Here is a 72089-nt window from a genome sequence, read left to right on the forward strand (position 1 = left end):
AGAAAAAACAAGTGGATAAAACAGTGTTTGCTCCTTACTGTTGTCCCGTGCAGAGTCTCATCCACATAAAAACAGACTGATTCCTTTTTTGGCCCAGATTAAGATTCTCTGTGATGCTCTGCACCATAATGATGCAGTATCATGCCAACAGAGCAGATTAGTGTTCATTTGACCTGGATTGAAGGATTTTCTTTTCATATGTCACTGCTGATAAGGGTGATAGAACGGAAGTAGCATGCACCAAGGGCAACACCATCTGATATTTTGTTATTGTTGCATAGGAGGAAGGCACCTCCATTCATATCAAAAGTAATTAAAATAGACATGTCATGCAAATTTCCAGGTCTTTATTCATAATCAAGCATCTGGCATCTGAAATCAATATTTACATGATTTGCACGTCAAAAAACTCCTTATTTATGTTATACTGACCCTTTGTGCAGCCCACCAGTTCAGCCTCTGTCTGAAACAGGCCGTTTTAGCTCCTGTCTCTTTAAGGAGACCCTCCTGATGAGCCCCCCTCTATTCTGATTGTTCAGCTCCCTGAGGCTACATAAACAAACTATAGTTCAGTCAGGAACACTCTCGTCATAGTTTTAACCATTTATAGCAATAAATGGTGATACAGTTTTACTTGTCGTTGAAGGCTCCACTCTAAGATGCTCCCTGGATTAGCCAGCAGCATGCTGATCTTAAAACAGGGAGCGCAATGCAAACCCCCCCTGTAGAGTGGGCCGAAAGCAATACATCAATTGCAGATTGACCCTAGAGCCATGATAGGACCCTGAACCAGAAAGGTGGAGGCCGGAGCAACAGTGAAGCAAGATCAGTGTAGATGGTGATTCTGTAGATTTGTGAAGAAAAAAATATACATTTTAGTTTTAAATGAGAGTAAGAACATTCTGCATTTGAAGGTGGAAAAAAAGCACAACAATTATTAATTTCTGTTTTTCTTTTTTGGTGAGAATGGCTGTGATTGGTGTGTGTGGATAAGGTATGCTGATTTAATCAGTGGCTGTCAGCTGATTACAGCTTGGGCGTATGACTTCTGTGTCCTGCATGAACTAACGCGTTGCTTCATTAGTAGGATTTCACTTTTTCTATCATTCTTTACTCTATATGGAAACTTCATAGTACATTCAAATACATCCATACATGTTCAAGAATGCGATCCTAAATATGCGAGTGGACAACGCAAACACATAGAATGACCTTAGCAACAAAAGCTATAAAATGGACAGTCGTTTGTGGGCATGTGTGAACAATCAAACAATGACATCATCACGAGGAGTAAGTAGAGGTAACACAAAGCATCCAAAGCTCTGACTTTTGACTTGAAGGAAGCAGTTTTACATAAGTTCACTTCAAGTTTCGTACCTTTGACCATGTTTAGCACAGACATCTAACATTATAACAGTATATAAATAACCTAAAGTACCAAAAAGCTTAATATGTCCCTTTTAAAGTTTAATCTGCACAAGATAGTTATATAAAGATACAGATAGATAAGCTGCAACATAGAAGAGTGTTGCAATCCCTCTTCATGACACGTTGAATCTTTTTGCTTTACAAAACATTTAAACGATTTATCAACCAATTGTTTTGACACTATAATGATTTAATATCACGGCTACGAGCTCCTATCCTTTGCTGAAATTGGCACCACTAGGCAGAAGAATAAGGGAGAGAATATTTTAAAGCTCTTTTTAATTTCCTGCCTTAATAAAAAAGACTGAAATGTGTCAGAACCAGGCCAGCCAGGTACTGTAACAGCACTTTATATCATTCTTATGCATCTAAAGTGATAGCATCTAACCAACAGTCCACATCATGCTGGTTTGCAGCCCTGACACACACTGATCGCAATAGTTTTATTTATTTATTTTTTTAATTTTTATTGTGTGGCCAGTGTTTTATTGTCAGTATGATGTCATGTGATGTGTGGAGGTCTGGTTGTGTTGAGATAGCAATAAAGTAATCTTGAATCTATATATCCCTCAAACCTATCTGAGTATGTTACAGTCATTGTGTTGACATCTGGTATTAAAGTTGAAAGAACCTGAAATCTTCCATACTGTCAGCCACTTGAAATCAGTAAAAATATTGTAACTGAATAAACTAGAATAATGAATGTGATGAACTGTGTGCAGAAAACTTAGTGCAAAATTTCAAGAACTCAGTAAACTGACAGGGGACTGTCAAGACTTTATAGTGTGTAAAAGTTGGATTTGAGGTAACAAATTCAAGATCTTGCCGCTGTGTGGATCTGTCAACATGTAAATTTAACAAGCTATAACAAAATATGATTGTCTTCTGGGAGATGACAGATTGTGAGGAAAATGTTATTGACCGAGCAAACTACTGGCAAACACTTTGGAAAGTAAAATGTAAATGAATGAGCTGGATTGTTTGTATTTGCAGAGTAAACATGTTTCAGTCTTTGCGAGTCATTGCACAGTCAGAGTAAACCTCCTGCTGCTGGAATCTGGATGATTTACATTTTGTAACTCGGCAAAAAGGAATGAATGTCTGCGAGCTTTCTTCAGACCGGAGGCTTAGTCAGAGAAACTCCACAGATCCTTTTTTAAGATGTGGCACTGCATCGTCCTCCTCCTCCTCCTCCTCCTCCTCCTCCTCCTCCTCCTCCTCCTCCTCCTCCTCCTCCTCCTCCTAGAGCTCCTCTGATCCCATCTGGGTGCCACATGACAGCTGTGTGAGGTGACTGCCCCCTCTGCTGGGCTCGGCAGGGATCAGCAGGCTGAAAACCTCCCAGATGAGTAATGAACTTTGCTGCTGCTCGTTCATTCATACAGCTGGAGCTTCAGCATCCATCCCCTACCTCTCTAAATGAATGCACATACCCCATTTAGTGTGGGAGGGTTTAGTTTAGTTTAATAAGAAATTAAAATAGAGAGAAAACAAATAAGCACATTTTATGAATGAAAACCCAGAGGACTTTGCTCATGAATGTAATAAATGAAAACTCTTCATAGTCATAACCCTAATGTATCTGCAATAACATCTAAAAATTGTGTTAATTCTCCTTCACATTTCCTGCAGCACTCAGGGCTCCTTTGGGTGAAATTTGGAGGGGAACCTGTGCGTGACTGTGTTGCCAGCAGCAAAGAGTTGGCCCTCCTCCTCCAGGGAAAAGAATAGTTTGTTATCTTGTACTTGGCTGACTTTTGAAGCGAGACCTTTGCTGGAAATATGACACGAATGAAGTAATGTGTATGGACCCACTCTGAATCTCAAGAGTGGCTCTTTGTTTATGCTCCTGTCTCATTGCCCTCGAGAACAACACTTAGGTTTAAAAGAGAGGTGGATAAGGGGGGGAAAGTGAGACAAAAGACTTTGTAAATATTTTCTCAAACGCCTTAATTGAAATTGGATTTTAACTGCTTGCTGGACCGTAGTGTCAAGAATCAGGTGCAATGGAGGCAGCATTTTTGCATTGCAAATGTAATTTTCAGGGGTTTTTTCTCCATTGCCCAGGAGGCACTCGAAAATAGCTACCAGATATGTTTTTTCATGAGCCATTTTCTTCAGGTTGAGCCTCTCATTATTCCAATACCCATTGCGATTAGCTTTTTGGAACGAACTACAGAGTGGTCCTGTTGTTTACTGACCTGGAGTGCCGTTCTTTGTGGGAAATTGTATTCTCTTCATGCCCAGATAGCGCCCGATGGAGTTGAAATTTTGATTGTATATGGGGAAATAAAAAGCTAATTTGCTTTGAGTTTCCCATTCGTCACACAAGTGAATGGGACACAACTTGTTGATTATTCAGTAATTTGCAAATTTACTGCCTATTTGGTGTACATTAAGCAGTAAACTTGCTGCAGTGATTTATACAGAAAGTAATGTTTACTCTTAGATGACGTCTATAGCGAGCACAGAAAAGGAATATCCTCACTGAACATGCTATGTCCCAATTTCTGCACAACTGACAATTCAATAAGGTCATCGCCACAAATCGACAAAGTGGGCATCAGTAATATCTTATATGTAATCCAGTCACACAGGCTCACTGCAGAAGAGACTGTGGGGAAAATTATGACTCTCTTGTGTCCTGGGTCCCAATGATCCCACATAGGCTGTCTGCGAGCCTAGATCAATACCCCCTCAGAGTGGGTTTTAGCACCTTTAAAAATAGCCCCTTAAAGCTTTTCGGTGGGGATGTGTTAAATGAAACGTCCCTGGGCTACAACCATAAGTGGCACTGCAGTTGATGGTGATCATTGTCTGATTTAATGGTCACAAACAAGGTCGTTGTAGTCACATATGGAATCATATTCCTCAAGCAAAATGTTTTAACATTGACCGAAAGCTCTAATGTTGAAACTTTATAGCCGTTCTGCTGCATGTCTGCTAGTGTTAATGGCCCCCATTTGGGCTGGCGCTCCCCCACTCCCCTGCTGTCCTCCTTCCTCAACATTAAGCCTTTCTCCATCAAATGGCTCAACAAGCAGACTTGTGATCGCCCTGATGGATGAACGAATGAAGAAAGGAGTCACGAGCCCCACAATGGAGCTAATGGAGGTTCAGTGCCCCACTACGCTCACACCGAGCCCTCCAGTCGCCTCCAGACTTTGACACATCATTTCCCCTGTGATTTGTGGCCAGATTGAGGTTGAAAGAGACAAGGAAATTTTCTGTCCTCATGAGAACGGATGGGTGTTTCAGTGCTGCAAACTGAGCTGAGAGTTGTTTCTTTTTTCCCCTCATGAAGAACCCTCTTACTTTATAAGGGATTGGTTTCATACTCCGTAATGGACTCTTGATGAGTAGCTATTATGGCACATTTTCAGAAAATGAGCTGCCATTTTTTTTTCTTTTGGGATGACACAGAACAGTCTGACTGTCCCTTCAGGAAAGCAATTTCTATTATATCACAAGGTAGTAAAATACTTAAATTATGAAGTGGCTATAGAGAATGTATTATTTGTCCTCTTTGTGCTATCCCATACAAGATTAAAGTTTAGACCCCTCTGTTTGTGATCAAAGATGAGCAGTAACGCCATGAAATGAAGCGTGATGTAACGTACATGCAATTGGTAAAATACGATAGGCTTGTCAGGGCAGCAAATGGTCACTGTCTTTTTCATCCACCACCCCACCACATGTTTGATCTCATCTCTGAGAAGCGAAGCCTCCCGTGCTTCCCTTGGGACGTTTGATGTTGGAGATCAGAGCTTGTGGTGGTGCAGGCACTTTGGCTGTGGGGGCTTCATCATTACTGTGCGCCACAACCAATCTTCTCACCATCAGATAACTTCAAAGAATCAGTGAAACACCACCTTCCTAAAAATCCAGAGTTTCCCACCGGTGTTGTCTGTTAGATTAGAAGCAAGTTATTGAAGTTTCCTGGAGAAAAAAACCAAAAAAAAAACCTCTTTGACTCCTCTGAAATCTATCATCACCTCAGGCTCAGAGAAGTCGTAGCACACCACAGATTTTTTTCACCCTTCTGTGCATTGATCTCCAACTCTCAGCCCTGCCAATAGCTTCTCCTCTGTTAGACCTTTCCTCGCCCTCTTCTCTCCATCTCTTATCCATTATTCATTACTTTCAGCTCTTTCTGCCAGGCTGTAATATCTCCAGACGATCATTTTGCTGTCTCGTATTGTATGAGACAATGATGCCTCAGCTGTTGCTTTATTGGTAGAGATGCTGAAACAGAAAAGTAGATTCATATTTGCGCACAGCAGACTTTGAAGATGAGTCACATGATGACTTTACCATGTAACTACTGGGGAGGGGGTCGGGGGTGATGATGTTTTTTAACCTTTCATATCTGGGGTGAATGCTGACAGCTGAACATGCTCTAGGTTATGTTTCATGTATGTTTTATGTTTTATTTATCATAGTCTGTGTCGAGTTCTGCACAGGCCTAAAACCAAGACCTAAATCTGTCCCCTCATGCCTTTCAGAGCTGACCCGACTAAATCTGATCGGTCCGGCAGAATTGTAGACCTGGACCCAACCCTAGGCTATATTTTTTTTATCACGTCTTAAAAGACAAAGTTATATAATTGCTTTGGAAAATAATGAAAAATAACTAATCCGACAACGGCAGTTGGCCCGACATGCAAGTTCTATTTAATTAAATATCATCATTACCGATCGTTAGCCAAGCTAATGCTAATGAAATGGCTACATCGTGGCTGTATTATAGGAAATGTATACCTGACTCAAAGATGGCACTTATGCAATCGAATGAAAATTGTTCGCCTGATGCATGAGCCAAGCAAGTTCCAAATGTCCAGGTTTGCGTCTGCGTTGTGAGGTCCGCTGGATATGCACAGTAGTGTTTCAGAGAAACAGAGAGAGAGTTTTCTTATTAAATTACATTTGGTAATACTCCAACATGAGCCTGACCCGAGCCTGAAGATTTACACAAAAAGGATGCTGAACTCTACGTCTGTGTGCCTAATTCTGTGTTTGTTCTACATTTTACCTGGCTGCAAGACAGATTTCCTCTCGGGGACAATAAAGTTAACAACTTTGCAACTGTGTGCCAGCTCAGCTTTTCCAGAGTTTGTAATGTAATGTATGAAATTCTGTGTGTCAGTGAACAGAGACTAAGTGCTAATCTCTGTAAATTGACTATCAGAGGAGAAGGAGGACTTCAGAGAAACGTTCTCATACTCAGCACGTCTGAAGTGAAGGGAAGAGGTTACCGTGAGTCATCTGTTTTGAATCAAAAACATAATGATTGACTTTAACACTTTCTTCCATCTGTTATTAAGCCTCATTGCTGCCTGAGAAATATCCTCTCACCATGAGTGCTCTTGTCTTCATGTCTCACTGGTCAGACAGTATTTAAATAACTCAAACAACATGAATCAGTATGAGTTTACTCGGAATGATGTTCTTTTTATGTCACACTGAGACATATTTATATGTGAATTTCAATCTTAACATTATATCCTGAAAACAAACCTGTCTGCATAATGTCAGTCAAATTGCCTTCTTGCTGCCATTGTGAGATTTTTAAGAAGTTTGACCATTTGATGTGCAGTTTTGCAGCTAATAATGATATGCTAAACCTTGCTATGTGCCTTTTGGTTTGTTATACTTCAGAATAAGCTCAAGCAAACAAATAGAAACAACAAGCTCTACTGAGTTTACTTTGGGATTCCCATGTGACTCTATCCTCTAATACGAAGAAACATTAAAACATTAAAGATGAAGCATCACATGTAGGAAAACCTAAATATGGCTCCAGTTTGGTGAAGAAAGTCCTCTGCATCAGTAATTGTACGGTTATATGATATTACAACCTCCAAGATCTAAGACATTATAGAAAGAAATCCATTAAATAGTGACTCATCTGTACAGAAATGTCAACTGACTGAGTAGAAACTCTTGAATCTGTTGAAAATAAATACTTTGTTTTGTGACGTAAAATACATAAAGTTACATAAAGTACTTTGTGACTACTAACAACCAGTACAGTGAAAATGACAAAATCACAGACAAAATATATTCATTAAAAGATGTACTTTTTCCTCCTATCCAGGTTTCTATGTATGCACACATACATACATACATACATACATACATACATACATACATACATACATACATACATACATACATACATACATACATACGTACATACATACATACATACATACATATAAGTGTGTATGTATGTAGGTATGTGTGCATACATACTGACTTGTTTAGTCAGTATTTGAATTTAGAGCTGCTACAATTGATAATTGACTAATCGTTTCTGTCATTTTTTAAGCAAATATGGCAAAAATGTGCTGGTTTTAGGTTTTTCTTCTTTATCATACCAGGTAATGAACTGCATCTCTTTGAATTTCATTTATGACTGTTGGCCGGACAAAACAAGACATTTGAAGGCACAACTTTTGAAATTATAATAGCAATTTTCTCACAATTTCCTGGCATTTAACAGACAAAGCAAGTAAATAACAGACATTTTAATCAATAATTAAAATAATAGGCAGTTGTAAATTTGATTTTTACAGCTTCATTTACAGTCTCTGGATGTAACTTCTCGCTGTGACTTTATTTTTGCAACTAAGTCAATAACTCTCATTGAAAGCACTGTTTTGTGGAATAAATTTAGGAACAAATCTGCCTCATAACCTTTATATGAAATTTGTGTAGGAACATATCAAAGCAGTTTTTTTACATAATCGTCTCCCTTTTTCTTGCCTGGGTGTTATATTGTATATTTATTGTTGTTGTACAGTATATTTTTATAGAATATATGTATTATTTTTATACACAAAATTTTCATTTTCAAAGTACATTTGTTGTTATCATACAGTACACAGTATTTGTCAGTAGATTCAAGATGGTGGAGAACCTCGACCCTTCCGTTTGCTCTTCAATTCAAGCATGTCAGATTTGTCATGTATTTGCTCTCTCTCTGTCCACAGAGGAAGTCTTTAATCGCCACCAGTCTGATCGTGGTGGTGTCGCTCTTCGTGGTTGTGGTGAACTACGCGGAGAAGCCGTACTTCCTCCTCCAGCCAGTGTTTGGTCAGACGTTCAGCAGCCACTGGATGTTCTCCAAACAGCCGTACAAAGCCTTCAAGCCTCACCTGGGCTACGTCAGCATCCCCAAACAGGAGGTGAGTGACACAAACATCCATACGTGTACATGTCAGCTTTCTCTCACACACAAACAGAAATACTTCTTGAAGAGTCCACAAATGAGGTAGCTACTGTATATTTATATTGTAATTCAAATCATCTTATTTGTAAAAATGTTGTATGTTATGTCACCTGCATGGTGGATTGTTGGCAGATGTTAGACTAGAAATGGGGTCAGCCGTTAGGTTTAACCTTTTTTTAAAAGGATTTTTCAATGGGGGATGGTAAACTGTTGCAGTGGGAACGCAGACCTATTTGTCTTGTCATTGCTTTTAATTCATTAAAGATTAAAAATGAAGAGGGTTGAAGAGGAACTGGAGCCAGTCGGGATACACCTCGGGCAGATCGCCAGTCAGTCACAGGGCTAATATATATAGTATAAAGACACACCTATGGGTAATTTAGAGTCATCGAATAACCTGACCTGCATGTTTTTGGTCTGTGGGAGGAAGCTGGGCTACCTGAAGATAAGGAACAGGCACAAGGGGAACATGGAAATTCTACACACTGTTAGTATGAGGCGACATATAACTACTGCACCACTACCCATATATGACCAACATTCGACTCAAAAATTTAAAATCAAACTCGGCTTCTTGTATATAATCAGATGTCTGTCTTCATCCAACATCAACACTATTGTGCAGTCAACCTATGTCTGTCCTTGACCATGAAGATATTCTGTATTGTCATACTGCCCGATCATAAATGACTCATTTCATACGCATTGTTGAAATGAATCATTGTTCTCTGTATCACAAGGTTGGTTGGACTAACTTACAGAACAAATAATGATAAGTATCATGTTATTCATCTATAAAGCTCTACTATTGAAGCTTCCAAACTACATCACATCACATCTCTTCTCTCACATCTCTTCTTCTCTTTAAATCTATTAACTACAGTAAAAAATCCAGTAACTACTTAACCTTCAATACCCCTCATGTGTGGACTAATGTTGATTGAACTAGTTTCAGGTATTTCATACCTTTAAAATGGAATGAACTGCAAGCTGCCCTCAAAATTGCGTCTTACATTCCTCTTGGAGATTTTAAAGCTTTATAAAGTGATGTTTTTTATGATTCTTGTTTCCCCCTTGTTTATTGTAGTAGTAGTTTCTTGTGTTCTTGTTCTTAGGTGTCTCTCTTAATCTCAATAAAACTGCCATCTTAAATTAAGATTAAAGAAAAAAGAAAAAAAGCTTATAGTTTTAACACAGTTTCATATACAGCTCAACGAATATGCAGCAAGTTATTTATTGGAGCTTTAAACCCTCTTTTGCTCAAGCCCTGTTTTGAATCTCTAATATAATTTTCCCACTGCAGTCTTAAGATGAAAGTGCCTGACGTTTTACAATGAGGGTTTACATATTTGTCATATTACATTTTAAGTGTCATAAATTGCATCATACACAGGTAACCTTTTCTTTTATGGTGCATTCATATTCTATAACCCTCCGTTAACATTAACCTGCCATCACACAGGTTCACCTCGATAATGAAGGTGTATTCAAATGCCCTCATGCAAAAGCAGCACCTCCTCCAGGATTTTCTTCATTCATTATATCAGGTTGTGTGTGATGGATCTGAAAATGCCTGTTTGATGTCTCCTTGTGGGCATTATTTCTTTGTAATACCAAACACCCATGTCCGTGATCCTATTCTTCTGCCTTCAAACAGCTCTGTGCTGCATATTCCCCGCACAATTTATGGAAATTGAAATATCAAAGCCTTTTAATTCCCACCACATCAAAATGTAAAAACCAAGCTGTGTGTTTGTTGTTCGGGGAGGCAGCCTGCAAAAACTGAAATTATGCTTATACTAGTGGTTATTAGGTAGTCATGCAAGAATATCTTATATATTTCACTCGCAGAGTTATATGCAATGTCCCCGTCTGACAGTGAATGAGGATTCACACGCATTTTCTGTTTGGGTAGCGATACATCAATGATCTGGAGTTGTACTGGCTGCATTGGTCCTTCATGAGAAGTGGATGCCTTATATACTGCAGGCTGATATTGGCAGATTAATGCAGAGCGTCATCCCCTGCCTCCGGAGAGTTTCATCCACACAACATGGGCCCAGAGGCAATCACGTCTTACACCAATCTCTACGTCTGCACCTCCTTCTGCTTCCAGACAAGCTTGCTTAAATCACTGCCCTCTCCCAATGGAGGTTTATGCAAATCATTGGAAAGACTGGCAGCTTCTGCAGAATTAGGCCTCTTTTTGGCTCAAATCCTCTCACCAGTGAGTTGTCTACAGCAAATTGAATGGGACAGTGATTGGCCTGAACGTGAGTGTCAAAAGTGTTCTGCATGCCTCCAACATTTCTGACAAAGGATGGACAGAATTGTAGAGGTCTGGTCAAGGTGATACTCTTGTGCTGAGTGTCGTAAGCGATTATGTCCGGAGTGAAAGCCTGCTGTGTGAGCTGTCAGCCTCCGTTAAGCACGCAGCAACACCTTAAGAAGCAGCAATATTTCTTCCGCACAGCAAGGCAATCTCACATGATCCACAGTGAGGTGTCATTTGAGGTGTTATAAACCTCTCGCGAGCATGTATAATGCATAACTTGGTAGTAGGGAATGGTCTGCCTTATTTTCCTCATTTGATTGAGTCTGTCTCCCGGTGTGATAAATTGTTCTTGCTCTGCTTTTCAGGAAAAATAGAAAACATTTGTCTTGTGGCACTTTACATTCATGCTACTGGTGTATCACAGGCCGAGACAGAGATTCAATATTTTCATTTAGACCTGAAAATGTTAAATTCAGGCCCTTTGAGACAATGACCAAACATGGAGGGAAAGTGCTTTTACTTCTGGTTTGCTTTGTTAATGATTTTTATAAGTTCTTAAAGATATTAGCAAGTTTAAAACTAGCGATTTACTTAATACGGTCGCATATTACACTAAAAAATAAATACCTTGTTAAGACTTGAAATAATGTGTAAATCAGTTGTTAGGAAACTTATGTAAACTTCTGGTCCCTGTTTGATTGCATGTTTGGCCAGTAAATCTACTGTTTCCTTTCCTGCATGAGCTAGTACCCATAAATTTGTACTACAAACCTATAATTATGTATAACGATTGCAATAATATATGTTTGAGACTAGCTATGGCTGCACTGGCTGGTCTGTTTTGGTACAAAACACACAATAATTGGTATCGTTCTTACAGGATTTGTGGGGTCGTCTCCCACCAGATTGCAACTCGTTACAGAGCATTTTAGTGTGTTATGTCTGATACTTCGTCGTAAGGTTTGTGCTTCTTTCTGACTGTCAGCGACTAAAAAATTGATGCCAGTCAGTGGAAACAATCTTTATCTGTGGTCTGTCCAGTCTTGTTGTCCCCAGTTTTAGTAGTGCAAAAAAAGTATGCTAACCAGTACTTTTTCATTGAGTCTAGCTGACGTTATTGGCATCACAGTTTGTAATATGAGGTATATTGTGTTATTTTGTGAAATGTCATTTTAAAACGTTCTGATTATACATTATATTAAACAGCATTCTGATCAAGATGTGGTCAAACACTTGAACCGCATTCCATTACTTCATGAGACCATTACGTTAGCGAACAAACATTAGCTTTGTCAGTCGGAGCTAGACAACAGTTATTAATGTGTAAATTACTTTGTAAAACTAGACAGAATTTGACTTGAGAATGGCTACTAGGCTACAACTGGCCCCTGGTCCTAAACATTAAACCTTTTAAAAGTTTTTTTAAGCTTCAAAACTGTAGAAAGACTGAGCAAAAAACACAGTCTATTAAATGAAGTAATTCTCCTTTTTTTTTTTTTACATGTGTTTTCTAAGCAATGTTTTTCCCCCAAGAGGAGCATTTTAAATTAGTCTCTTGTTTTTCCAGGGGTATACAGTGACAGCTAATCAATGCATTTTTAGGCAGAATGACCAGAGAGGCATTTTAGACTGAGACTTGGCACATTAATGTTGTAATTAATGCAGCAATTATTGCCTTCAATTAATCGTGTTTAGAGCATTTTAATGAACGTCAAGGGTAGGTTCACCACCCCAGTGCTATAATTTAATCATGGCCGTGTCCTCGACATTAAGCATGCTTTTTTAAATAACCCAATATATTTTTAACACACTCGTGCATTAAAATCTGAGGCTTTGCTGAGTAGATTTTGTACTTATCAGAGTGTGCCAAAATTATTGGGATTATAAAAGCGTGCTTTGCTTACAATTACTGCATGCTACACTGAAACAGCACCATCATGAACATGAAATTGAATCATGAATCACAGCCTAGAGGAGGACGAGGCCATAACATTATATTGATTTACAGGATGCAATATTCACATATAGGTCTGGAGCTAGATTCCGATCTTATAAGCAAAATAAAAAAGGGTTTTGTACAATTTATTGGTGATTCGTGTTCATGTGAAGCTAGATTTTAAATTAACCTTGTTGGAAAATCAATCAGCTATTTACTTCAGTTCAAGTCCATCTCAGTCTTCTTCTGTTTGCCACTGAGCAGCTCTACCGAGACAGTTGTGGGTGACAGTAAATGCCTTGCTCAAGGACTCCTTAGTTTACAGTCACATCCACATGTGTCTCACATGCAGTTAGCCAGGCAGTGTTCCCCATAGAGCCCAGCCAATCTGTGTGTGCTGAGAGGCGTGATGGAGTTATGAGCTGGGATGAGGGCAGCGGGTGATGATGGACGAGCTGCTGACAGCTCAAGGCTGCAGTGATGTGTGTCTCAACCACCCAGTAAATGGAGAGCTACCAGCCCAGCTCCAGGGATCATTTCTTTACCCGTGACTGAATCCATACAAAGGAGGAAAAGCAATAGCAGGCAACTCTGTTATAGTATTACATGCAAGAATTATGTCTGATAAAGAAAAAAATTGTTTCCTTTCTAAGCAGTTGATCCTGGTGGATGCACTGACTATTAGTCATATACAGTTTATTTTTAAACAGAGTTTACAGAGTCTTGTGTGATTCTGTTTCCACCCTAAAACTTTCTGGTTCTCACACAACATGCAAGAGAGAGTTTCACGTTTGCAGCACAAATGCAATTTGTATTCAAACCAGTGACGTTACAGTTATTCTCCATTAAGCACATGATCAAACAGGGCTTAGTCATGACACAATGCTTTTTCTTTTCTAACTTTCTTTTGCATTCATTCACTTAAGTTTAATCTCATCGCAAACCGAGCATATTAGCTTCAATTAGGTAAATCTCCCATTTTGGATTCAGAGAAGGCTTATTCCCTCCCTTGGCAAAGCGTAGCTAAGAGCAGTTATTGAAGATTCATTACAAATCCCTTTGCTCCAGTAAATTGTAATAAGATATATATATATACAATATATGGTAAGATAAATTACATAACTTCTTTGCCTTTCTGCTCTGAGGTCTGACATTCAATTAACTTAATCAATGTTAGTTCTGGGCACAGTGACAGTAATCTCAGGAAATAAAAAAAAATTATGTGAAGCTGTAAAACCCTGATGAATATTTTTAGTAATAATTACCAAATGCATTTATTTTATGTGCTGATCACATAAGCCCCTGCCAAAACATCACTTTAATATCATCGCACAGTTATACAATATATAACTATGGTGTCACAAACTATAACAACATAAGATGAAAATGGAACATGAGATATTTTTAGAGGAAAGTCAGACTTTGAGTCATTGCCCCCCCCCCCATTTTTTAACAAATCACATAGCACATTTTTAGTTTTTTTTTGTTGGCTGTTGGTCATTTTAGAATTTGTTACTTTTTAAAAAATATTTCAATATAAAAGCTTGAGATTATATAGATAATGTGACTTGAGACTTTCATCTATTAATTTTAGACTTCACTTGAAATGTGCAGTACAGAGACCACGTGGAGTTTAGGTTCAGTATTACTCATCTTAACACAATGTGTGTATCCTTGACCCACTCATAGAAAAACTGCCCCATGGAGCTACTTGAGATCAAAAACTTAAACCTTAAACTTGGACTTGTCGCAAATGACTTGGGACTTGACCTGGACTGGCCTTAACTGGCTTTAACTTTAGACTTAACATAAATCTGTCTCAAGTGACTTACTTTTAAGATTTTTTATTTGGCATTTTCGCCTTTATTTGAAAGTGGACAGTAGAGAGAGACAGGCTGTCATGCTATTGTGAACTTAGGGACGCTGTTCTGAAGCTGACCCTCTAACCTCAGGGTATATATAAAATGTATCTTCATTGACATTGACCATGGACTGATAAAGTATCTTATTACTGTAGCTGACTTGCTTCTTCTCCTCTCCAGCCCCTGAAACTACACTGTGAGCTCTGCAGCATCGTGTCCAGCTCTGGCCAGATGTTGGGCCAGGCTGCAGGCCCGCAGATCGACCGCTCTCCCTGCATCTGGCGTATGAACAATGCGCCTACACGGGGCTTTGAGCACGACGTGGGCCAGCGAACCACCCTAAGGGTCGTCTCGCACACCAGCGTCCCCCTGCTGCTTCAGAAGCCCCAGTACTTCTTCGGGCAGGGCAACGACACCGTCTACGTCGTGTGGGGGCCACTACGAAACATGAGGAAGGACGGGAAGGGCATTGTATACAACATGCTGCGACAGGCGGCGGAGAACTACCCTCACGCACGCATCTATGTCACTACAGAGGACAGGATGAACTACTGCGACATGGTCTTCAAGAAGGAGACGGGAAAAGACAGGTGAGTCTTCTGTATTTATTTGCTCCTCTTTTTGGCATAGCATCACTACTTTCCTCAGCAGACTTCCAATTTTTCAATCTGACAAATTTACCACTCAGTACTTTGACATTCACTGTTCTGTTCGCTGCTATAATATCGACCTTATCGAGGCTGATGGTCTGCTCAATGTACTGTGCTTTCCCCGTCTCAAATCCTGCCTTTGATGAGGCATTATCAAAGTGAGTTACTTAACTTTCCCCCTGAAGAGGCTCTACATGGCACTGGAGGCCATTTTCTAAAGAGAAGCTTTTATGAGGAGTCTCAGAAGCGTGCGCTGCCTGGGTTATAGACATCAGCCAAATGCTGGTCTGGGGAAAATCTGGTTAATGAGGTAGCATGATTCTGGCAGTCTTTCTAAACACCCCAGTTGCAGCTGGTCTCACATTTTCTCTGACAGCGTATTGGCACATTATGAATTCGCAAAAAACTTCAATCATTAAGGCTGCAGATCAGTAGGAGATAACCTGTAAAGCTTGCAGAATATAGGCTTTATGAGATTTATCATCACTGTTTGCAGGGGACGTTTGGCAAGAACATTGTACGTTGAAATTGCACTCTGTAATTTAAAGACAGACCCACCTGACTGTTCCTTTTTCTATTAATTCCCCTGAGAGAACTGCAGGTTAATGACTATGAGAACCAGGCTCCAAGCTCGCTATTGTTTCGGATGAACCTCATTTCTCAAGCAAGCCACCATTCACTTCCACAGAGCTCTACACCCCTGCCTCTCCCACATGTCATCAAGACCTCTCTTAACTTCTTAAGAGGATTAACATGTTCAGTAATAGGCATAGCATCCATTCCATTTCAGCTCCATTGTCTTTTCCTTATTCGGGATGGCAGGGTTAACACTGAATTTCATGTAGAGCATCCATATTCAGCTTGGCTCAGCTGTTCCGAAGGCCCCGTAAAGCATAGATAGAGACGTGGGATTAGGGAGGGATGCTCGGGGAGAAGGATCTCATTACAGGACATTATGCTCCTGGCTGATGCAGTGCTTCAATCATTACTGATTGGTATCAGAGACCAAACTCGAAGTGTAACAATCAATTGCATCTAATGAATATGTGATGAGAACTGAGAGGTTTGTCTGTATGTCTGTTTCTCTTCCTGTCCATCATTGTGTGTGTTTGTTCGAAACTTGGCTGCACATATTCCAGTATTGAGAATAAATTAGTCTCCATGGTAACAGCCTTTTAAATTAGCCTGAAAGACAGCTGGAATTACACTTTATATTTTAATGTAATCAGAGGGAGAGGAGGGAGTTTCTACTGTACATCACTAATAAACCATAGGTCTTAATGTTACTCACTGTCACTCATGGAAACTGTACTTCTGTTTTATTTTCTCCACTTATCCATGCAAAACGGATTTATCAATATCTTAAAGTCCATAGCAACATAACATACAATACTCTTAAAACACTGTTATTGGAGCAGCTTATCTGCCTTTACCCCGTCATTTTTGTGTGTGTGTATGTGTGTGTGTTCACTGGTTTACTGTCAGTGCTTGCTGCATGGTGTCGGGGATAATCACCAGCTTGGTGGAGATGGAACAGTGATCGAACACAACTTTAATTATCAAGATTGCTACGAGCAGCCTATGAGACGCAGCGGCCCGGCTTCAACTTGCCTGATCAGGTGGAACGCAGAGCTGGTTGACTAGCTCAACGGTCGACCGAGTAACCTCCTCTCAGCTAGTAATTTAAAACGAGATTCAACAGTCTGTCAGGAAGTTTGGTCACTTTTTTAGTAAAGACCACCCTATTTCATTTTGAGTCAAATCCCCATGACCTGGTTTAGCTGATTTCAAGTCAGAGACTGGTTGAAAAAGGTGTCAAGAAGAAACTTTTTTATTACATTTTTTTTTTCTGTTAAATATTTGTTTTATGTAAAGCACATTGAGTTGCCACTGTGTATGAAATGTATAAAATATAAAAAATATTTATATAAATAAAACTGCCTTGCCTTGCCTTGACTTAGTCACCAGCTACAGTATGTCCTTCTCCAAGGCTAATTCTAAGCAGACATATTTTCACACTGGAAAAGACACATATTTACATTAACATGTAATGGTTTAAATGAGAGCAGCCACTCAGAATAAGTGCTTTGACACTAATTTCCTTGTGATACAAGTGCAACAAGGTGCTTGAAGAAACATGTAGTTGCTAAGAAAACCTGACAAAGAGTCTGACAATGAATGAGAGATGGAATAAGAGAATGTGAATTGAGTAAGTAGGGTACTTAAAGGTATATTATGCAGGATTTGTTTGTTGCTGTTTGTAAACACCCCTCCTCTCTTTCTTCACCCCAGAGCAAGAGAGAGAGAGAGAGAGTGGTGGTTGAGTGGGCTAGAGAGTTAATAAAGAGAGTGAGCAGTGCCGGTGAGAACAAAGCCGTGAGTCAGATAAATAAAACATTATTTTCCTGTTTCTATTTCAAAGCAGTTACCTTGTAAAGCACAACTAAAAAGACACACCTTTGCACAGCCCTGCAGGAAGGAGCTACATTGCTGGATTTAGTGTGAATGCAAGAGCTTCATCCTGTCTGCTGTGGCCTCTTTGCTCTGCGTGTGTGTGCCTCAGCCCTGCCCTCGATCCAACAGACACCCAGACCTGCAGCTCTTTATACATATGTGACACAGACAGAGAGCCAAGCGGAGCAGAAGAGAGAGAGAGGGAAACAGAGACGTATTATATTCAACATTATTGTGTACTGATTCTGCGGGTGAAAATTGTTTGCTGAGACAAAACTTCTGTTTGTATGCATCTGGCTCAGCGGCCAGTGACATGTGGGGTTCAAATTCTGGTTTGTTGTCTTCTTTTCTCTCTACGTCCATACATCCTGTCATCTTTTTCAGTGAGCTTCCTCAAAAAAAGCTACAAAAATAATCTACAAAAAATAGGCAGACAAAAAATCAAGACAAAAAGTCTGGCTACAGCCTGAGTGGAAATGTATTTGACAGCCACTTAAACATATGATTCTTGTAATTGTGCACTGTGGCTGGAAGTTGCACATGCTGAACCTATCTGTTATCAGCACTACCTCCTGAACTGCAGCCGTTGGCTGTCGGACTGTATCGGCGCGGCCCTGTTAGCGGTGGGAGATAACAGACCTTACGACAGCACAAGACTTAAATCACACTGTCACTTTGCAGCACGGCCACCTGGGCCTGCGTGACCCGGGTCTCTGCTTCCCAGCAAGATGCACCTTCATAGTGTATGTTTGTGTGCATGTTTGCAAAGGTGTGACACCTTCCCTCTAGTTCTGACATTTTTATCCCTCTAATTGACAATTTTCTCATGCCAAGAATAAGGATTCCTCAGCATTACATTCCTTCAATCAATTTAACATTTAGAAAGTTCCTTACAACCTTAAAGGTCCTCTTTTCTCTTTTCATTGGAAGCAAACATTTTTTTCAGGTTTTTACTATGAGTGACACAATATGAACACAATATTTTCTTTAAAGGAATGTAGGATAGTTTTGGTTATTATATGAGAGTTTTCTCCACCAGTGTTTCTCTTTGTGCTCTTCTCACTGATTTGAAATGGGTGAGGCTCTGTTGCAAAAAATGGTGGCAAGACTTTTTGAGCAGCATTTTGTTGCATATGAGTTAAAGTCTGATGACTGTTTTGGGATTGTTTGCGTATGCGGCCAGGCGACTTCCAATTTACGTGATCAAAGCTCACACACAGAGTCCTGATGAATATCTAAGGATGTTCTTTTTTCGTAACATTAACTTTGATTGTTACTCATTTAATTATGGATATATTATTATAATATAATATAGTTCCCACCATCTAAACATATGCAAAGGCTTTTTTAAGTCCCCCTCCACTCAAAAATGTGTTTTCCTTGTTGTTGTTCCTTGTTTCCTTGTTTTTCTCCAGTTGGGTATCTGAGCTTCACTGTGCAGAATGATGTACGTGCAAAGTTCAACACTTTGAGGGTGTTTTCACATTAATCTGCTGAAGGAAGAAAAGTTTGTTTGTGAAATCTGAGTTTAAGGCGCATACCTGACATCACAACTAATTTGGAGCCAATTGTGGTCCAGTATGCTGCTTACACAGGTGCACATCCAGTCACAAGTTATTATTCTCAGCACATTTGTAGGTCTTAGAATATGTCTGGTGGCAAGCTTTAAATGTTTTGTTTACATCAGCTTGTTCTTCTTATTTTCCATCTTTTTATTTTGGCTCATTTTAGAATTGCGTGAAACTTCCGGATGTCTGACAGCTGTTAGTCTCCTTTCATGTAATAGACAACAAACCTGTCTTTATGGGCAAACACAGACAAATGACTCCAGCTGAGGTCAGGTACAGCACACGATAAAACACTACAATGCCCAACTCATTACATGCATTTAGTTATAGTCCATTTACTGTACATCTGTCTACTCAGAATCTCATTTTCCTGAACTACTCTGCAACACATACACACACAACAAAGTGAGATTTGATAATTACCTTCTGTCCTATCATTTATCTATTCTGTCCTACCTTTATTTCAAGAGAACACAAGTGTCATTTAGTTAGATAGCTTGTTTAATCTCAACCCATCACCTGTCTGCTGATGATTTAGCCTCTGGGGGCAACAACTAATATTTTAGGGAGTCCAGTGGAGCCAGCAGATATCTGGAATAACTGTAAGAGATACCGGTCGTTGTTTCAGACGCAACCACAGCCAACTCAAACACCATTGGTCACTACTATTAGGACTACAAATCGAAACCAGCCCACCTCCAGTACCAAAATCTCATCCTGTTGTCTACAGATTCTGCATTCGTATGCAGATTCTGTTTATAGAGATTATAACTCATTTACTTCTGTCTGCACTAGTTTACATTTCCTCCAATCACCTTGCAACACAGACAGCATGAAAATAGATTAACATTTACATATTTTTATGTACAAAGTTTTATAGTGTCATGTCTTGAAATTAAGTCCTGTACAGACATTAAATAAGAAGACATGGATGTGACAGTAAAACGTGTAAGATGACGTTTGCTCGAGGGATTATAAGAGGACTTTGGTTTCTTGCTGTTGTTGTCAGATGGGAGTTGACAGAGCGTGAAAGCATCTGTAATGTGAGAACTCAACTATGGTACAATGAAGAAAAAAAAAAAACGAGACTAAGTGCCAATCCTTTAATTTGAGCAACAATAGGTTTATGTGGTGCAATGAACTGGAAGCCAAATCAATAAAAGTGACACAAACTAAACACAAATACACAAATCATAACATCCTTAAAGCAGCAGATCTCAACGTTATCAAGTTGGTGTTTGCAAAGCCCCCTGGCCCCCACTCCCACTCCTGTGTGAACACACTGATCGTACATAAACTCTCTGCATGAGGCTTGTGAGAGAGGTTTAAAATTGTGTAAAAGATAGCTGGGTATAGTTATTCAGCCTTTGTTTAACATTTAGCTTTTGATGTTGTACTTTTGTGTGAGCCAGCAGTGGGAGATATTAATTAATGTAGATTTCTATGTGTCTTTAATGTGTTGATCTGACAAGCCTTTAGAAGATAGAGTCCTTTGTTCTGTCACACTATCTTCTAATGTCACTTTGTTATCTGATGCTGCTTTGGTCCACACCTGGGTGCTGTCATTCTGGTTTGGTTGAGAAGAAATCCTGCTCTTAGATTACTTGAACTCTTGACCCCTGTTTCTAGCTCAAGGTTCTCCACTGACCTTTAGGGTTAGCTGTATATATTTTAGATTCTGTGCAGAGTATTTAATAGCTGGCTGAGTGCCAATTTACCAGAGAGAAAAAAGGTAATCCTAGGTGGTATGTGCTCTCTCTCTCTCAGAAATGTGATGCATTGTACTTCTCATTGTATTATTTGATTAGATTATTTCATAACCCGACAATACTCTCTTTGTGTGTTTATGGAGTGATCAAGCAATTCTGCACTACAGGTTATTCAGGGATTACTGTGATATAATACGAAAGTCACACAGGAGCACTATTGCTTTACCCACAGACAGAACAACAACTAATTTGAATTGCCGTAAATGAGTATCTTATTAAAATAATGACACCTTCACAATCAACAGGCAACATGTCTGTTTTAGGCCGAAAAGAACAATAATTGATAAAAATACTACATTCTCATATTACAGAGTAACTGGGCCTGTTAACATGTGTAAAAACAGCCTTATAGTCTGTTTTCACATCTGTTTACATCGATTCTGTTTGTATCAGTTCATTCGCCATTTCTGTAATAATGGAGATTTTGTGTGTTCACTCTAATATTGCCTTATATCAATCAGTTCATTCTTGTTTTTTGTCATGTAGCAGGAACATTATTCACTTGATGTGACACAGTTTAGTGGGATGGCTGGGCCTCTATTCTTGGTTTTATGTTGTAGACTGCCACACGAAGATCATCTGCAACTCTGATGAGCCGTGATATTTGTTCTTGATGAATGTCAGAATGGAAAATGTCTGTTTTAACATAAATATGTAGATCCAAAAGTAATGAATATATCCATTGTAGCTTTTGATAGTATTCTGCAGCCACAGACAGTCTGAATTCTTCCAGTGTGCACAATGGTAAAGCAGTCTGTAATATGCTGTCAGAAAAGTTCAAAATCACCTCCAATGTAAAATTTGAGAATTTAAAGTGAAGGAACAGAGGTTTTGTTTTTTTGTTTTTTCAAATTCAGAAAGGCTGAACCAAACATCTGTCTGAACCAAATTGTGCAACTGCACATTCAGGTTGTGCTGATCATTTATTCAATTATTACTTTTATTTGGATAGACCTTAGGGATTAAAGTGGGGAGTGTCGGATGATGGGAGTAAGAAGCATAGATCTTTTTTATTGTATGTTTTGAAGAAAAATAAATGTAATGATGATGATATACACATTTTTCTCCCCCACTTAGTCCATCTTTGTGCTTTTTACTGTCCAGCTTGTGATATGCATACATTTTTACCTCGTAGTTGTATCTTACAATTACATATAGCTGTGCATCACATGACACAATGGAGGACTGAAACGGCCAAAATCCAAAATAAATAAATGACTCAAGAATGAATATGCTATTAAATGCACCAAAAATAATATTAAAATAAATATAGGCATTAATTAATTGGTATTTTCTATTGTTTCCTTTGCATATAAATTCCCATATTTATATACTTTCCCATTTATTTACTATTTTATTCATTCATTTTTAAATGTATTTATGTATTTATTTATGAATTATTTCCCCTTTGCATTTTCCCCCATTCATTTTCTGAAACGTATTTATTTATGTATTTCTTTTTCACTTTTCTTTATGTATCTGTGCTTCGTTATGCAAATAAGAGAGCTGTCATGGGGCCAACTTTTCACCTATTGGTTGAACGACATCTGAGTGCATAGATGACTGTGTGGGTGCCTGGAGTTGAGTGATGGGAAACATTAATTGTGAAGGACTTTGAGTTAACAATTTGAGTCAAGCATATAGATGGTATGAGCTTGGAAAATATGTGTCACTGAATTTACACTTACTGTCAAATGAGACAAGAATGAGCACAACACACCAACTCTCTCTGTTTCACTCGCTCTCTTCTTTGCCTCCTCCTCCTGCTGGAGATAAATTAACGCAAATTAGCTGCTGGTTGTTTTAGACACAAGCCTGACAGCAATAAATAAATACATTTAAAAATAAATAAATTGATTAATAAAAATGAAGCAAATCAAATCAAGGAACAAGAAATAGTTCATATTTATCTGACATTTCATCAATTAATTATTGCCTACATTTATTTATAATATTATTATTGGTGAATTTAATGGAATATTAATTCATTTATCGTCATTTTTTATTTCTTTATTTATTTTTGATTATGGCAGTTTCAGTCTTCCATTTCACACAGCTGCTTTATCTGTTTTCAGTGATAATCTTCCACTTTTCTTTACTCTCTCCATGAGCTGCTTTTTAATATCCTTTGCTATGTCATGAGTCCGCTGCCTCATTGTGCAAGCAGAATATAGTCTCAAGTGTGCTAGCTATTTTTTCACTATGCATATCGTTTGTCATTGCAATGGCTGGTGGGCGGATGAGGCTCTTGGCAGTAGTGTGGGGCTTTTCGATTGAGCCACCAGATATGCCACTTCATATGAACCTGCCAGGGCCTTAGCAGGGAATGAAGTGTGCTCCTTCACTGCTGCCTTTTAGCTCTGTGGTTCTGTTGAAAAATCTTTAACCGTTGGTTGATGTAAGAGGTGTGTTTCATTAACAATGTCTCTTAAGTTTAAATTATTTTAAGCTTTCATGTGCAAGCACTTCTGAACAGATAAGACGCTGTGGATATCACACGTTTTTAGCTATGCTTGTAAATCCACATTGTAAAAAGTCAGGGTGATATATCTTAAGCTTGTTGTTGTTTCTCAGTTGATGATGCTGCTGAACTTTCAGGTGACTCACCTTCAGACACTTCCTTTCAGCCCAAGTCTTGAGCGTAAATTATTTTTCTGAGGAGTCACGGCTTCATAGTTGTTCCATATGATACCTAGCTGACTATAGCTGCTTGCATGCACACTTTGACTCTTAAAAACACGTTCAATAAAACCTGTTCTAAGGAAAATTACATCACTGGTGCAGGTGATGTGATGTAAACAACGTTCCCTAGTCTAAAACATTGCATTTTTTCCCTCCACAACCATCTGGCGATCCCTGGAAATGATCTCTCAGTAACAGTCAGATACAAGAACCAAAAATGGATGTTTAATCTGCAATTCATCAACAGGGGTGAGTCAGTCTAATCTTAGATGAACTTAATAGCAGATGCTCCACTCTCGCGGGCCTCCAAATATGCAGTGAATTTTATTTTAATCTGTTTTTATTAGCGTGAAAGTTACAGCTGTGTAATCATGCTTCATAATCTCTAGTCGTCCACTTAAAATGAGTGTAAGTACCCCCGGCAGTCAAGGTTTACTCATCCTAAAATAGTTGGGGCTTAAGAATGAAACACCATTCAGTTCAAAAGCTCCTCCGTGTTATAATCATGGTCTAAGAGATTTTGGTCAATATTTGTGAATGTGAACAGCTCTTAGGCAAAGTCATGTGTAGCAGTGTCTTTGTGAAGTTGTTTGTCAGAAACGCCAGGAGCTGCTCGATAGAGATTGAATTGGAAAAGACAGAAGAGAAGGAAGGCATTCATAAGCATTTCTGGTTTAAAACTGACAAAACCCTCTATTGAAAAAAAGCTCACATGGATATAAATTCCCAAACTAAACTAGCACGCAGTCTTCTCTTCATTGTCTGTGGAGCAACTCTAGATATCACACCTGAAAATGCTGTAAGTTGGAGTTTTGGCTCTACAATTCCTGGCTTTTGAAAATGATTTCTCAATGTCCAAAGATTTGTTTGAACTGAATTATTACAAAAGAAAGCAGCGCATTTTCACATTCTCACAAAATACAGTTGTAGCGAAAAGGTTATGAGGCAGAAAGCTCTGTTGGCATTGTTCTCATTCGGCAGGACAAAGTTATAAAAATTGTATGATGCACCACAGTTAATTAGCTATCTTCCTCTAGTTTCAAAATGAGCCTATACTATTAGCTGCAGCAAATACTGAAGCATAACATACAGTAATGGGCATTACCCTTTTAATATGTTGCACAAGAAAGACAATTGCATTTAATAGATTGATTAATTTTCACTTAACAGAGATGGGATGCTCTTCTTTGTAGGAGCCTCAATTCATGCATCCTTTTACGTGTAATATTTCACATAAAGCAGCTGGAAATTGTTGGCTGACACTGAATTATTCTAACTCAAGGTGAAGGAATGTGACAGAAAGCATCATTCGCTGAACTTGGTTGATGCAATCTGCGTTCAGATGTGGTTGAGAGCAGCCACTGGCTTCAATGTCAAATGACTCTCCACCGGTGCACAGACTGTTGTTTGCAAGGAGCGTCATACGGGACTGTATCTATAATTGCTTTGTGTATTGATGTCAAGAGAAGAAGAAACCGTAGATAGCAGAAATGTTGCTGTTGGCCCATGTAGGAGATTGAAACACAGTGTTTGCAGCATCACCACATAACTGTAATTTCATGCTTATCACGACAAGCCGTTCAAAGAGAAAAGAGAGTAAGGGGATTTATTGTGTTTCTCACCACATGCAGCTGTGATTCCAACTGTATACAGACTTAAAAATCAGCACTGAGCTTGTTGCTCTTCATCCAAACCAAGAATTTGTCACTGAGCGAGCGTGTAATGACATTACATTTCTGTGTTGAAAGCTTGTAATTGCTGTGAAATGATCTTATTAAATGAAGCCACTGGAAACTGGAAACACAAATAACCCCGGCGTTCTGGGTGGCTGTTCCTCAGGTCAAGACAGGTCAATTCAGAAGAACAGGAATGTGATCGCAGCGTCCTCTCGCAGAGGAAGAGGGGGATTAGCAACTCATCACTTTCTGTGTTCTTGCGACCTCGTCTCATAAGGAGAGGAGCAAACTGTCAGCTGAAGGCGAAGTGCAGTCTTCCTTAAAGTCCATTTGCATTTATGTCCTAATGATATAATGACACTCTGAGGATGTTAGCAAAATTATTAGCGAGGGAGAGACATCGGGTGAGTCGTTGGATTTCCATTTGAATGTTGGATTTCCATTTCAATGTTAAGAAGGCGGAAATCCTTTTAACCTCCATCTTTGATAAGATCAGTTTTTTTTAACAACCACTGTGTCATCTGTATATACAGCATGAGTCAAAGGTTTGGACACACTTTCCCATTCTCTTAAATGAAAAAGTATGTCCAAAGTTTTAATTGGTACTGTACTTATAAAAACGTTGCAAACTTCTCTTGAATTATCTCTAAGTACTAATTATCTAACTAACTATCCATTAACAATAGTCTTCTACATGGTCTTATGTACATTATATGGTCAAAAGTATTAAGACACCTTAACATTATCCCACAATGGGAATGTTAAGCATCTTACTCCAAAACCATGTGCATTATTATGTTGCTGTAACAGCACACCACAAGAGATTTGCTTCCATTCGCCCACATGAGCATTAGTGAGGACGAGCGCTGATGTCTGGTGATAAAAGGGGGATTTGTAGATGTGTGTTAAGTGGTAGCTTTGGAGCCTACGCACAAAGCTGCTGTAGCTGATGTACACCTACTTAAAAAAATGCTTGGATGTATTAAGAGAGCTCTATACGTATGGCGGTGCCACTCATCCTTGCTTCCAGTTTTTACCAGAGCCACATAAAAAAAAAAGTTCTCCACTGACCATCATTACACTCTGAATTTAAAAAAAAAAGGAAACATGTAAACACAGTTACTGGGGAAAAGATCATTTAAGCATGATCCAGCTTGATTATGTAGTCAGGGTGGTGCTATCAATGGGTGAAATTAGTTCCTGATATTAGTTCCTCTGGTCCCAAAGTACCTTAAACCTTTAAACTGTATCTACTACAGGAATTAATCCCAAACAACAGGTGTGTCAACATATTTTTGTCTATATTTATTTTCCTTCTTTCATCTCACATTTCATGTCTGATTGGATTTACTGCTCAAGTGAGTAAATAATTCAGAAAAAGGTCTGCAGTATGAAAACAGTCAAGATTTTTACCTTTATGTCACCAACAATTTTGTCACACAATATGACTCCTTTTTTATCATACCTCATTTTAGAAAATACATATTGGTATATTTTGAAGTCTGTCCATGGTTTCTGGCATTTCTGAATGGAATCTACTCTATGCAGTCTTTACTAACAAGATCACGTCTGGTTCACATGAATCAGTTATTCTACCAGCTGGGCAGTAATGCAGGTAGACATGATGGTTAGCCTGCAGCCACAAAAGCAGTAAATGCATTTTCTGCTCGGCTTTGTGGCGCCCGATTGAATAAGCTCCACTGGGCTAAATCTCACAAACACACACCTGCATCGCTAGTCATGTAGAAACCCATTCCCATCTAATAAGCCTTATTAGATCAAATGCCTTTGTGGCTTCAGAAAAATAGCTCCAGAAATATATAAAGTAGCCTCATAACACAAAACTCCACAGTGTGTCAGTGTGTATTTAAAAGTGTCTGTGCACCAGTGTCACCAAGATAGTTTCTTGCATAAATATGTTTTTTATAAGAGTTATATTTACCCTTTAAAGGACCATATTGGGCTTATAAGGCGCGGGAAGATTAGATAGACTTTTATTGGCCCCCATTGGAAAATGATATGGCTGTAGCAGCAAAAATGTAATATGATTCAGTGGAAGAAATAGAAAACCAACACTTAAAACATGCAGTAGAATATAAATTATGGCATTACGAACAGGAGAAACAACAGGAATACTAATATAGTGAAGCAATCAAAGCACAATAGAACACATTTTGTTTTTAATGACATTTCTCAATTTATATGCACAAAATTAAGTTAATGGACAGTAAATAGAAGAACATTACACCAAAGTGTTGTCAAGTATAAAAAATTACATGAATTCAGCATTATTATTCAGTGATATGTGCAGAGTGCAAATATATTAATATATAAATATAAAATTTGAGAACAGTAATGTGAATTTCCAGCGATATGAATGGTCTGCAAATATCATTAATCAGAAGTTGTTTTTTTTGTATGTGTGAAAACCATTGCTGCGAAAAAGCAATTAATGCGATTCTGACTATGAGCTAGTAGTTGAGGTTTTGTCTGTGTTTGTGTGTGTGTGTGTGTTTGTGTGTGTGTGTGTGTGTACGAGCCGGGTGTTTTGCCGTGAAGGTGAGAGCTTGAGAGAGCATGTGAAATGTGAAATGCTGTGGTCAAGCATGAAAATGTTTCACAGGTATCCTGCTGTAAATTTTTACCACTCTTTCTTGTCCTCTTTTTTTTCCCCCCGGCCAGTGTTTGACATTTTAACTGCAGCAGGTGCACAATTCGAAGTCTCCCAACAGAGCAGATAATTCGCTCTCTCTACATGTGTCATGGATCCTCTAACACCTTCTGACTTAAACAAGCTTTTTTCTGATGTTTAGGATGGCTAAACACTTGTTTCTTTACGCTTGCTGTCCTGTGGAATCACAATCAAATAATCTGCAGAATAGACCAGAACATAAAGTGAAAGATATGTAGCTTCCTGCATAACTTGGGGCATCACTCACTCTGTAATGTCAAGTGTTGCACTTGCTGATGCGAGCCGGACAAAGATGGATTTCTTGTGAGTGTCCAAAGCCAGAAGAAAGAGTGCAGCCGCAACGCTCTGTGCAGCATCAGCTGTAATGCATCCTGTCACTGATGTTCTGTTATATGTTCCGCTCTAAATTGGATGTGAACTAGTCACTTCAGATTATAGTTGTACATCGCTGTGTGAAAAGGGAAGCAATCACCTCGTGGCAGCAGTATTAAAATCTCCTTGTAAAATTGTCAAGCCCTCATCTCCCCAAACTGAGAAACGGCTGCTCTCTGGAGTTTTAAATAATAATTCAGCCGTCTGCTTTTCCGCTCAAACACAAGCTTTCAGGGTTCTTTTCAACTCATTAAAGCACACACTGGTCAGCGTTCAATGCAGCTTGCAGAGATTAATAAACTTTCTGCATCCATAACGTTTTTACCATATTATACTCTGCATTTAGCTACATATTCTGTCTTTAATACTACAACTCTGTTCATTGTTCAGAATATGTTTTATAGCAACAGTTTGAAATATTTATATTAATAATTAAGGTACAAAATATTAGTTGAATTAAATGTATTTTTATCCCAGCAAACATTTTGTTACAGAATGAAGAATGACATTTTTCTAAAAGCAAGCATCTCTATTTATAGCACATGATGGAAGTACTCAGATCATTTAAGTGAAAGCAGTAATACTATAATATACAAGCAAAAATGTACAGTAAGTATTCTTATTAAACTGTACATAAATAATAACAAAAATAAAATAGCTATTATACTGAATGACTCCTTGAGTGTTATATTATTGAATATATCATATTATTTGATTATTATTGATACATTAATATATAAGCAGCATTTTAATGTTGTAGCTGGTCATGATGGGCCTAATTTTGACTAAATATATTGTTTAATGTTTAACAATGCATCATATTTTAGACGTTACATGATTATTATGTAAAATCTTAATCTGCAAACTAATCAGTAATTATAGCTGTAAAATAAATGTAGCACAGTAAAAAATACAATATTTCAATATGAAATTTAAAGTGTCATAATGAGTAATATAATAATAATGTAAATATGTGCTGCACATCAATATGTATATTATATATTTGATATGGAAACTGAATCTATGTGAGACTTGTCATTGGGTAAATGTGTCAAATTAGTGAACGTATTACATGCTAAAGGAAGAATAATCACTTCATTATTTCATCTGTCACACCTTTCAGATTTCTGATTTGTGTGCAGCACCATTAGCCTTCTTCATAATGTGGTGTGATGAACATGAAAATGTAAAATCACGGCAGCGTGAGCTTTAAGCCTCCTGTAAAACCAGGAGCGGAGCCGCATTGTCGGAACAAGAGGGGTTTTGCATATTAAGGTCGTAACACACTGCTTTGTGTGACGCCATAAATCTTCTTTGCTGTAAGAGAGGGGACCCGGTGTGGCTTAAGAGCATCCTGATCAGTCTGGGGAGAGCTTCATAGTACCGTGGTCATTGGGATTACTCCCTATTGTTACGCTAGCGAGGAGGCAGCTCTAAATTATTCAGCAGTACAAGTGAGATTAATTGATTATTGAGCTCTAAATCAATGATAATCAGTAGTTCTGTGTGTAATTCTGGATCTTAGGTCTTTGTCTTGATCCCTGTCCCTTGAGAAATCTCTTAAGATTGTCCTCATCTGTTTTGCTAATCCTTGGTTTTTACTCCCTTGGTCTTGGGCAGGCATCCCATTAACATGTTAAACAGGCAGCGGAGCGTTCAATTTTTGACACTTATCTCAGACTGTTTTGTACTCGCTCTATTATTGTGTGATTTACTTTTTTTGTTTTTTTTGAGTCACTTTTACCAAACCTATTCAGACTCCTGTTCCTGAAAGTTCAACATTTGTTACTCTGCTTCTTCTGCCAAATAAATCTTCATAAACAGTTTATTGGTGTTGTTGCTATGGCCGCTGAGTAAAACAGGGCACACTGAAAAATACTGTCAGGCTGAAGGCCTTCATTGTTTCAGGGCAAACACTATGAGGTGTTATGCAGTCAAGCTTATTTCAGGTGTTGCTGGCTCAAATTGTTGAAGATAAACCACCAACCTGCATGAGGCTTTAATTTCCAAGACACTATACTCACGTTGAATAATACATAAATCATACTGCTCTCCTTTAGCAAAACAAATGCTGTTTACTCCTGTGAAGGGACTTAAGGTTTTCATTGTCGTCATGGAGACTGATGGGATTCTTTTACCCTGTGCTGTGTATTAACGATTTGATAAGTGGAGCTAATAGGCTTCTAAACCATGAAGTCCAGGTTTGTTTTTTATCAAGATCTTGTTCTCTGAACTGTAGCTTGATTGAAGAGAAACATTTTCATTTTTGCTTTGGTAAATAGCATTGATGTATAGCTGTTGAAGTATAAATTAGAGCTGCATATAATCATTGCTTATTGCTTTATTCATTAAAAAAAAAAAAATCTTTAGTCAAGAAATTGTGAAACAGTCTTCAAATTGTCTGGAATTACTGCTCAAAACCCAAAGTTATTTTATTCAAATGAAATAAAGCAGAAGAAAACAGAAAAAACTGACATTAAAAAAGATGGAACCAGTGACATTTGACATTTTTAGCCATGTTAGCAGAATGTTACAGAATACAATTAAGTAAAAGTCATCTTACAGATTTTTTATTTTCTATCGTCTTCATTATTTCACATTATGTCTTTATTATTTCATATCAATATGTAATAAAGTAATAAGTAACATTACAAGTTACATTATTAATATTATTATATAAAAAATTTAACAGGTAATTGTTTGAGAATACATTTTTTAAAGTAACCCTCCCAATCCGGCTTATAGTCTTTTAAATATTATAGAACAGTTTGAAAGAAATATGGTCATATTGTGAATGAAGGATCTATTTTTCAGTTTTGTGTGTTATATTATTCATTCAGTTCTTAGCTTTTGCTTAGATAGGGCAAACACAAATGTAATCATTTGAGGCTTCAATTCAGTTTATGATGCTTTTTAAAGTACTTTATTATAAAAGAAAAAAATACTACAGAACTGGAGGGATATTTTTCAATGCAAAACAAAAAATAAAAATAGAAAAAAATAAGCAGAAAAATGAATGTTATTATTGAGCTTTGCAATCAAAAAAGGGTGACTTTGCATTCAGTTTTGGTATGGTGTAGAAGAAAAGGGTTTGTTATTGTTGTTGTTGTTGTTGCTTTTCTCTCAGAGTTCATGAAAATTCAAACCTACCATTCAATCCATCTGTGTTTACTAAAAATTGCATTGCGGTGGTTGACAGGTGACAGGTGGGTTGTGGGGAGGTTGCTGGTTGACAGGTGGCCTGTTTCCATGACATCACAGCACATACTCATTACCAGCTCATGAATGCATACATAATATTTGGTACATACAGGCGTTGTTTGGCTGCCGTGACTCTGACATTTGCTCCAGTTATGATTGGTTACAAAATGTTAATGTAGGAGTCAGTGTTACCCACTTCTTATATTATGGAGGTTTCCTCTTTCACACAATAGCTCAAAACCTGCAACAAATTCAGATCTTTAGCCATGCTAGTTAGGGCTCAGTGTAGTTGAAAGATTTAAGATACCAGTACAAATACCAGTTTCCTTGAAGTGATACAGACACCAAAAGAGTACTTAATTTGATACCCATCGTGTGAATGGAAGCATTCCATTGTGTAAAATACCACCATTCCTCCACATCCAAATGATTTTACACATACTTTTTGTGTTTTAAATTATTGAAATATTTTTTTGAATAACTGTACAAAACTGTGCTATGAAGTGTTATCACAACAGACTGTATGGGTTGTAGCAGCTGCAGTGGTGAGCGTGTCACATGTCACGTTAAATGAAAGAAGATTTGCAGTGATGGGTGCGAGAAAAAAACCATAGCCTACAAATAGTAATTCTTTCAAGATCTGGACACCTGATCGAATGCATGTATTGTTTGACTTCAATAGTCTACTACTTGGTACTGATAGAGTGCCATGAATTTGGTCCAGACATTCATGTTCTCCTCAGGTTGAATTATAAAAATGTTTGCACCTGATGTAACACCATCATCAGGTAAAAATGTAAATGTGCCCAATTCTTTTATTTAGTAAATGTTATCATGCTTATACGCTCAACTAAGATGGTAAACATGCTCAATATTACACCTGCTAAGCATCAGTATGTTACAATTGTAATTGTGGTCATGTTAGCATGCTGACGTTAGCATTTAGCTCAAAGCTCCGCTGTGCCTAAACACAGCATCACAGAGCTGCTAGCGTAGTATAGCTGCAGACTCTTAGCCTGGTTACTTTACATTTTTAGTGTGTAGGTGGTTCCCCTGAAAGAACAGATGTTTCAGAGGCATTTCCCTCCCAGACAATAAGAATATTTAGGGCTGACACTAAATACTGAAATTATACTGGCACAGAACATGAGCTATTGATAACTAAAAATACTAAAATCAGCTGAACCTCAGTTAGAATGTGCTGTTCCACTCATTGTTTGTCGCTGAGGATTAGCACGTCAGCTAAACGCCCTAGAATGTAACAGAAAATATGCTTAGCGTGTGTGGCACACTTTGATTCACTGTCAACTAATATGGGTTTGTCTTTTAACTGAGAAACAAGGTTATATAATCAGTTTGAAATATCTGCCCAGTTGTAACAGACAAACCGGGAGAAAAACTCGCTTTGAAGATTCGCCAGAGTGTGACTGAGAGAGGGAAATTATCTGTGGGTGGTAATTGTGTGAAACAACTATCAGCGCAGGCAGGCTGCTTTTTGACTTTGACTCACTTTTGAGACATTCAAGTGCGATCAGTTGAACTCAATTAAAAGAATAAATGGAAATGATAATACAACATCATACACACATTTTTCTACTGTGTTAAAAAGTATTATCTTCTCCTTGGGGCTATAGAAAATTAGGAATGTAATATTTTTACTGCGTACTCTTTTTAAAAATAATTTTTTGACTAATCTTTTCATCACAGGTAATGGCACCTGGCAGTGGTCTATTTTAGGGATAAGCACAGAGTTAATTATGATTTATTATCAAAGTTATGTGCTGCTCTGTAATGAATTTAATCTAAAAGTGAATGGCTTTGATTTATGAATTATAACAAGGGTTTAAAGCTATCCAAGAGGTGGGTAAGACATTATCATGCCTTCATTTGCCCCAGGACATAGAATAAGAAACACAGGTTGTAAAACAAACAGCTCAGACACATTTACCTCAGACTTAAAAAAGAAAAACAGATTAAGGTGTGTGTTGTCTTCTCCTCAAGTCTTTGCCTCAGACTCACTGGGGTGCTGCAAAATTAATGAGAGAAAACTGCCGGGGTGGTGGTGGGCATAAAAGCATCAGATGCCTTCGTCTGCTCTGAGAGAATTATTAAAGTGCTGGTTGCCAGGCGGAGATGAGATCAGTGAAAGGCCCCTCGCCGTGGGCTTCGTGCATGTCAGTAGGGGGGGAAGGATTGCCGCTAGGATGCAGGAGGGATGCAGAGAGGGGAGAGAATATATGTTATTTTTTGTCTTTTGCCATTTAGCACCATCTGTTCGGTCATTTGGGTGTTTTTGTTTTTTTCTTTGTTTTGTTTTGTAAACGTGACAGTGGAGAGATGCTGCGAGACTGGAGGAAGTTAGGATGATGGATGTTCTCCACATGCAAAGTGTCAGTGAACAAAGCGGCTTGAATCATGTTAACAGCACAGACACTGCAAGGTGTTACATGTTTCAGAAAAATGAGATGCTGCTGTTCTCTCAGCACTCATCACATGTTTTATGTTTGTGTAAAGATTTAAGATTTGTAGGAAAGGAAGACATAAGTATCTTCTCATTTTCCATTCTGTCCTCTGCAGTATTTACAAATTAGGTTAAAAGTTTAAAAAAATCAATAAATCATACACATTAATTTGTAAACATTAGGTACAATCATACTAAATATATGAGAGTATGAGGGTCATGTCATGATCATTATGTGTGTATTAGGTGATCATATCAATGTGTCACATGTAATTTGACAGTGATGTACAATATTGACAGTTCATGCCTGCTCCATCTATGGTATTATTATGAAGACAAAAAATAAACTTAACATAAAGACTGGAGGCAGCGGAAACAGCTAGTCTACTTCATACACCTGCCTGCCAACACGTCTAAAGATCACTAAATGTATCTCATTCTTTTAGAACCACACATGAACACAAATGTAAAAAAAAGTAACTATTAAGAGCAGGCGGGGAGTTCCGGTCCTCTGCAATGATGCCAACGCGGAAGTAATTTAAAACTGCATTCTATCAAAAGGCCACCAGGGGGCGACCGTTTTGGTGTCAAAAGGACTTCCGTCTCTATACAAGTCAATGGAGAATTTACCAACTTCTCACTTGATTTCTAACCTCAGTAAACGTTTTCAAAATGTGTTTATGGTCTCAATCGCTAGTTTAAAGCCTTCTTCAATGCAGTATGATGTTCATTTGTGAAATTTTGGCCTCCCTGATTTTATATTTGACGATAAAGCAGGGTATGCATTAGGGCGTGGCTACGTCGTGATTGACAGGTTGATTGGTTCACAGGTTCAGGAGGGCGCCTCTTGCTCCTCCTGATGCCCATATAAGTAGAATCCGTGTTTTTTTTTTACCCAACATGCACCGGAAATTTTCAAGATGGCGCTGCCCAGATCCGGAACTATTCGCTTCCAAGCAGCAGTCCACAAACCAATGGGTGACGTCACGGATGTTACGCCCATTTTATATACAGTCTATGATTAGGAGGCGTTTTGTGCTAAAGTAACAAAATCACTAAAATGGCACATTTTTGTTCTTGTAGACATTAAACAAGATGAATTCTGTAAATAAGAATTAGAGTTTTTTCCCTTTTCTCTTTGAGCAGAGCTAGGCCAGCTCTTAGCTACCACATTGTGAATCTACACTATGAGATCTCAGAGCGACAGTGAATGATTCAAATTCTTATAATGTAAATTTGGGCTGCAACTAACAATTGTTTTTCTCATCAATTTATCTACAGATTATTCTCTTGATGAATCGTTTTGTCTATAAGATGTCAGAAAATAGGGAAAAATACTCGTTATAATTTCCCACTGTACAAACTGATGTCTTCAGATGTTTTGTTTTGTGTGACAAACAGTTCAAAACCAAGAGATATGTATGACAAAGAAAAGCAGTAATTCTTCACATTTGAGAAGCTGGTTTGACATAATTTCTTAAAAAATGACTGAAACAATTATTTGATTATTAAGCTGGTTGGTGATTCTGTTGATTGATCAATTAATCAGCTATTGTTAATCTACTGCTATTACTCTACTTGGACCTGCAATATGAAAAACCCCCACTGCAAACAATTTATTTTGCACTTTGTTAACACATAGAGGATTCAAAATACCATATTGTTCTTTATTGAACTGTCTGTTTTATTATGTGAAAGATATATGAGGTAGCTTCAGATGAAGAGGAACTGATAATTTAAGAAGAAACAAGGAGAAAGAGGACTTGGAAGAATTTGGGCTTTGGCCAGACTCAATATCTTAGCCATAACAAATCTGCCACTTTTCACTTTCACATCATTTCACAGTGTTAATGGAAGACATAGAGTAATATTTCACTGCTGCACTGCAATCGCAGGTGTATTTTTTCACCTTAAATATCTGTAGTAGGTCACCTTTAAAAATCCCTCAAAAGTTGATCTTTAAAGCTTATTATCACAACATTTTCCAACCCCAAACATGCAGAAAGTCAACATTCACCTGAATAAATGTATCATCATCATCAGCAGCAGCATGCTTTGAAGTTCTGACATTTTTCTGCAACACTTTAGTGAAGGTTAAGAATGAATTCCTACTCGACTGTGGCATTTTCATCGTATCATAGAGTGTCGGCACAGTCCTCCTCTCCCTCCTGGTCTCCATTATAACTAAAATTGGGCACAATTTGACTCCAGTGACAGTAACCCAGGATTCACTATCCAGTACCTCACTTTACACAATCATCTGTGCAAAATGTCAGAGCAGTGTCACCACTGTTGGCTGTTCAGCCTCCGCACAGGGAGTTCAGAGCCTCTCTGTCCCCTTTCACTAGCCGTCCGTCCTCCGTCCTCACACTCCACTCGTATTGACATCTGCTTTAGGAGGACAACAAGGCCATTAACTCGGGGGACAGGGGAAGGAAGGGAACAGAGGGTCAGAACAGAGAGTACAGCCGAGGAAGGCATGAACAAGGTGAGAGGGAAAGAAGAGGAAGAGAGTTGAAAGTGTCACAGAGAGAGAAATTGTGGATAGTGCGGATTTTAAAAAAACACAGAGGAGCAGAAATTGAGTGTGAGCAGGAAATAGTGAAAAAAGGGTCACTGGAGATGCAGAGAAAATTTGAAAACAGCTAAGAATATTGAACCAGAAACAAAGATATTCCTGAGGGACTAAAATCCAATATCACCAGGCTCTAAAGGAGTGCAGTACAAATTACTAATCCCTTGGAAAAGAGAGCATTACATATCAGAAAACAAAATAGAGAAAGCAATTGAAAACATTTCCTTTTGGGATTTTTGGAATAAAGGCAACATAAGAAAAACTGAGGGTTAAGCAAACAATTCACAATGCAAATTTAAACCTTAACCATTCATAAGCAATGGTTCAAGTTCGTGTAAAGCAATAATAAATATGTGTTCTGAATTTGTCACACATCAGTTAAACATGTAATTAACCACCCAGCCAAAAAAGTTGACATGTGCATAAAATTCGGTTCCAAAACATTGGAAAAATAAGCAGTACTCTCTGCTCTGAAATAATGGGGGTGTTGTCACTGAAGGCGCTGAAGGCGCTGAAAGCACGACCCAACTAAACAGCCTCTGAGGTCACAACACTTATACCAAACCCTACATAAATACACTATTTAAAGTAGGCACTGTTTGTAGGTGTAAGGTAGCAACATGGAGGATATTTTAAAAGAAAAGAAATGTTTGGAGCCACTGTTTAATTCAGCACATTTTTGTAGGTTAATGCAGATTTGTTTCAGTAAAAATTTACCTAAAATGACCATTAAACAAGCGATTCATCACCAGTCACTGTTATGTTACATTGTCGGTTGTTGGACGTGGCCGTCACCCTGGGAGCAATTGCCTCTCACACTGTGCTTTTTGGTGAAGTGCTGCCCAACAAGTGCTCTCCCTCTGCCGTTGACTCTCGCCGTCCTCCCAGCCAAACAGCCACTGCTGAAGCCAAAGCCGCTGTTGGCTCCACCCATCAACAGGCGTCTCAGTTGGGTTTTAATTAACTAAAATGACACCATTCACCAGTAACAGTGGATTAGCTAAAGTGAATCCAAGTTGTCTCCAATTAAAGTTTGTAAAACTGCTACAACTTTGTGCCATAAAATCCTGTGGACTTGACTGTCCAGTAATGCTAATATGCATACACTGCATAAAGCTCTCCAAAAACGGTTTGTTTCCCAAAAATCTGAAGACAATAACTCCACAAATTCTCATAAGTCCTTGTAGTATGCTGATGATGTGGTTGTGTTGTCTCATGAAGCAGGACTTAAAGAAGTTTGATGTTATTCTATATTTTTCTTATTGTCAGCGAATCCCAAGTAAAGACCAAAACCTGACAATGTTAGTCCTTCTCTCAGTACTTTAAGCCTCTCTCTCTCTCTCTCTCTCTCTCTCTCTCTCTCTCTCTCTCTCTCTCTCTCTCTCTCTCTCTCTCTCTCTCTCTCTCTCTCTTTCTCTCTCTCTCTCTCTCTCTCTCTCTCTCTCTCTCTCTCTGCCCCTAGTTCACTAGTACCCACTGAAGAAGTAAAAATCTGAGTAATATATATCCCTAAATAAAAAATGCAAATAAAACAGAATACTGAAACTAAGTACAACACAGAATCTAAGCCCATGAACTTGAGAACACTGAAAGCGTACACTATTTTAAACTGAGACAAAGTGTAGACCTTATCCTTTAGCAATGCCGAAATGAATGTTTTATAGAAACATGTTCTGTGCTGAATACAATACCACAACATGTTACCCAAGCTTTGAACAAGTTATTCAAGCATTCATGACCCTGTCAGAAAAAAAACCATTCCTCTTTTAATGTCGAAACACAGCAGTACTGCAGGGCTGGAAATGTCTCCTGCTACTACTGCTTTGAAAAATCTCCTCAGTGTTACCTTAAGTAGGTTTAATGTGTGATTTCACAACACATACCATAGACCCTTTTAACTGAATTACATTCCTACAATCCCACTTCATGTTCGACAGCAGGTTGAACAGTGTGACCCAAAATTGACACTGTATATTACAATAAGGTACATAATACATATCAGTACAAAACTGCATTGAATTAAATATCTATACTATATGTGTGTGAAAACATCTGACACCTAAAGGAGAATTATTTTAAATTTTTTTATTCAAAGAATTATGATGTAAATGCACCTGCAAATTTCACTTCAGGCAACATTTTTACAGTATATTATATATTTTGTGTTATGTTCACTATTTCATTTATAATTTAGCATTTATTTGAACCCTCACTTACCCAACAAAAATCAATTTTTTCACAGTTTTCAGCTTTACTGAGGCACTGTGATGCTTTTCACTCAGGACCACACTTTACTAGAGGGTTACTAGAGGAAGTCAGGGCTCCACCAAAGTCTTTAGGATTAATTCTCTGAGGACTGGACCTGGGCCAAAGTGGTGTCATCCTTATAACTCCACTGCTAGTGTGGCTAAAAACAGATGCGCAATTCTTATCATAAGCAAAGTAGTTTTAACTAAAAAGGGAGCAAAACGTTGATTGTTTCAAGTAATTAGAGGCAAAACTGCTTAAGCCCGCTTCTTTTTGACTTGACGTCATCCAAACAAGAAGTGGAGGGTCTGCGCATCAACAGGCATTTTTTTTCTGTCCAAAGACTAATGTTCTTTTCACCAGTTATTAATAGCTTTTCCATGCTAGTACAGAAGTAAACAAAACTAGACTTAAAGAAAGCAAATTGTCTTTTTCATAATGCAGGTTGTGGAGGTCACCCGCAATGCTTCACGTTGCCTCACGGCAGAATTAAGAAACGCCTCAGCAAGCCTACACAGCTGCAATGCTCATTCCCATCATTAAAATAAATTGCTGTGCTCTGTGGTCTGTGTAAAAAGAAGAAAAAATTACCAAAAAAAGAAAGGCCTGTTTTCACCCCGCGGCTCTGCTCAGGATTTTGTCATTGTTTTGTCCCAAAGGCTCCTCAGCTGCTTCAGAGACACAATGTGTTGTTGCTTTATACAAAACTTGCCCGTGGGCAGAGGCAGTGTCTTGTCTCGAGGCCTGTTGTTGTACGAAGTAATCAGCTAATAATGAACAGCCATTTGCATCAGACTGTATCTACTCATTTTTACCAAGAGAAGGAAAATCGCATATCTGATGCAGAGAGGGAGGGAGAGAGGCGATGTGGGGGAGTCTGCTGTTCATGTTTCTGGAGCTGAGATCAATTTTAAAAGAGCACATCTAGTGAAGAGACTGTTCTTTAAAATAGCTTTGTGTTTGTGTGTGGCGCCTGTGCCGACCCAACGATATATAACTGAAGCTCTGCTCAAGAGGCAATTTCTTTGAGGCAAAATAGAAAAGAGAAAAAGAGATTGAGAGAGATAAATGGTTGATATAAAGCCCACCCTAAGTGAGGAAAGAGACTTGCTCCTCATAAATTCTGTCTGAAGTTACTTGGATATATATATGTATGTATGAATCTCTCCAGAACACACTGACCTGCCTGAAAGAACAGAAGGTACAGTTCTGGTCAGTCTTGATAATTATAAATTGATTTATATTGCCCTCTCAGAAACTGTGTAACAAAGCGGCAAATAAAATCAGACACTAAAAGGGTAAAAATCATTGTACTACTGCTCCATAGAACAAAAGGTAACAATTAGGAATTGATTGTGAGGTTGAAGGAACTAACCATTGATTTCGTGATTTTCAAGTCGAAAAATGTCTAGACAGATAAAAACACAACCTCTTTTAAATCAATAAAGAAGTCCTAAAAACATTTAAATCAGCAAAAAAAACTAAAAACTTTTTTGGCCCATTGTTGTCAGTTGAACAAGCTGTAAGCATTACACATAGACATTTGATTGTTAATGTAAAGATAGTGCAGTGTATAAAAGGAGAAATAATAAGATAATTTAAAATAAGTTATAGCAATGAATATGGTATAGATATTGGTTTTAACAGGTGATTTTAAAAGAGGAGACATATTTAGATCAGGCAGATTTCTAGAGGAGCTGAAGGGTCTTTTAAGTAAAAAGTTGGAGTCAGGATTTACTGACCGTGTCTGAATGAACATCACTTTCCAAATGCATGAGCTGTCCATCATGGGACCTGGGACTCCTGTGAACATCTAGTAAAACAGCATTTAAATATTTTCTGATCATTTAATAATAATTCAGCTCATTTTACTGTTAAGATGATTTCCTTGCAGAGTAAAGATCAACTTTGCACAATGGTATTGAGTTAAAATCTGTTAAGTCTTTTTGACAGGTGTCATATCACATTTGTGCAGCTGCAGAGACATCATAAAGCACACTTCGACTAAACCAGTCGTCAGTGTGGATTTTCTCACACACGTGGACAGCTCCCCTGATGTGAATGTCAAGTGCGAGTTATTGAACGGAGTCGGAGGTAGAGGAGTTTCTCACTGATCCCAGGCAGTTCTCCACTGCTCCTTAGCCTCTGGCGCTCGGCAGGTAAAGCACAACAAGCTCCAGCTCAGTCAGACTTATGGGATTATTTACTTAGACCCCTCTCAGAGTGTCTGACTTAATTTCTCAAACACCCTTCATTTCCCAGTGCCGGTAGCACCGCACCATCCTAGCATGTCAGTCCCAATCACTCCCGCCTCACTTGTCACAGGTTTTTGTTGGAGAGAGCAAGAAAAAGAAGGATTTTCTTTTTTCTTGTTTGTCAGCCAGCGCAAATACAATTTATTATGTTTCATTTTTCAAGAAAACTGAGGCAATAGGGACTAAAAGAGACTCAGTAAAAGGCCAGGCAACGTCGAGCCAGACCTCCTGACACCTTTGTTTGCTGTCTTTGAGTAAAAGGCTGTGTTTTTCTGCTTTAACAAAACAAGTAAATTGCATTCTCTCTGTCCTCCGGCTCTGGATGTGATTTGTCGCCTGCCAAAGCAGCTTCACACCGTGCCTTATCTCTCTTTTAAATTGGCCACACAATAACAGCACCCTCTCTGCAAAGTTAGATATATATACATATATAAAGTTATCCCATTATAATTGTCATAAAGAAACATATTGCCTATTGTAGACCATGAACTTTGTGGACCTTGTCGTTCCCTGTGTGTCTCCACCTCCAGATATGTGCTTTTGAAATTTTAGTTATCAGGTCAGCAGATCCCACCCCCTTTATTTATTCCAGCAAGCTTTTTTGCTCCAGGACATTCAGCACTCAACTGGGAATGTGGCGTATGTGTGTGCATAAATGTATGTGTGCTTGCATTTGTGTGTCTACTGCTAGAGTGGCAAATGGCTAATGAATAATGCAGGGTAATAGTGATGTGTTGACAGCTCTGACGGCTGAGAGCTGCCGAGCTGTGTATCAGTGATAATGTGCCATTTCCCTTCTGTGCTCCTCCACTCCCTTATTACAACAAATTGCATTTTTTGTAATTTCACCTCCCCACAACCCCAGTGTGTGTGTATGTGTTTGTGTATGCTAGTTTTTTTGGGCAGCCCAAACAATTGCCAAACTAATGCTGCATTTGTGGCTTCAAACATACATTTTAGTGCAATAATGTCTGAAACTCTTTGTTTGGTTTTCCGATTAGTTTCTAAATCTAAATTAATTTCAGCTTGTTCCTCCCTTTTTCAGTCACAGTTTGACTTTGGTTTGGTCACAAATGATTATGGTGTACTTAAGTAATGTCACCATTTTAAAATAAAACTTCAACAAACATCCATTTCTTGTGTGTTTATAGCCAATCAGGATACTACTGAGGATACTAACGTTGTTGTGTCTTTGCTATTTCTATCTGGAAATGTATGAGTTTTAGTTCCCTGAAGTGCAGTTTACATTTTATGATCGGCAGTTAAACATTTTGAGTTTAAAAGGGACTTTAAAGGTCTTACATGAAATATCATTATTTTGAAGCCAAGAGAGACAAGTCACATTATCAGCACTGTGAGACCCCAGCAGTTTACATTGAATGACCACTGTTTGTACAGACAATCAAGACGTCCTGTTATGGTTTAATACCTCTAAAGTGGAAGTTGTGCCGACTGACCTTTCTGGGCATTTAGCAACGTGTAATGTGTCGTTACCAGAAATGAGCCTGTTAGCTATTCAGCTAAGATTTATGTACACATTGTGCCTGCAGCAGCTTTATACATCCTATATGACCAGATTAACAACTTAATAAGCTACATGTTTTGAAATGGTCTAACCAGCACCCAGTCATGTCACACGTTCTAGCAACGTGTAATTGACACATTAAACCTGATATACTCTCATACAGATCCACTCTTGACTAGGGACTGATGTTTGCCGGGTTATATCATTTATATTACATACACTGCTTGACAGAGTTATACAGCTATAATTACAGAATAAGCTAAAAGCATTAATCAACTCTTTTCAGACAATGAATATGAAACATTGTGGAATCCATCTATCTGTTAAAGTGGCTTCTGTCATTCAGACAGAGGTGACTTTTACCGTAATGACAGGACATTTATGGAAATGGTCAATGCATGTCTGATATTTGTCTACTGGTGCATGAGAGGTGGCAGAGAGAACAGTGAGTTAAACAGAGGAAGATATATTTTTTGTCCTTTCACTGGCAGCAGCACTGATTAATGTGATTTTGCTGTTGAAGCCTTAATTAATGACCACAATGAGTGTGGTCCACTGCTTCAGACAGTTAATGCACCGATTCATCCTCACATAAATGTAGTAATTTACCGTTATTTGAGAACAAAGTCTATTCTGTTTGATATTCAACAGTGCATACGTGTTGATTGACAGGTCTTTAAGTTGGGACTCATTTAATACCTATTAGCTCTCATGCTGTGCGTAAAGGGTTATGCTGGAAGTTCATTTATTCATCCTGCAGATGGCATAGATGAAAATTGAAACTATGGGGAGAGTGGTGGTCTGATTGTTATTGGGGTGTACAAGGTTGCGTCCCCATTAAACAAAGGGGAAAATATTTTTCAGACTGATCTGAGGGGATGAGAAGAATCTCCTCAATAACTTGAATATGGCTCTTTCACAGTGTTTCATCATTAATGTCTTTGTGCATAAGAGATAAAAGGTTATTGTGCCGTAAGTGATGCGGAACTGTTACTTACCCCACATAGTAAGATTGCCATTGAGACTCAGATTTACTGAAAGGGAGTGTGTGGAAGCAGTGCCAAACTTTTTAGCCTATATATTTATAATTTAAATAGAATAAGCTTTACACATGTTCACATTCATTTAAATGCATTATCTATTATTTATTGGATATCAAATGCTAGTTTTAAACAAAATGTCCTCTGTGATGGGAAACATATTGTGTAAACTAAGTTAAAGCATTATTGTGAACATTTTCATCAGACAATAGTAGATATTAAACAATTTTGAATGTCCAATAAAGCCGGTTTTAGAAGACATGGAGATATTTTTCGTCATTATCATAGTTTTAAGGTGAATAAGACAAGACAGTACAAGGGTTTGGGCAACCGGTCTAAAGAAATCCATCCCTAAATTCTCCAACCTGTGTAGGCAAGATAATGTCAACACAGTCAATCTGAAGACTTAATTAAGAAGGTAAATACCAAACTGAACAGGTCTAACAGGGCAGGATTTACTCGTAGAAGTGGGAGCTGATACTGGAGTGCAGGAGTCAAGGACTCTCCTTTCAGAACGCTGCTCATTTGCGTTCGTTACTGCACCTGAACAGATAGGGCCAATCAAATGTCAATGGAAAGTATTTTTACATTTATTCATTGTTGAAATCCTGTTTCATCATTACTTGATATGCAGGGTTTAATGCAATACTGCTGCTGACTGATCCAACTGTGTCTCATTTCTGCTATCAGCTGTGAACTCCCTAAAAAGTCAATGACATTTTTAACAATGCACTCAAAACTGCGAAACACTTACAGCCAAATCACATGATAATTGAGTGTCTATACTGCACCCATATATGTAGAGGTGACAAATGAATACAGTGCATAATCAAATTCAGAATAGCACATACTGGTATAAAAACTGATAGCTTATTCAATATCTGTGGTCTAAAAAAAACAATTTTGCTTCATTTCATAAATTATATTAATTGGAGACACCCACACAGTCTGTCTCTCAGTTCACCAAGGAGTTACCTCTACAGGAGTTCACATTTTGCCTCAGTAAAGAGTTGTTGATATGCCTTTTGTGTTTCCCATTATTGGTGCTGTCTCATATCCCCCTGTGTCAACATGTGTACCATCAAAAGAAAGTTAACACACTATTTGAAATGAAAATGTAACATCACAACACTAAGAACCTGGAAATTGCTGCAACACGTCAGCACTTGCTGTTTAAGCTTAGCACAGATCTTACAGGTGTTAATGATGTTTACACTAATATGTTGATTACTTTACCAGGAATCTATATAGCATACCTCATCTTTCATCATTGCAGCTTTTCACCCCTAATGGAGGGAAACAGAAAGCAAATATAACATAATTATGTAGATGACCTTTTTCACAGTGTGACAGGAGGAATATATGGAAAATAAAAATGTAAGAAATGTCACATATGTAACTGGGAAGGTGTGGATGTTGATATATTAATAGTTTGGTGTGAGATGTGGACATCCGTTAAAGAAATACAAAAAATCAATTAGACCCAAAATGACCCTTTTCAAAAAGCCGTATGTTCTTCAAAGTCAGGATAAAATACTTCAGAAAATACAAGATAACGGAGCTTTAAGTATGTCTGGAGTAGGCCATGATTCATCCAAGTGCTTTGAACATGGATCTGAACTAGCAACCAAAAAGTGAACAGATAAATTCTGACTATTGTACATCACACAACACCAAAATTATCCCACAGCATCCAAAACTCTCTCCAAATAATAAAGTTTTCTATACCTGCTTTATTGTGGGTTTGGGCAAGAGCCTGTGTAAATGTGGTTGTTGAACTAAAAGCACACTAATTATATCATTTGGACTTTGGATGATTTTCTTTTATAAGGTTGAGGTTTGACTCTTGCTAACAAATACACATAACTACACTGATCAGAGTTAATGTATTGATTTAATACTTTAATAATGGAACTAACATTAAATCAATAAAAAAAGAGCACTGACAGTAATTGCTAAAACCCAACCAATGATTTTCCTCATAATCAGTACACATAATCTACTCTAATGGATGTGCAATGCTTGATCTGTCATCCGCTGACCTATTTAAAAATACAGAGACACATTCATTGTAATGGGCCACTGACTATTTTTGGCTGGCAGGAGACTGTTGAGTCAGCATCAATTAGGTCACTTTTAGTTACTGTCTCCAAGTCTGAACTGATGCACAAACAAAACAGTGACAAAACTGCTTTTCAGTTTATATAAGGAGTTGATAAGTTTCGCTCTCAAGAAGCTAACATTTCAAAAACAAAATAAGCAGTTCAGTACCTTCCACATGAAGATTTTCCTTTTCCTGCTCCTTTTAGCAGGAATGTCACCCTGACGCTCCATCAGCAGAAAAAACAAACAAACAAGCAAAACAACAAACGACACATTTTAGAGAGGAAGATTTATTTCCTCTGACATAAGAAAAAGAGAAGCTGAATAACAACAACAAAAAGGTGTTAGTTGTAGAAATATTTATGTTAATAGTTTGTCAAAATGCTGTTTTAATTAATCAAAGTAGGGTTTTAGTGCATGTTGAGATAGTCTTGACAAGTCTATTATTATGTGCATGGAGATGAAATAAGCAAAATATTGCAAGGGAAACATGTCTCAATCAAGCAAAGGATTAGTTCATTTAATGCAATTAGTTTTTAGTTTCTGAGAGCCTCAGGTGTCAAATAAGCTGCCGTTATGAGCGCCTCCAACAACATAAGTTTCTGTGGGAGACATGCAAACAAAATAACGTGAGTAAAATTGATTCATTACCAATTCTAGTCATTTCAGTTTGTGCAGCTGAGGGAAAATGGCAAAACTCTGACTGTGAGACAGACACACTGCCTGTCTGTAAATAGCCCTTCTTTGTATTAGCCTTCGATGTGACATTGTCAAGTCGCTGCTGACAAACATGATGTTGAGGAGCTTAGAATTGCAGAGCTTTTCAAACAGATCCTCACTGTCGCTTTCATTAATCACATCAATCAAGAGGGTTCTGTCACTTCTTTTTTCCTGAATGAATCTTACTGAATTATCCTCCAGGAGAACACAGTCACTCGGCTTTTTATCTTTAATCTTATTTGTAGTTTCTGGTCCTCTGCCAGGTGTTTCAGCATCTTTTTTTTCAGTAAGAAGCACAAGCTGTTGTTTAAAAAATAGCTAAAGTTTGCAGCCTCATCTGGAAAGTGAATGTAAATGAATGCTGTTTGTAGGAAAAGCAGGTCCACAGAAATCCACTGTAGTACCAACAAAGTTCTCCCTCAGGATAGGCCTTACATGAACGCTATAAATTACTTTTATTTTTAAATAATTTAATTATACAAGCTCAGATTAGTTGTGAGTTTAAAAATATATATTTTCCTGTTCACTGTTGTTCCATGTCCTTTACTTTCTTTGATAACACTTGACAACAGTTACTTTGTTTACTTGTAAAAGCATCCCTTACATACATAGGCTGTTGATCTTAGCTTACCCTTATCACACAAAACAGCAAAAACATCTGAAGTTAAACAGTTTTCACAGATTCAAAAAGCTGAAGACACAATCCCCAAAACCAAAGTCGAATATCTTCTTTTAACCACGAAGTTACGCTGTATGTCCACTACAGGAGGAACCACCAGAAAGCAGCACATACACTCTATGAGCAGTCCACTTACATTGCGTGTCCTGTGTAGCCAAAGTCTTGTTCCATCCAAGATGATTAACTACATTTAAGGATGGTAATAGTGGTAAAGTGGTCAGTAAGGTGGTCATTTTGCTATTATCAGAAAATCCACAGGTTCGGTTCTTTCAGCAGATTTAGTCTCAGACATGTAAACAGCTTTCAAAGTATCCTTGAACAAAACGCTGCTCTCAGTGTTTACCAGTAGTGAAACATGAAAGATACAAAATGTGAATGTTTTTCCTCTGTTCAAGTCTGACCTCCTTGCATGTAATGATGTTTGCGTAATAATTTGCAGTTTTTTAAAGGAGATCACTTCAAGCCACAGATTTTTTTTTTTTTTTTTTTTTTTAACATTTTCTCTTTGTGAACAACCCAAAAACATGTCTGAATACTTGATTTGTGATTTTTTCAATTTTTGCAATAAATGACTTGTGGATTAATTATTTGGATCATCAAAATAGTTGTTGATTGATTAATCTAATCTTTAGAGCTCTGACTGAGACTATCATTGGCTTCTTAAAATAATACACTAATTGTGCATCATTCGAAAGCTGAATTCTTAAACTCAAATCGACATATCTCAGGCATGTTTTTAGACCATACTTAAGCAGCGTTGTTCTAAAAACAATACACTACTGAAACTGAAAGGGTGCTTTAAAAATCTTTGTTTTAATTTGTTTTAGGTTTTTTTCAACCTCTTGTGTCCATATTGGTAAGAAAATGTCTTTATTTTAAGAAAACATCCAGTATTATGGACTCATAAGCCTGTAAAATGAGAATGTACAACATTTACAGTATAGGTTATAATTTCCAAACCTTAGTTGGACTGCTGCACACCTGACCTTACAAATTAGAGCCCTCGGCTTTATAAGGTTGCCTTAATTTAAGGTCAAAATTTTAAACTCCAATGCAAATTTTTCGACAACTCTGTAATACAAATCCACAAGGATCCCTCACAGTTTGTCTTCACAAAACCGCTATTTTTATTTTTATTTTTTCCCAGTAAACTAAACATCGTTATCCTCCCCCACAACCTCCCTGTCTCTCTTTGCCTTCAATGTATCATAATTGCCTGTAATTATAATTTCATAATGGTATGTAATTTGGCAGTGATGGACATTTGACAAGAGGCTAGAATGTTGTGTCCTCTCCACCAACACACAACTGACAACTGATATTTCTAAGTAATATGAAGGTAAAACTATCTTTAAAAGAGGCATGGCAAATAGGGCAGCATTACATAAAAAGACAAAGACAACCAGCACTCACTGGACTATGACTTGAAATTAACCTTTAGTCATCATTCAGACCTGCTTCCATGACAACTTCTTTTATACAACAACAGGATAATAGAAAATAATTGAAATTATTTATATGACAAAATAAAATTTATGTCGAGAGACTTTTATGGAAATGAAATGTTTTTACAGAGCCGGTTTCAGGCTGTTACAGAGCAGATATAAAGGTGGCAATGGACCCCATTTCTTTTCTTTGTGATTTTATTTGTCACCAGGTGTGATAACACCAGAAAAGTGACAAAAATAATATATTTGACAAATTCAGTATGCATGCAGAAAACACTTTCCATTTTGTCTAACAATGAAATACACACTTTAGATGTTTTTTTAAATTTTATTTTATTTTATGTTTTAAGTATTATTATTACCTGGACCTGTGAGGAATGATATCTCATTCTGCCTTATGTATATTCTTACACCGTATGTATACACTTGAACTTGAAAAATAGACTCTACTCAAAGCTGCAAGACAATGGAATATATTGTGAATGTTGAAACAGTTTTAGAGAAAAGTTAGAAAACAAAGCAAAACTTATTTTTGCATTCATGTTTTGAAGTTTAATTGCCAATGGTATTCAGTTGTTGCAGTTTAATCTGTGACAGTCCACATATTGTACATTTTCCTGTCAGGATTTCTTTTGTTTTCTTTTTTACTAACAGTAAAAACAGTATATGATAATGATTCATGTATAGTATATACTGTGCACAACTAGTAAAAAGTATGGAAGTTTTTGATGACCGCTGTCCAAGGTGCTGATTCTGAAACATCAAAGCATTTCAACAATAATTGGCAGTAGTCATGCTGTTAAATCTGGCAGGATGAATCGCAGCTGATAGGATTTGTCTTTATAAACATCGTTATTTTAGGAAGCATGCCTGTAATTAATTCAGTTTTTTTCCTGTAAAAACCTGTTTCAGTCTGCCTCTGGTATTTTCATCTCTATATTGATACTGTATCCCACTGAGGTGTCGTTATTTTACCCATCATTATCTGTACCATGCGGTGCACTCTGTTTAATTCATACAAAGCTTAGGGCCCCTTGTAGTATTTTGCATTGCTAAAAAGTAGAACCCCCTGGGAGTGCGGAGCCCCCTGCCTTGCGGAGTCTGCCGGTGTACCTTTATGACCCACTTTGACGTTACTTGTCTTGTTATGACAAAACTCTGAGTGCAGATGTGTTTCTCAACTGTGCTATATTTTGAAAATGATCAAAGCTTACATTTTTCAGCTTTGATAGGTCAAAACCAATGCACAACCAGTCAGATGTTGATGAAAGGATTATGCATGTTGTTAGTGATTAGCCCCCGGGGTTCCTGCATGATTCTCAGGGGGTGACATATGTTCTGATGTTGCCTTGTTGTGTTGAGCTGTTCAACAAGCCAATAAAGTGTGTTTGTTTCTCAGCCCTTGAACCTTTTTGGAATATATATTGAAGTGTGAATTTTACATGTCTCCTAAATGGATACAAGCTATTTTACTATAAATGCTCATAATTATAAATTGGTCTTTAAATGAAATAAATGCTTCATGTAAAGGTTTACAGTATAACAGACATATGATGATACATCTGAAGGACGTCTTACAGCACCGTAGATGGATTTACATTTACACTTTTGATCTTATCCACAGCATCCAACAATTAGAACAGCTGTAAGAATAATTGTAATTCTCAGATCATCTGCATTTTAAGCAAAGATTTTTATACAAATTAATATTACAATAAAATATGTCTTTGTGTGTTTGCAGGATCCAGTCCGGCTCCTACCTCAGCACCGGCTGGTTCACGCTCATCCTCGCAATGGACATGTGCAAAGAGATCCATATCTATGGCATGATAAATGACACCTACTGCAAGTAAGACACCAGCTATCACCTTCCCTCCTCCACACTTGGATGAAAAATGCACGTGTTCCCACAAAACTTAGAAAACTAAATTCACATTCACAGCAGTGCCGGCCAATCGCATGCCTCCCATATCTGTGGACTGCCGTGTTGGAATACATTTCCAATGCCTCAGTTTGAATTTAATGGCTGAATTTCTATGCTGAAATCCATATTGGGTTCTCTGTGGTGTGAATACCATTATGTTTCCCTTCCTAGAATACCCAGCAGGCTGCAGAGTCTCCATTTCTGCAGGTGGCTGGACTGCAGCACCCAATTCTCCTTCTGCTTAAAGTTTTATTTGTATATCAGCTTGTCGTCTTCTCTCTGACTCTTGGGTGAGTGATTACTGTCTGACTGCGAGGCCATAGGAGGGATGACAAACAAGATGCTTTTGCTCTGGGCATGGCTGCTCAGTCTCAAGTCATCTCAGCCTTGATGGAACTTGGCTCCCCCTATTCGGTCCGTGTGTGTCTCCCCTTCGCTCTCACAGCTCAACCTGAGCTCCCTCTATCTCCTGAATCAAACACTTTTACCTAATGCATGGTGAAAATCCTGTCTTTTATCCTCTCCATGTTCCCCATGCACAGCAGGAGTTAAAATAAAAACAGCTGCAGACCAGGGTTGCTGGATTCATTTCAGAAGTGCGGGGCCCAAGAAGTCTGTGTCTGTCTGTGTGTCTGTCAGAGACTCTTGCAAAACTTTTGCGGGGTAACTATGGTTTGCTTGCACTGCGGGGTTACAAAGACAAAGCAGCTAACTAGTACACATGGGATTAGATCAAGCGGCAACAACCACAGCTTGAAAATGAAGCCAATGTGGAAGTCTCTTCAAATTCAGTGTCCCTGATGGTCACTACGTGCTTGACCCAAAAAATCCCTAGTTCCAAAAAACTTCAACTTCTCTTATTAAATTAAATCATTTACGACATTATATAGTAGTTATGGTCTCCATCTCTAAATTTGGGCCCTCTAATAAGTGTGCTGGTGGTCATTTTGGAAATGATTGCTCCATCAGTAAGATATAAAGACGAACCGTAGCTTTAATATCTGCTGTGAGGGCATTGATTGACAGCTGTGACTGACAGATAACTCCCCGGCTCCAGCACTCATACTGAGTCAGACGATTGTTGCAATATTTTGGCAAGTTTAATGTTACTTGCTGTGTTGGTTAGTGAATGTTTGCACAAGTCTGCAACGCTTGTTGTAAGTAAGCTAGAGTTAGCTTTGATCCAAGATAGTCTGATATGTCTTGGCTCCAAACGGAAAAGATGGCGCTCACTGTAAGCAGCAACTCTGGGCTTCAAACTGGCTCCACTGCAAACCAATGGATTAGATACAAGCTTTTTTGTCAATTACCCAAAACTACACGTTAACAGGACAGTAACACTTCTACAGCTGGGTAACAGCAAGCAGGCAAAGAATGTTAATGTTGTCCTTGTTTTGTAAGTAGCCATGCCCCAAATCCATACTTAACGATCAGAAAAACATTTCCTACTGTTTCACATCGCAAATTATCAACAGGCCACGCTGTTGTGAAAATCAGTCATTCATAGCCTTTAACAGCCTAAATATACTTTGGTAGTACCTTGATTGCCTGTATTCAAAAAAGAAATGCTTTGGACCTGTCATTTTAATGCGATATCATGAATTAACCAATTTACATTAACTTTCAAAGCGTGTGTGTTGACCGGCTGGTTGCCCGCACGTGCCAAATGGGTTTCACCTATGGGCATCAGTGTCCAATTAAGAAACAGTAATTTGACTTAGAAAATATTTTTCCTGTTTTGTCTTTGTCTGCAGGGACACAGTGATTCATGACTTAAAAAGAATGTGGGAGGAGGGTAACGTTGGGGTGCCAATGGCCCCTTGGACCTCCTACTTCTAGCTCCTTTGCCCCAGACACATGACAGTGAGGATAATTAAACCGGCAGAGAGGATTTTATAATTCACTGAGGCGGTTAAGGGGCGGTGTTCTTTCCCTGCAATTTAGTGTCATACAAAGTACTGTTGGCAGCAGGCTTGCTCTAGTACAACAGGAAGAAGTAATGTTTTGTGTGATGATGTTTTGAAGCCTTAGCCAGAATTGACCTCAGCAGTTGTGTTGTAATAGAACCTCAACAGGTGCTGCAGAGAGGCTGAAATTGAATTTATTTGTTAACGCTAGTGTGCACCACTGTGTGACACAGAGAAAAGAGGCAGTGATTGGACTGTGTTAAGCTGGCAGACAGCCACAGCAGCTTTTTCACTGTGGACTCACTGGCTGGCTGTTGTGATGGCTGTTTCTCTTCTATCTGTGTTCATTCTCCCAATGAAATGGTTACACAAGCCATACTCTCATAAAGCTGTCATTTACTATTAGAAACCAAGAGTACCATGACTCTGTTCAACTGCTGCGTATTTTCTGTCCTTCTGTTTACTAATCATAAACATAAACATAAAGAAACATAGTGCAAACATAGTGACTCACCTTGAGATGCAGGTCAAAATGGCTTAACTTACCTTCAGTGCATTACTCAGTTTTCTGGATGGTTTCACATTTATTTTTGCTCTCTCTTAAAATGAAATGTGCAGTACGTAGAATCCAGTTGCATCTAGCAGCATCTAGCAGATGCAAGGCAGAAATGTAATCTAATATTCATAAGTATGTTTTAATTAGTGTATAATCACCAGAAATATTGTCTTTTCATGACTTTAGAATGAGACATTTATATCTACAGATGGAGCGAGTCCTTTTCAACGGAGCCCGTCATGTTGCACTGCCATGTTTCTACAGTATGTCAGAACAGTCAAGCCAAACACTGGTTGTAGAGGGCCTTTTGCGTTTTTGGTGACTTTCACAGCTATTGTAGGTTCTCCTGCACACTTGAATTGATGTGTTCAGTTTGTTGCAATCTGCAACCTCACTGCTAGATACCACTAAATCCTACACACTGCACCTTTAATCTTGTCATGGTGCTTAACAAATGAATGCAATTCAGTTCAGGATATTTATTGAATGAATTTGGCCCCCAACAGCAGCTATTTTTTCAAATAATTTTGCCAGAGGCAGCATCAATTCAAGTAGTTTTATGCCATCCTGAAGGATCAGTTTAATATTTTAATAATTTGGTTATTTATTTAGCACTGACTGGAATTTAACCAAAGCTGTTTAGAAGAAAAACTATTTTTTTCAATTCAGTGGCTCTAAATTTTGTCTTACACAGAAAATTATATTTAAACTGTATACTAATACTTGGAACATAAATTAATGTATATAAAGAATTCACATTTCAGTAGTAGAACCACTTGAAACTGATTGCACAGTCAGAGCATAAAGTACATACCTGTATGTCCAGCTTGGGTAAACATCTGTGTCTGGCTGTTATGTGCACAGTATGGAATCAAAATCAAAATATGCAATTATATTATAAATACAGTGATCTTTATTTAAGTAAGTAGCCTCTTCAGATAAAAGATTTCTATTACCAGCGAGACCTGGGCAAAATGAAAGCACAAATTACACTCTATAGGGAGAAGTATGTGGACATCATTAATAATATGTTTCTTCAAAGCCTCCACTCTTCTATGAAAAAGCTTTCCACCAGATTTTGGGACGAGGCTGCAGAGATTTGATCCAATTAAGCAACAAGAGTGAATTAATGAGGTCCAACACTGATGTTGAGCAATGCATTCATGTTCATCCCAAAGATGTTGAATGGGGTTGAGGTCAGACCTACAGATTTAATGGACTGAAACAGGAAAGGGCAAAACACAAACTGTTGCCACAAAGCTGGAAGAACATTCATGTCTACATTAAAGGAAGATGGCTGGCAATGTATTATGTTCATAGATTTGATATCTTTGCTGGCATGTTGTGCTTCATATCATAACTTTTTCACTTTGTACTACTAAGTTCTTCGAGGAATTTACAATGTAATACAAAGTCAAGAACAAACTAGTGAAACACCGAAGTGGAAAGGCATCCCCATGCCTGCACAGGGGTGTCTGCTGTACACGGAACTAGTCCCTGGAGACTAGTTCCGTGGAAATAGAAAATCTCTAATCTAACAAACAAACAATTATATTTTAGACAATAATGTTCTTCAAACTTTGTGGCAACATACTACTATCCAGAGACTGTAAATGTGATCACTGTTGTTAGTCTTTGGAGCCCATTTTGACAAACTTGGGGTGAAGGAAGATGTCATTCAGTGCAGCAGTGTGGCTTACTGATGTATTTTAATTGTTTTTGCACAACAGCTGAGGTCTACGGCACAGAGGAATTAGATAAACACACAATACTTGTAAGTAGTAATTCATTGTTAGTTTGGCTCTGCACATGAGATTTATTGACAATAGGAAAAATATAGAAAATCCCCAGCCATGTCCTTTATTTTGTCCACATACTTCTGGCTATAATTTGCAATTAACATCACATATAGACATTTATAGCGTGTTAAAATATCACCTGAGAGACAGGAAATTATTTTATTTATTTTTATTTCTCTGTCTCCTCAGGACTGAAGGTTACAGAAAAGTTCCCTACCACTACTACGAGGCCGGCAGCCGGGACGAGTGTGCAGAGTACCTCCTTCATGAGAGTGCCCCCTACGGAGGGCACCGCTTCATCACAGAGAAGTCTGTGTTTGCCAAATGGGCCAAAACTCACGCCATCAAGTTTTTCAACCCACCGTGGCAGCTGTCGTGACCCTGGCTGAACCATCGTGGAAATACAACATCATTTTCATCATTATCATCATCATTGGAAAACCAGCTGAATCTCCACACTGACAGAAACTGCGTTCCTTAATTTGTGCAAATATTCTCTTTGGCACAAATTCCAATATCCATATATCCATCAAAGACGGTTGTTTGTCCAGTCCTGGTTGGTTGATATCCAGGAAGTGCTTAAGGGTGGAGCCTCCATAATCCAGGTTCCTGTTTATTTGACAATGGTCATTCAAGCAGACAGATTTCCAATATGGTTTGACCAGCCAGGACAGCACTGACATATCTCATGTTCTTGAATATTTACTTCTTAACTTGAAGAAAATGCACAGCACACAGCTCTGCACTGACTAATCGATCCGTTCGCTGCTCTGTGAGTCTGGCAAAGGACGCCTTGAAGACTAACTGAATTTTTTCTTTTTTTAAAAAGAAGGAGAAAACAACATGAAGAAGAAACAACTGTCCATCAATTTGCAGTGACCGTAGCAGCTCAGATGTCCGCAGGCGTTTGCACATCGTAAAGGCTGAATTTAAATGTTCTGGACTGTAGTTGGAGGAGAGCTCCGCCACTGCAGAAACAAGTCACGTTGCTGTGAACTTCAGACGAGCTCAGCTGCTCTGTTTCCTCTGCGTGTCTGTCTTCTGTCAGGCTCTAATTAATCTATAGTGGGTATCATTCAGGCCTTCATCTCTGACTGAGGGGGTATTGAAAGCAGATGCTTTGTCAGTTTCAATTGACTGTGCTCCATCTAAAGAAGCTTCAACAAACAAGGTCATTTGAAAAAGAAATCACAAGCAAGCAAAATTCTATATTTCAGTTAGTCAAAGGTAAATCAGAAGTGTAGATGTGAATCTGTTTAAAAAAAAAAAATCATTATGCTTTGTTGTTTAATTGTGTTCTTTCACACAATTTGAAGATGTCAGCTTTTTTTCGTTACTAATGCTGTGAAACGGAGTTGTAAGAGACACATTTTGGTGTTGGCTTGATGTGCGGATGAGTTGCTAATTTATTCTGCAGAGATAAGTTCCTAACGCTCTTTAACAGTGTGCCATTGACAATGTGAGCCTCACAGCACATCGAGCAATGTGCAATTAGAAACTCCATCCTTACAGAAGGAGTTAAGTCATTTGTGACCCCACAGAGGGAGAGATTTATGTGTGCAGTGAAACCGTTTGAAGTTAATTGTATTCTATTATCATTTTGTGCCTGCAATATACTCTGCAGTTCATTGTACAGTATAGAGACAGAGGAGGATGCACCGGCGCTCTCGTTCTCTGTCGCGCATATTTTTATCCAGCTTTGTGCCTCTTTGTGTACAGTATCACTGTGTGAACATGTCTACCCATTTGTCTTTGGAACAGCGTGCATGTCTCCTGGTTGGGGCCATTACATTTGAATGCACCTGTTCTAGGACAGTGCAGAATAATCAGTGAAGTGCTGAGGTGTGTTGGTTGGATGGTAGCTCTGGAGGGCTGAGACAGTCAAGCTGTGACTGTGATTTTCCCTTGAGGCTGTGATTAGTGTCCTGGTCAGAACCACGGCCCAGAGGGGAGGACTGGAAGGATTCAAAGACTTCTAATTTAGGAGACATGATGCACAGGGTCCCTGTCGACTGTAAAATACTGCAGCTGAGCTTCACAATCTCACTCCTGCCACAGTGTGCTGTTTACACACATACTTTCTCTATTTTAGACTATTTTCCTTTTAACATTAATTTGCTGATTGGCTGTCCAGTGTTCTAGGTTTAAATTACTAGCTTTTCTGGAGCTTTCAACTAAAAAGACTTACTAAAAAATAACTGGGAGAGTTTATATTTAACCGTTTTTTCTACAGTACATCACTTACTATATTTCAGAGAGAAGCAGGCCCTAACTACATATCTAAATATAACTTTGAAATGCTGTTGTAACGATGGCCATATGAATTCTTGGCATCTGAAAAAATAGACCGTTTGGTAATACACAAACCCAGAAACCTTTTTAATAACTAGACCTAGTTCTAGTGGCACTATAAGAAATCTCTGCATATAACTTGGAACACTATTAGCACCAAAAGTAGAAGTTTCTTAACATTTTTATTGATCTCACAAAATGTGTAGTCGATCTCCTGACTATTCTAAAAACAAGTGAGAAAAAGAGATTTGTGGTTACAGACTAAAGTTGATCGAGTGAGGGTTAGCAATACTGTGCATTGACAACATAACTCTACATCCATCAAATTTGTGTTTAATTATTATGAACAACAGACCCACTGATATTCTCCTTGTTTGTTACATTTTCAAGTATTTCCGTAAAATGAAGAACCAATTTGGAAACACTTGCACCTTTCAACACAGCACTGAGTTATTGCTGTACTGTGCAGCTACTGTCTAAAAACATTATTTCATCATTCACAATTAAGTAGCCAACTTAAACCTTTTAAACAAATTTGTGCTCAAAATTGTTATTTTCAGCAGTAACAAAATGATACAATACCAACTAATACAATACAAAGACCCACAATTGAGACAAGACATACTGAAAACCACAACACAAGAGCAAACACATTAAAAAACAAATAAAAAAGTAAAAAAATGTTGTAGTCATAAAAGGGGTTTGTATATACTTTTACTGTTATATGTGTTACCCCTAATTTTAAGCAAATTAGCTGTTGTTCAATTGCTTTGTTCTTATACGTCAGGAATGAACCGCAATGCACACAGTATACACCTGAAATCATAGCTTGCAAACTCCATCCTCTGGCATGTAGACCATGTGATGCAGCTCCAGAAAAACACTAGTAAGTGGACTTTAAGTTGGAATTATTTTGTCAAATAAAGTCAAGTATTAAACCAGACGTCTAGGCGCATTTTGACCTGCAAATGACCAGAATTGTGCTCACTGAGTTGTGCGTCAGAAGTACATTTAGAAGAAGCTTTGACTTTGACATTTTCTTTAGGAGTAAAATAAAATAAAAACCAGATCCTCCTTTGTTTTCCAGACAAAACACTGAGAAAGCGAGGTACCCCAGCAGTTGTCTGTCCTGTTGTCACCTTGTCAAGAGGAATGACAAGAGCATCAGCAAAATGTAAAAACGTCCTATTTTAAATTCCTCCCGGTGTCTCTCAGCGGATAGGAGATGACCGTAACACAGGCAGGGTCACGGGTCCGATTTCCTCTGGGACGACACGTGCTCAAGAGGTGTTCAGTCCTGGCACTGTGAGCAGCTGCGAATCAAAGTATCCACCGCACAGTATATGTAAAGTAGGAATATGTGACAGTATTATTTTTCCTGTTCAGAGAGCCTGATGATAAGATCTGGGCCTCAGGAAGAGTTCGAAATTGTACATCTTTCTTTTCCTGTGGGAAAACGGCCACAGATACAGAAGCGTGAATTCATGCTGTATGACATGCATGTTACATGATTAACGTACATTTTTTATACGTTTCCACTCAGCCTGTGATTGTGCAGTCATCTGGCAGCTCTCCACCAATCAGCTTTACCTCTACTGTACAGTATATCCAACATTAATTGTGAAACACTTCATGCCAAGATAAAAAAATCTACTATCCTAGGGAACGTGTTTTGTCCTCATGATCAGATTGTTAGCTTGTATTTCAGTGCATCATTTGAAGTTTTCTTTTAAATTGTTTTCTGACAACAGGAAGAAGAGCACAGTGTTCGTTCTGTTCATCTTCCACTCTCCTTATGTTGAGTTTTTTTTTTTTTTTTTCTTAATAATGGTGGCTTTTATTTTTTGTTGATGCAGTAGTTTTTTGTGCATTATTTTTGCTGCTGGTTGCATGTTGCCAACATTTTCTGCTGCTTCAGGCTGTGCACTTGGTTATTTTCTGATCAACAAACGCTCCATTGTTCTCAGCAAGAACACCCTGGAAGAATACCTATGGATGTATTATACAGTAAATTATGGAGAATACGCCCTCCTATAAGCTCCCATGAATCATCTCTGCCTCACAAGGAGGGGGTTGTAGTCACATTCGCTGTGAATAAGTAACCCAGTGGGAAAAAAAGGTGTAAGCAGAGTGGGAGGCGAATTATAATGTACAGGGTTTCATTTCGGAGATTTTATGAAATTACAAACTATATTTCCTCTAAATTCCTTCTCATTTTTAATTCTAGTTCTCTTCATTCAAGGCTTGAACAGATCATATAACCAGCCTAATGTCATTTTAGGAGCATGGTTTCCTCCATTTTCAAACCTGAGGCAGTTATATCTTTGTACCTCACTGTATATATGCAAATGAAAAAAAAAAACATACACACACGCACATATAAAAAACACTGCTCGTCCTCTGCTGCCCAGCAACAGAAGTGGCAGTGGAATGAGCTCCAAAATTCTGTTGCTGTATAACATTAAGTTAAAGTAAAATTGAAGGTCAGTTCCTTTAAAGCAGAGTTGGCTTTAGGAAAAAACAAAAAAACAACAGTCCTGATTATAATGCCTGGGTCTTGAGGTCTGTGGAGCAAAGACGTGAATTTCATCATTTCCCACTTTTTTTTTAAAGGCTATCATTATTTTGGCTCTTTTTCCTGCTGTGATCAGTGGAGGTAATTATTATCTGTTTTGTAGTTCTGATTTTAAAGAACTTTTCGTCGAAACCTCTTCAGTTCACATTGTAGCATTTACTTTTTCCTTCCTGACTGTTGTACTTGTTGCCATTTTCTCAAATGACCCAAGTGCTTTCTTACCTTGAAAAACACTTTTTTGTTCTCTTTTCCTGTGTTCACTTCTTGAGAGTATTTTTTTGTGTTGTAAAGCACTTTCCTTTTTCATTTTCAGGTCAAGTGTCCTTGTGAATTGTGTAACTTTGTATGTTTGAGTTACATAGAATGTAAAATAACACTGAGGTTGTTACAATGAAAGACTTTTTTTTGCTAACACAGCTAACACAGTCCTTTATTGGAGGTAAAGTAACATCCAAATGCTGCATGGATTATTGCAGATTACTGAAATGTAAATTTTTTTGTTTAAAAAAAGTAGTGAATATGTGTATTATTCTGTCATTTGCTGTCTACATATTAGCCAAGATAGATATTGTGAATGTTCTTATTTTTACCAACGTGGATTCTGTTGTCTGTGTCTTTTTTTCTTTGTGGGGGATTAAAGAAAATCTAAAACACGTTTATATATTTAAATTCATTTGTAAACAAAACAGTGTAAGCATCATCAGAATGTAAGAAAACCGGTGAGATGTGTTCATGTTATATAGATGAAGCCCGAGCTGAACTTGTCATCTCAAACCTGGGCTCTCATGAGATTTTTAAAACATCAGTGAAGGAGCAGAGATGTGCTGAGTTCAGACAGTTCTTGAGAGTTCAGATGGGCAGGAGAGTTTTTCTGTAATCTTTGCATAAAATAACTTCAAATAAAAAAGCCCACATTTGTGTTTTTTATGCTACAGTATTGAATAAAGTACCAAGATAGAAAATTAAAGGGGCACACCAGCATATAAGTATAATACCTCCATACATTTGGGGGATTCACAATAGATTAAATGGATGTTCAAAATCCGAGCAGCAGAGGCTATTTTGACATATGAAGTATGGGTCAACCTCCCAAGTCACTAGTTCCTACATTTCCTAATATGCATCTAGCACTTAGATGCTCCCTTCCCTCTTCTTTCAAACTGTACACCCCAGTTTTGTAACACTGGCCTTGACATTTCTTCTCTTATGTCATTCTGAAATCAAATTTTCAACAGCAGATACATTTTGTGTGGAAAATGATGCCACTGAGATTTAAAGCCGCAATGATAAGTTGCCAATTGTTAGAATTTGAGGATGTCACTATAGGCTTTGGGAAACAGTTGTTGACATGTTTCATCATTTTTTTCATCATTTTATAGACCAAAAAAACAAATTGACTAATCGAAAAAATAAATCAACACATAACGAAAATAATCTTAAATTGCAGACCTACTCAGATTACGTTTTTAGGTAAATAATATGGAAATGTTAAGAAAAGGCTAAAAAAGGTTTAAAGACTGTTGCACCCCTGACTACACCCAACATAAAAGACGGATGTGGTCAGAAGTGCTGTGACCACACCCAACAGTGATGTCACATGTTGGTGGATCATAGCTGTACACAAGTGCAGCATCGTAAGAAGTTAAACCACTCGAGGGCTGCAAAAACAAGATTTTCAGGGGTTTTTAAGTCGTATTGAAAAAATGTAGGCAGCACAAATCACTCAGATAAAGTAAGGGACAGATGCCTCTTTTGGTTACATATCAAAAGAGTATTAATATTAACTTTTTTTATATTTAACCAGAACCTCAATATTTCCTAAAGCTAGCACAAACTGAGGTCCACAGTGTTACAGTGCTGCAGAAAAACTCGAGGCATAGTTCACAGGAGAAAACACTGGCAGGAAAAATAATCAATGCAGCAATTACATTTCCCTCAGGTAACCTTGGTGACATAATCACGTTTATTTTCTCAGACTTGAAAAAGCTCCTTCAGTGCTGCAGAAGACATTGAGAAGTACACGTGCTGAGTACAACTGACCTTTATGTGTAAAATTGGTGGATGTAGTGTCTAATTATTGATTATTTATTATTGAAGTATTTCGTTGTTCAAAAGACTGGAGTGAAATTCAACCAATCAGCTTTCTTTCAAAACAACATGATCTAATTGTCTTGGCACCTATTACTACGGTGCCCACTTCTTCACTCTTGGTGGCTGCTTCATCCAATTCTTGGTTTGTAGGTACTTCTGATGGGCATGAGATTTCAGCTTACATCATCAGTTTTGAAACTCCTCCCCAGTTTTTTCAAACAGAGTTTACCCAAAGGTCATTCAGTTACTCTTCAGTTTTTCCTGTTGGGATTTTCCCACAGCTCATTCAGCTGCTGCTCAGTTACTATATTCACTACAGGCCATATCAATTGGCTGTTCAATTACTTTTCTTACTGCGTTCTCTTTTAAAAATAGTAATAATAAAAGTGTGATATATTTAATAACATACATTTTAGTTTATATTTATCAGATCATCAAACGTGCTTATTCACTCAGTAAGTGCAGAATCACATACACCTCTTCTTTTAACATTATGCCCTCAGATTTGAACAGTTCCCCTGTTAAATATGGGCTGGCTGAAATTTGATGCCAGACAGTTTCAGCTTCAGCACTAACTGAAAATGTGTTTGGCTAGGGCTCATTTCATGAATGTATAATTTCTTGGTCATTTAATATTCATTTAAATACAAATCTCTAACTATCATGCCGTTCCCAGGAGGTTGCCAAGCTTTGCCTTTCATGGTATTTATCAAAATGTTCCACAGCACAGGAAAGTAAGCCTGTTACTCCCCCTATGGCTTTAGTTTAATTATTGACAGTTGTTGTCTGCCTGAGATGACCAGCATCAACATAATGTCTCCAGCTCCTCAGGAGTGATTCAGTTATAGCAGCAGTCACGTCACTCCAAACACAAATCTGCTCTGCCGCTGAACATTATGCCAATTATATCTTATTGTGAAGCAAGGTGTCAGGCAATGTGTTCTAAGCTGACCACATCAAATCAGGAGGCTCCTCAGTCTTCTTTATAAAAAAGCCTCAGTCAGTACAATGACATGGCTGATGTATTAACTAATAACTAAATAGCTGCAAGCAGCTCCAGAGCCCATTCATTTATCAGAAGTGCTGGGTGGAGCCGTGCAGAGAGCTAGCCGCCTGAGCTACGGGAGTAATGGATATGATGTAATTTGCACAAGCCTACAACAACAGAGAAACTAATGAACCATCGGGTAAATGAAACGAAGACGTTTCAGTCTTCGTTACCTTGAAGGGAGAGAAATAACCCTCCATTTTCACTTCAGCTACCTTGACTGTGTTAGACCTCAATTAAATTCCACCCTCACCCCATATTTATTTGATTTTTTCCCTGCCTTTTTTTGTTTAGCTGGCAGCTGGCACACGTTAGTGTTTTCTGTTACGTGCACAGCTTAACTGAGCAAGGTCAATGAGACAACTGGAATCTTTTCAATTCAGTGTTTGTAAATTTGTCCTCGCACAGTGTTTGACCTCTGGAACATATTTGCAGGAGTCTGTGCTATCCAGGTCCAGATGGTACTACAATATGTAGCATTATCTTAGCTCAGGGACACTTATGCTTGTAGTTATAAAATAAAAGGGATGAATGAAGGGAATTGAACAAAATGTAGTTGAAAGAAGGTGCAAAACTGTTGAACTGTTGTCTCTCTCTTTCTGAAAACCTTTCCTGAAGCACCAGTTAATATGAATATTAAAAACACTTGATTTGTTAGCATATTATTGATGTATACAATTGTATTACATTCAGTAAAATGTGCAAAGGAAAAAAAAAAAAATCAATCTTTGGAAAAACAAAACCCAATCTGCAGTTTGATTGATGTCCATTGATGCACGTACAACATCATATAGCAAAAACTGTAACCTATAACAATAAGAACATAATACATAACATGTATGTAAACTGTATGGATTTAGGACAAAACAAATGTATCTCACATAGATTAAAGTAATCTCTCACATATCTGAACCTCACAACAGCCATATTTCCTGGTGTTGTGACCAAGAGTGAAAAGCATTGAACCCTAACATGATCTCCCATTTACAGAAATAATCAATATTTTGGGAAATATATATGCTTGCATCCTAAGAATTAGATGAGAAGATTGATACCACTCGCATGTCTTTGTGTAATATATGGACCTTTAGCAACCTTTTAACAGTAAAGAGCCATGTGAAAAATCCAGTGACTTTTGGGCCTCTCCCTTGAAGAGAAACATCAGTATTTGTTAGTCAATATGCTCTTATGTGTTCAGTGAGTCGAGTTGAGCAGCACCATGTCCAGTTGAAACTGCACCTTTTTTGAAACTAGAGGTAGATTTAGATAGAGCTAAATAAGTTTAGCTTGATTTGATTTTCTAAATTTCATTTTTCAAACCTTGTATATGTGTAATTTGTACTATTGTACAGGCAAGTACTTGCAACTAAAAATAGTTGGCAACACTGGTGCTGACATCCTCAAAATAGCCTCTTTTACACAGTCTTGTCAAAGCAGTTCTCGCTGTTCTGTATAAAAGGTATGAACACAGTATGGGGGGATATTGTTGTTCCACCATTAACCCAGCAGCAGAGGTCAGATTGCCAGTTTTCTACACAGTTAGACATCTGTGTAAAATGGACAGCTGGCATGGCGAGATTACAATCGCATACAGTTGCAGCATTACATACTTGGCAATCTACCAGATTTGTTTGGTTCAGTTCAAAAAGCAAAGCTGGTATAAAGACGTGTCCTTCACAGAAATATTGCGGGATCTCTGTATAAAAGATGTAATATATACTAACATCTGCTATTTACTACAAAGTGCAGCTGAGGCTGGTAAAGATGCCATTAGTTCTCAACGTTTTTGGTCAGAAACCAAATGATGGCACTAGATTAAAAGTCATGAAATCACAGAATCAAGAGAAACATTTCTGTTATATTTCTCTGTTTCTGTGTCAATTAGATGTTGGTATGTGTATTCTTTTCAGGCTTGCTGTTCCCACCTGTTTACATCTATTTCCCAGTCTTTATGCTAAGCTTAACTAATAGCTAGCAGACATCATTATTGATTTTCTTATCTAAATAAATGAGTACATTTCCCAAAAATATCAAGCTATTAATTTAAAAGTGATCTGGATAAAAAAAGGTTGGTTATATAGTTGAATCATAAAACTTATGTGCATACGTAAATCTGCAAAAACTGTCATATTCTTTTTATTTTGTGGAGAAAGCCTGGTGGTCAGTGTAAAAAGAGAGAGAGAGAAGATGTTCTATTCTCAAAGAATTAAGGAACAAAGACGTCCATGTTAGTGTTTGTAAGTTTATGTTATTTGTAATGCTGATTCTTTGGTTTGCTCATGTTTCAGGCTTGTACTGTAGTTGGCTGTCGTTGTCATTTCTGCCTGGCTGTTTTTTCTTCTGTAAAGCTTTATCGTTCACATCATTTTCTAGCCCATGAGCATCTGTACAAATCTCCATTTGCATCATATAACTTTTGTACATTGAATCTAAAAGCTGTTTTTAATAAATGATTGAATATATGTTACCTATTTATTTCACCAAAATCCCTCACTTATTCTGCTGTTTCACGTTTACCCCTCTTGGCACTGGGAGTACTGTATAAGTTTGTGTTAAATCTAAACACATTTTATCTTCTCGTGGGATATACCTTTAAGCTTGTCTTTTTCTCATGTTAGGTGTGTTGTTTCATATTCGTATAACAGTGTTTTGCTCTCTTTGGACTCCTAATAGTTATGTGTTTATGTGCAGTACTCCCATTACCCCATTCAGCAAATACATTATTAATTTCAGTTGTCTATTGTATTTAGTTTCACGATACCAGACAATAGACAATCGGAGACATCTGCCCTAAAGACTTTGGATAAATTGTGCAATACAGGTTTTTAAAAAATTTTTTATTCTGTAATTGTTTCCACCCAGTTTTAACAATGAAATCTGGGAGATTGTCATTAAACTCTATGAGCGAAGTGTTTAATGACTGACTTGAGAGTCTAATTTTATTATGTGACAAGACGGCCTTTACGATAGCCAAAGATGCTCATAAAATCTTTTCTTTCATGGAGTATGTTTGTGTGTGTGTGTGTGTGTGTGTGTGTGTGTGTGTGTGTGTGTGTGTGTGTGTGTGTGTGTGTGTGTGTGTGTGTGTGTGTGTGTGTGTGTGTGTCAATTGATGACAAACCCACATTAAGATTATTTCATATTTGTTAGGCTACACCTAAACTCAATGATGTTATTACCAGTATCATTGAATGTTATGTAATTACAGATACAAAGTAATACCATTTTTTATTCATTTATATTTTACTGTATATTTATTTACATGTCTCAAGTTTATGGTCAGTCTGCATTGAACTTGACTGAGAGAAATTTGTTATGAAGATAAGACACATATGATAGCGTTTTGCTCTCACTGGAGTCAAAACGGGAATAAACATGAGTTAAATCAGATATGCCAGAGTCAAGCATCTGATTGTGCACCACAAAACAATTCAGCGTAGTCATTCCAGCTATATGTGGAATACAAGTCAAGAAACATTATATCATCCTCCCCCAAGCGCTGATCTCCAGCTGTGTTACAAGACTCAAACCATGTGTTTGTTTGTTTATGCCTTTGAATGTTTGCAACTCATTTGCATGTTTCATGAGAACTGTGGATGAAATGTGTGCTGACATTGTGCTTTTTGGACTCTGTCCTGTCCACTTGGCGCAGAACTTGTGTTTGCTGCCAGATCCTGTTAATTGGTGTATTCCACTGGTTTCAAAGTGGCCAGTCAGTCCAGTATCTGTGTCCATTCTCAGTTTGTGGCAGAAATAAATGAGAGTCCATGTGGGAGTGAGAAGCGAGCCCTAATTTTCTTTCCCTTCTGCTCAGTTTTTGAATTATCTATAACATTGTGAAGTGCATGAAACATGTAGGAGTGTCATGGAAATTCAGCAATAAAAATGGTTTCACAGAAAGGAACCGTCTTTCAGAGCTTTTACACTCACTTGTGCACAAGAGAGTCCATCAGTTTATGTAGACTAATGGACACTGAAAAAAGTTAAGCATTTCCATTTTATATCCGATGTTACAGCCGCAGAATGGTAGTTTAGAATAGCAGAAAATATGTGTGTTAAGTACGATCAGGAGATTCTCAAGTGGCCCGAGTCTCATGTTGTTGTTTTCCTATAGAATGTAACATTTGTGTTGAACTCTACTTTATGTAGGAGTTTTCCTATATATGCTTATTGTCTTTAATGCCTATGGGCCACTCATGTGAGACCTGTTACTGCCAGTAATGGATCAAAGCACACAGTTTATCTCTGCAGTCTTCTACAGCGACTCCATACTGTAAGTCAAGAGTCTGTATTACACATATCTAAGTTAAAAAATGCATGAGGATTACAATTAAATATATAAGAAGTCAAATTCCCATTACAGAGTTGATTATGTTTTTATTAATTCCATGCAGGTTTCTTAAAAGCTCTTTAACAATATATCCCTGTCGTCAATCTTGTGCCTCATTAATGACTTGCATGCAGCAGACATCACTTTGATCCCTACATTTTACACCCACCTCCCTAAAGAAATATGAGTGCGACACTAATTGCCTCATGTTTATATTGATTACACCCACCTCCTCCAGTAGTTGCTCATCCTCCCATCTTTTCTTTCTTTGAGCATATTGAGCCTGTCAGGAATCAGGAGTGTTCAGAGGATAAAGTTTATGGGCTGGCTCTAAATGTCAACACTTTTCAGATTATCTGAGGCAACAGAAAACATTCAACTGTGACTAATTGCAGCCGTAGCTCTGACAGAATAAATCTCTGTCCTGTCATGAATAGCTACAGTATATTCTTTCACAGTCAGTGTTCATACTCCTTAGTTATTCCTGCAATTATAGCGCTTGAATTATTGCAGAAAATTTCTGTTTAACATTTACTGCAGCTAGGACTGTGTAATATATGACCACAAGCTAAATAATGTCTCAGTTAATGTCCCTGTTTACAATCCTCTCTTCCCATCCTTTCATCAACCTTGATGTAATCAAAGTTTATAACATTCTACATTTCCTGTGGTCCTGCAGGTAATTGAATCACTCAAAAAGGTATTCTCTCTGGAAAGCCTCCTTTGCTCATTGCAATCAATCATCTCCTTGGATGCCTATTTATACTCATCCTAATACAGTAGCCACAGGTTTTCTTTATTCATTTTCAGTGCCTTTTCAGTTTTATGCTGATGACACTCTGATTTGTGTGAAAGCAGACAGAAGTGATAGACCCCTCTGTCAAATACACTGCTGGGAGGTGTCAGCTGCTTTCAAGGTGCATGAGTATCAACGATGACTGCAAAAGAGTCCTGTAAATCAACACCTTGCATGTTGCTTCTCATTGATATGTGACAAACATTAACATATTCTTCTGCCATTTGCCTCTTTGCAACCCCCCTAAGCACAGTGGGTAGTAATTTACATAAAGCAACTGTAATTTTGTATATGAACAATATATCAAATTGTTGTGTCAATGTGTTGTGTGTGGGTTGTATTGATGAACCTACAGAGAATTATCTGAAGCTACCCTCAGCTTTACAGAGCTTTATAGTGAGTTTCAGCTCATTGTTTAGCTGTCCGGCTGTGACTTTACTGTTTTGGTTTACTCTCATCACTCTCATAGCGTTGTCTTCAGCTGCAGCAGACAGCTCTTTTCAGAGAAAAAGCTCTAAAAAATAACAACTGCACACTACCTGCTCAACACCAAACAGCAAAACAGACACAGTTAGTGACTATAGCTTGTGAACGTAGTGATAAATGGTTTTAACAATTTCTGGGACCTCTTTCACACTATACTTAAGTCATTTGAACCATTAGTCATGTAAAAATAATGATCAGCGCAGCTTTAATTAAGTATTTAAGGAAGTGCAATCAAGTACATAAATTAAACGAGAATATGGGTACAAACACATTCACAAAATGAATTAAAGATGTAACTAATATCTCCTCCTCCCATAGGAGTTGTATAGTGGCACTTACAACTCCTGTAGACAATTAATTGATTGACATTCTTATTGATTACAAGTTAAAACAGTCCTAAAGCCATAGAACTATTGCACACTGGTACACAAACTCTTGGACTTTCTGGACTTTCTCTATAGTTAGCGTTACATAATTATGCACCCCACAACTTTCTTTTTGTCCTTGGTTGCATCCCTCTGCTTTTAAGGAAGTGGCATTTTCATTACAAGACCTTTATTTTAAACAATGTGTGTTAAGAATGTGATATTCTAACTTTTACTTAAAGGGCAAACTCCAGTTTTTTTTTCAATCTGGACCCTATTTTCCGTGACTAATGAGGACAACAACTTTTGAAATTGTTCCAGTATTAAGTAAGAGTGCTTCAGCTGGCAGCCGCGAAACAAGTTGCAATGTAACCTGAAGTGACAATAGTGCCCCTTTAAGTTCTGTACATCCACTAAAGGTGCTTGATTTTGGCATTGCCAGTCTCCGATTGTTAATATAACACTTGCCTTTACCTTTTTGCTTGATCTAGTCTGTTTGTTATTGTGAAAAAGCAAATATTGCTCAAGGAGAAGTCTCATTCTGAAATGTTGTGAGAGTTGAGTATATAAAATGTAGTTTAGTGTTATCTAAAAGATTTTCAAAGTCATGACTGAATATTTAGCAGATTATTTCACTGTCTTTCTAAAACAACTCAATTCTCACAAGATTTCAGAACGAGACTTCTCCATCAGCGAGCAAAAGGTAAAGAAAGATATTGCTATATGGTCCTTTTCATATTGTTGTCAGAACAACCTGATCCTTTCAGTGCCAAAAACAAGCACTTTTGTTGGATGTACATTGATGGGGCGCTATTGCCCCATCGGATTACATTGCACCCTTTTTGCGGCTGCTGGCTGAAGCACTCTCACTCATTACTGGATCAGTTTCAAAAATTGTCCCCATTAATCACCTAGACAAAAAAAGATGGTAAAATAGAGGCTATAGAGGTTGAAAAATCCCCACATTTCCCTTTAAGTTAAAGTTCTAAGCATGTCCTCCACTGCAAACCAGTTTGGCTGATTTAGTCTTAGGCATCATTTCATTTCAGTTTTCAGGCAGTGAAGAAACATTCGTGTCACTGTAAATTCACTGGCAATGTTCCTACTCCACATACCAGCTTTTCTAACCATTAGACTCTCACTAGTCAAGACCAATCTGAAATCAGAAAAAGAACTGCTTCTAGTCATCTGAATGATGAGTATGATTTTATAGGCAGCAAGAGATGTTCACAGTGCATTTGCAGTCATGCCAGGCGGCTGACGACATGAAAGATTTCGCTGCCTGTGCTCGCCAACTTGGTGAAATTTAGGAATCCATTGACAGCTTGATGAATCTGTGCTCGGCTGGAAATATGCTTCCATCTATAGCAGATTTTTAGCCCTGAAGCAAAGTGAAAATTGCAGCCCCACACACCCGTTGTTCTCTTTCTAACCAAATATTATATGAGCACAGTTATCATTCCTGCCTTAGAAACCCAGCGTGTATGTTGAGCAGTTTGCATGTCTGTCAAATCCTCTGAGGCAGCACTGATCTCTCTAGGGATTCTCCCACTACAGGGACAGAGGAACTTTGAAAAGCCTCCTGAAAATTACATCTGTCCAAACCAATCCAAAAAAAAAAAGATGAAAGCATTCGTGGTTCTTCAACAGCAGGGTTGTCTATCTGTCTTGCTGCACAGTGCAGCTGTCTGAACATTCTTGACAAGCCATGGTACATCTGAACCGTGATCCTGACAACACCACCTTGGACTTTTCATTGAAACTAAATGTGTTCTGGAAAGAAATGATGTCGTTCAATTTTGTATTTTTAATTTGTCACAAATAAACTTCTATTCTATTTTCCAGTTTATCCATTTAAGTTCCAAAAGTGGGACTTGTTCATCATAACATCTGTTGGAAGTGTAAAAATTAAGCAGGTCATTAAATTAATGAGGGAATGATCTTTTGTTTCTCCATTTTGAAAATGAGTCATCAAAAGAGTGACTGAAGCACTGCCATAATCCTCAGCTTTGCTCATTAGGTGACAGGTCTCTCCAACCACCGGGTTTATCCACACAAGAATTTGTTGGTGAGTCAGACTAAACCTGAGTGTGATGAATGGTTCAAATAAAAGGATATGGCTGGTGTTTTTCTATCTTTCTTACTGTCAACAAATCCCATGTGCAGATCCAAACCAACAATTAATTGATCCTACTTAAAAGTATCCAAAGCCTGAAGTATCCAGAGGTGTCAAACTTATTTTAGTTCAAGGTCCATAAACAGCCCAATTTGATCTCAAGTGGGCCAGACCGGCATAACTATTGCATAATAATCTACAAATAATAAATAACATATATATAACTTTACTATAATAACCATCTATTTACTGTGAAAAAATGGACAATTGCAACAATATTATGTCTAAGTTTTTTCAGACTATTTTGCACAGAAACTGCTGATTGACAACATTGTCTACAATGTTCAATATATGAATGTTTTAAATCTGACCACAATATATATTCATTGTTTTTTCAGAGAACTGTATTCTGGTTAGGGTGGAAAAAACCTCTGAAGCAGCAGAAAAAGTGGAATTACTTTTCTGCAATTTCCATACTTTGCAAACTTATCCAGTGGATAGTAGTATTATTCAAACTGTGAAAATGTACTGCCTTATTTTAGTTTTAGTTTTATTTTATTTACATTTTCTTTATATATAGGTTTGTTTTTTTCATTAGTGTTAGCTACTTTTATTTGCACACATTTGTATGTCATCTGTTCTTTAATAATTAACTGTAAGATTGTATTTATAATGTATGATGTGTATAACTGTTGAATTATTTGCTACTGTACAGCAGCAGCATTGTGTGTTCAAAGCAAATTTCCCTCCGGGACAATAATGTCTTATCTTATCTTATTATAGTCTTTATGTGTTGGAAAGTTAATGAAAAACTTGAATTACAATGAAAATGCATTATATTGGATGGAAGCAGGGATCTCAGAGGCAGTTATCTCAAAACCTGGACAAATAAAACCCAAAATATCTGCCTGACTAGGTACCACTAGAGATAAGTGAAAAATATGTTTTTGTA

The 72089-nt window shown here is 37.9% G+C and overlaps 1 protein-coding gene across 1 annotated transcript; it reads left to right on the forward strand.

Moving 5' to 3' along the window:
* The first annotated feature begins 14915 nt into the window (after positions 1 to 14915).
* Positions 14916 to 55417, forward strand: st6galnac3 (ST6 (alpha-N-acetyl-neuraminyl-2,3-beta-galactosyl-1,3)-N-acetylgalactosaminide alpha-2,6-sialyltransferase 3). The gene is made up of 2 exons (XM_062429142.1): positions 14916 to 15325; positions 55228 to 55417. Exons 1-2 carry the CDS (start codon positions 14967 to 14969, stop codon positions 55415 to 55417), a joined length of 549 nt encoding a protein of 182 aa, XP_062285126.1. The 5' UTR covers positions 14916 to 14966.
* Positions 55418 to 72089: the final 16672 nt, after the last annotated feature.

This window comes from Scomber scombrus, chromosome 11 (assembly GCF_963691925.1).
Source record: "Scomber scombrus chromosome 11, fScoSco1.1, whole genome shotgun sequence".
Classification (NCBI taxonomy): Eukaryota; Metazoa; Chordata; class Actinopteri; order Scombriformes; family Scombridae; genus Scomber; species Scomber scombrus.

Bases quoted from the DNA above. Each gene is read 5' to 3' on its own strand.
- st6galnac3 (XM_062429142.1), top strand. From the start codon at position 14,967: ATGTTGGGCCAGGCTGCAGGCCCGCAGATCGACCGCTCTCCCTGCATC. The intron at 15,326-55,227 runs GTGAGTCTTCTG...CTGTCTCCTCAG, and splicing joins AAGGAGACGGGAAAAGACAG to GACTGAAGGTTACAGAAAAG.